This window comes from Cololabis saira, chromosome 8 (genome assembly GCF_033807715.1).
Source record: "Cololabis saira isolate AMF1-May2022 chromosome 8, fColSai1.1, whole genome shotgun sequence".
NCBI classification, from domain to species: Eukaryota; Metazoa; Chordata; class Actinopteri; order Beloniformes; family Belonidae; genus Cololabis; species Cololabis saira.
Window position 1 is genome coordinate 27617624 of NC_084594.1, and position 71640 is coordinate 27689263.

A 71640-nucleotide genomic window follows, 5' to 3' on the forward strand; every position below is an offset into this window, starting at 1 on the left:
CTCACCAGGCAGGAACGCTAATCATCCCTGGGCGAGCCCCCAAATATTACCGGCGCCAGAGCTAGGGGTCTCTGGTCCGGCAGTATGAGCCACTCAGGCGGCGGGCACTGAGCGGCTGAGCTACGGGGTGGCTAACAACGGCAACTGTGGATCCAAACACAAACACGACCGTTATTAGCTCATATTACTGCTGCTCAGCAGGTTTATTCTCTGCACAATATTAATATTTCAGAATACAGAACACTGTAAATAAGGTTTCCTATTTCAGAATACAGAACACTGTAAATAACGTACCAATTACTTCCAGAAAAGTCTTAACAAACAACCACTCTCATTAACGGTTATAGTCGGAACTGTTCACACACACGTACACATTCACTCCGGCTCAACCGACCTCCGTGGACGGGGCCGACATAAACTTCGACGATAAAGTATATATTTCAGCATTCTACCATGCTTAGCTTAACTTCGTATCTTCATTATATGTTGTTACACAATTTAACCCAACACAAATGTACAAATTAATACATTTTACATACCTGTGGATCCAAACACAAACACGACCGTTATTAGCTCATATTACTGCTGCTCAGCAGGTTTATTCTCTGCACATGCGCAGTAGAGAGCAGAAACTACTTTCCTGGATCCACTGGTGTTAAAGCACCATCTACTGGCGCGAAATGGTAATGTTTTTCATTCATTCGGATTCAAATAAAAGTTAATAAATAAAGAAATACAAGTTAAAATGAAAAAAGAGGGGGTGTCTGTTAATGTGATTAACTATAACTATAACTATAACTATAACTAGTTATTCCAGACCCACTACATAACCTCATGTGACTCTTTTAAAGGACTATAATCCACCAGAACATCGTTCCTTGGACTGGGCAAAAATGTCAATCACCGTGATAAATTTCCTACGAGATCGCGGGGTCCCAGAGGAAGCTCTCACACTAATGGAAGAGCAAAAGGTATGTTGTGGCAACTGAGATGCAGAAGTCTCTGTTGAACCTGATGACCTTTTGGAGGTCCTCAACAACTACGAATGCAGAAGAAGAGCCTCAGCAGACGCCCTTCCAGGAATTCTGGAAGAGATTTCCCACAAAGAACTTGTGCAAAAGCCAAAGTTTGTAATTGATTGTTGGAGGGACATCACAAAATCACAGATGAGTCTGAATTATGAAAAGCTGACCAAGATGTACACCGACCTCAAACCAACAACTAAGAAGGTGTCAAGGCTGTTGAAGTTCCCAGCAGATATGACGGCAAAGCAAAAAGAGGTCGAACATCATCTCAGACGGTATATTAGGGAACTGGATGAAGCAAAACTTGGTAAATTTCTAAGATTCTGCACAGGATCCGATTTGATTCTGTCACAGTATAACTGTTGAGTTCACAGTGATGTCTGATTTCACAAGACGTCCAATTGGACGAACATGTGGGATGTTCCTAGAGCTACGTGACTGCTACGAAAATATCCCAGACTTTCGTGCTGAATTCGATGAAATTCTTGACAGCAACGTCTGGGTGATGGACATTGTGTAACAAAATATGCAGCCCCTCAACCGTGATTGTGGCCATACTGCTTCCAAGCCATCATTTCTAAAATGATGCAAAAGGCTTGCTTGATGCACAAAAAACTTCAGAAATATACAGGACTGTCTCAGAAAATTAGAATATTGTGATAAAGTTCTTTATTTTCTGTAATGCAATTTAAAAAAAAAAAGTCATACATTCTGGATTCATTACAAATCAACTGAAATATTGCAAGCCTTTTATTATTTTAATATTGCTTATTATGGTTTACAGTTTAAGATTCCCAGAATATTCTAATTTTTTGAGATAGGATATTTGAGTTTTCTTAAGCTGTAAACCTGATCAGCAATATTAAAATAATAAAAGGCTTACAATATTTCAGTTGATTTGTAATGAATACAGAATGTATGACATTTTTGCTTTTGTAATTGCATTACAGAAAATCACAATATTCTAATTTTCTGAGACCGTCCTGTATCATTGATATAACAGCATGTTTAGTCGTGTTGTAACAGACACTCATTTCGTTCGTTTGGTCCAAAGTCTTACTTATTTGACAAAAAAAACTACTTACTACTGTTTACAACTTACTTATTTTGAAAGTTTTGATAGTGCAGTTTATCTTCAGGTCTCCTGTATTTGTACAGTAACCAAGAGCCCTATAAATGTATTCCCATGGAAATACATGTTCCACATTATATGTTTCTTCATATGTTCACAGTTGTGCAATTTGCAATTACTACAAAAATGCTAGTTTTGTACCTTAAAAATGCCTTTTGTAGTTGCAGTTCTCAAGTGCAGTCATGCCATACTTTTTTTTTTTTAACTACAGAAGGGATCTGCAAGTGGTTTTAAATGCTTTAATTTTTTAATTTGAAAATTTTCTTTTTTGTGATTTTACACAAATGTCTCTTTTTAATGTATCAAACCACCGCAGTCATGTGTTGCAGGTCAACTATGTTTGTTTGAGCCAAATGAGGCACAAAAGGTGGTGGGAAGTTTACTACAAGTTTACTAATGTAGCCAAAAAAATATTTAATTGTTATGTGAGCGCTATATGGGTTCCGTTTTTCATAATTTGTTAATAAAAGACAAGTTACACTAATATCTTGTATGGTCTTTCTGAACTATTCATTAAGTCAAAGGGGGGGACTGAGGATGTAGTGTGGGGAGTGGAGTTCACAGCTGTTCATTTTTTGAGTTTTAAATTAAGTTTGGTGATGGCGTGAGTTATAAAATAATTTTTCAGTCTGTTAGATCTGGTACTGGGCAATCTGCATCTCCTGCCAGAGGGTAAGAGTTCAAACTGGGCATGGAGAGGATGGTCAGGACACTGTAGGATGTCCTGAGCCTTGGATGTTACCCTCCTGCCAAAGACAGTGGTCAAGTCAGGGAGGGCAACACCAATAATTTTGCTGGCAACTTTAACAATATGTTCCAGCCTCTTTTTCTCCTAGTGAGAGGCTACCAAACCAGGAGATAATGTTACCAAACCAGGAGATAATGTTACCAAACCAGGAGATAATGTTACCAAACCAGGAGATAATGGCGAACGTCAGGACAACTTCAATCAAAGAGTGGTAGAACATGATCATTAATTTCTTACACTCCGAACCGGTTAAGCATCCGGAGAAAGTGCAAGCGCTGTTGTGATTTTTTTTATACAGCATGTTTATTCAATTGTTATCAGTTTGATACTATTACATAACATTTGTCACTGCAACAAAGGTAATTCCGGGACACCTTACACAAATTCAGGTTGGTAATAAGTCAGACTTTGTCTCAACCAAGGATTTAATGCGGTCAGAAATGTTCAAAGAGGGCAATACAGAGTCAGATTGAGGGTACTGTGGTATAGGAATAAGATCTCAGAAGTGAAATCCTATAAACATCAACTATTCTTATTTACAGCTGTTGTATTCACTGCTCTCCTTCAGCACAAAAACTGGTTACTGGTACACGCGACATGCCATTCAAACCAAATGCATGGGTCCATCTCACATGCCGCAAGGAGGCTAATAGGAGTGTCTCAGAAAATTAGAATATTGTGATAAAGTTCTTTATTTTCTGTAATGCAATTTAAAAAAAAAAAAAAAAAAAAAAAATGCCATACATTCTGGATTCATTACAAATCAACTGAAATATTGCAAGCCTTTTATTATTTTAATATTGCTGATTATGGCTTACAGTTTGATTAAGATTCCCAGAATATTCACATTTTTTGAGATGGGATATTTGAGTTTTCTTAAGCTGTAAGCCATGATCAGCAATATTAAAATAATAAATGGCTTGCAATATTTCAGTTGATTTGTAATGAATCCAGAATGTATGACATTTTTGCATTACAGAAAATAAAAGGACTTTATCACAATATTCTAATTTTCTGAGACAGTCCTGTATTGTACAGTACAAATGATTCTTCTTTGTGCAGAGAGAATTGTCCACCCTCAGACACTTTGCAGTATTTCAGTTCTTAATAAGGTGTACAGTTCAGCAGCGGAAAATGCATCTGTAGGAGGATCCCATCCCCTTTCCTGCATCAGAAGACAGCAGAGATCAAATACAGTTTCATCACATGTATATTGGCTTTTGGGGGTGCACTCCTCCCTACAAAGGGCCAATTCATTCATGTGTATGGGCTTGAGATTGTCCTCTGCGCCGAACATGCCTGGAAGTGTGTACATCAAAATCCGCCGACCTCCAATCACACCATCAGCTGCCTTTGCTCTTATCTTGTGTGAATTCCAGGTTCTCACGACTTCGTCAAGTTCATCCTGCATAAAAACAAAATATTAGACACAAGCTGAAGTTTAATTCATCATACATACAATATGCTACTGTACATAGAAATAGGCTATACCTACAAGTATAAATGAAATACATGTTTTTGTTGTTGTAGGAATGCCAATATGTCAGTTCATTTATAGGCTATTTAGTTTGCTAATTGTTGGATAGTCTTAACAACCCTCACCGTGAGCAGTAGCCTACACCAGTGCACTTAAAACACTGTGTGTGTGTGTGTGTGTGTGTGTGTGTGTGTTGTTCTTACACCACACTGCGAAAATCGAACTCTACAAGTAAAGCAAAGAGAAAAATCATGTTATCCCATTTTTTCCTATTAAACTTTCTCTAAATCGGTACAGGTGAATGAAGGAGAGAATGACAGGGGTACCGACATAATGATTTTGCAGGCCTACCTGAACAAGGTTTAGGAAGCAGAATTGGATCAGGCTCCTATCCAAGAAATCACCAGAGAAGTAGCCGTCATCTTAGAGGGTTTGGAAAACGTTGATCCAAAACTGTGCACTTTGTTTCCTCAGGATCCCCCACCACGATTCAATCCGCTGGTTTGTGGTGCTGCGTCCATAGATGAAACTTCGGACTCCGGCAAAAGAATCTGTGTGGTTGCTGCGCAAAAACACAAGCATGGAAATTTATCACGGTGATTGACATTTTTGCCCAGTCCAAGGAACGATGTTCTGGTGGATTATAGTCCTTTAAAAGAGTCACATGAGGTTACATAATTCATTTAGTCAATTATACAGTATATGAGCAAAATACCTCTTGACCAAACACCTTTATTTTAACAATATTGTCGGGATGATAATTGGTGCTTTCATAAAATGATTATCAAAATTAGTTTTTAAATTGATAATCATCAGTATAGTATAGTATAGTATAGTATAATGAAAAAATTGAGTAGTTTGTATTGATAAACAGATTATGTTAGAAGAGAGCTGGGAGAAGTTGTAAACAGTTTTAAGTGTCATTCCTTTTCAGCAACAGTATGCCTTATTTAAAATAGTTCCTCAAAAGCATCACATTTACATATTGTAAACACATTAAGCACAGTATTAAACTCTGACTGCAAACAGTAAAAGCTAGAGATATCATAAGAACGTGTTTCTTGTCAAACGTAGGCTAGAATAAGACTTAATAAAGTAAATAATATTAACTTTAGCTTCACAAGCCTGAAATACAAGAACTTCTTGATACTTACTGTAAGATTGCTGTATAATGTCAACGTGGATGTCAGAGCGTTGCAGCCACTGTTAACTCCAGCACATAGACGGCCCCTAAATGAATGAAACGGGTGCTTTATGTCTCGTTTTGATCATTTAGCAACAAAATTGTTACAACAAAACAACACTGCTCTGAGGGAAGATTTGCACGTTATTTCATGTTGGTTTTGAGAGACTTTACATCCCCACTAACCCTGGAAATAGTTGTAAACAGTAACATTAAAAATAGCATTTCACCGTTTTAGCCAACGTTAGCCTCATATGCTTTATGTTAGGTTGGTAACAAGGTTCAGAATACAAGAATGGGCTTTAAGATATTTATTTAAAACACTTATCACACATAGGAATATAGTTGCATAACTTCAGAAACGTACCTTCCACTCCAAGATGTTGTAGCTGGTCCCGGTGCTGCTGCTGCTGCTGCTGCTGCAGCTGCATGGATCTATTATAAAACAGCTGCATGTCCGTCTCTCCTCACTGGCTTTGATGGGCCAGAGATTTAGACTTTAATCACGAAATTGTATTTCGATTTCTAATATGATTATTTCGAGGGAACGAAATACTTAATTCGTTCGCTCGATATCCTAAATCGAGGGAACGAAATAATTATTTCGAGGGAACGAAATACTTAATTCGTTCCCTCGAAATAATTATTTCGTTCCCTCGATTTAGGATATCGAGGGAACGAGTTAGGATATCGAGGGCACGAGTTAGGATATCGAGGGCACGAGTTAGGATATCGAGGGCACGAGTTAGGATATCGAGGGCACGAGTTAGCGTTTTTTTTCCTCCAGTGGCCACTCGGGGGCTCCGTAGGATTACCTGGGGACAAGTTATAAAAGATTTTACTTGAATTTTCTAATGATATTGTAATATATAGAACTGAATGTGCATCTGATATCAATTTACCATCCAAATAATCCAAATATTTAAAAAAAATCAGCAGTCATTCAACATGACACTCATGAGCTAAAGAGTTTTTAATTACATTATTTACTTTTTAGACTGCTCACTGTCTGGTGATAATTTTAATTTGGTTAAGTCTCTTCCCTGTTTGGCAGTAGTGTTTCTGTGCTTTTGCGATTACGTTCAAATCTGATGAAGAGACTAAAAACCAGATCTGCTATCCATCCTTTTACCCTGATCTTGGGTCCACATGTCTATTGTTACAATGGTAAAGCCACACCTACAGCACACACAAGGCAGAGGCATGATGAGAATTAGGGAAGTCTTTACAGTTTTTTCTGAATGCTTAAGCAAATTTTTTGCAACATTGGCTATTTTTGCTAAACTCTACACACAAATGAGAAAACCTTTCACCAAATTATCAAAATGTTATAGTTCTCTTGCAAAAGCAAACAAAGCTTGATTAACTCTTCACACCTTAGTAAAAATGGTGTTTTCATATCAAACAGTAAACACATCCCATCATTTATTAAGCACATAATGTGCCAACTACACACTGATGGTATGAATACAAAACACATCTGACTTTTGCTTTTTCTGTGCACAAGGTAGGCTAGGTCAGTTTGAGGTCATACTTTTGTCATAGTTCTGTAAACACACAGGGATCCAAACTTCAAGTATTTATTGGTGTTTATTCACACTCGTCAAAACAAAGACACAGCACAGAACACAAAATAATAAATTCCCCAAAAAAAGACAATCAGCCTACATCATGCCGTCACTCTGGGTCCGGCCACAAAATCTCATCCACATCGCATGCGATGTCCTCCAGTCCAAGGCACCGGGGAAAATACCTCCTTGCATGCCGTATCCAGGCCTGACATGATGCCTGCTCAATATCTCCACATGCCTTCTCCATTGCCTGTAAAAGGGCTGCGTGTTGATGGGGATGGCGGTCGTGGACTTTCCAGCGCCAGGCAGAAAAGAACTCTTCAATTGGATTTACAGTTTTTCACAATTGTTTAACCACATTTCCTGATAGACTACCTCACTTTCCCAAAACTCACACACAAAATGCAAAATCCTACACTTCTCTTGCAAAAGCACACTCTATCCTCAAAACAGTGTTAACTCTTCACTAAATGGTATTTCCTTCTCAAATGCCAAACACATACATCATTTGAGTAGACATTTCTAAGCACCCACTGAACACTGATGTGCAGAATGGAAGACACTATAGTATGAATGGAAAACACTATATGAATGTCTCAGTAGAATCATGCATTTGTATGTTCAGTGTTACACCTTCAGCTGTTGGATGTAATATATCACCATATAGGATTCTTATGTATAGGCTACTCAAATAGAAAACAACACACAATTCTTTACTGGATGAAAACTTGACAGAAAATAGAAAAAATAAACAAAAGAATTAGGCTGCATCCTGCCTTTCATCCCTGGCTGGCCACAGGACCTCATCCACGTCGCAGGCGATGTTCTCCCTGTCCAAGCAAACAAACCAGGAGCTCATCTGTGACCCTTTTATGGCAAATTGCTGATTGCATATTGCACAACAGCCTTTGGAGTTTAGAAATGTGATTGACTGTGTGTTCTGTGTGAACAGCAAGGGAGGGAATTCAGGAAGAGTGTGCAGGATATTGGGAATTGTGTGTAGTGTTGTGAGAAATGTGTGGTATAGAATGGGAATTTGAGTCTAGAGCAGTAAATGTGCTTGGAGTTCAGCAGGAATGGGTATGATTTTAGCATGTAATTATTAGAAACTTCTGCAGTAAAAGAACTTGAAAATGATGTCAGAGGTACTTGAGGACATGCTGAACAAGAATATCTTACAGTGTGCTGACTAGTATTTGATTAGATTTTTTTATGAATTTTTTAAATCTGCCTATATTCCTGTGTAGTTGGTATGATTTTGGGATGTAATTATTAGAAAATGCTAGGGTAAAAGAACTTGAAAATGATGTCAGAGGTACTTGAGGACATGCTGAACAAGAATATCTTACAGTGTGCTGACTAGTATTTGATTAGATTTTTTTATGATTTTTTTTAATCTGCCTATATTCATGTGTATTGGATATGATTTTAGGATGTAATTATTAGAAAATGCTAGGGTAAAAGAACTTGAAAATGATGTCAGAGGTACTTGAGGACATGCTGAACAAGAATATCTTACAGTGTGCTGACTAGTTTTTGATTTGAATTTTTTATGATTTTTTTTAATCTGCCTATATTCCTGTGTATTGGGTATGATTTTAGGATGTAATTATTAGAAAATGCTAGGGTAAAATAACTTGAAAATTATGTCAGAGGTACTTGAGGACATGCTGAACAAGAATATCTTACAGTGTGCTGACTAGTATTTGATTTGATTTTTTTTATGAATTTTTTTAATCTGCCTATATTCCTGTGTATTGGGTATGATTTTAGGATGTAATTATTAGAAAATGCTAGGGTAAAAGAACTTGAAAATGATGTCAGAGGTACTTGAGGACATGCTGAACAAGAATATCTTACAGTGTGCTGACTAGTATTTGATTAGATTTTTTTATGAATTTTTTTAATCTGCCTATATAGAAATGAAGGGGATTCTGAATGGGATTGTTTTTTTGTTTTTTTTTTTATCATTTTGTTAGACTTTAGTAAAACTACAAAAAGGAATGACATATGTATCTATTTCAAGACGTGAAAATAATAATAATAACCGTTTTGAAGCCGTCCACACGCTTTACCGTACAACGCGCTGTAGACGCGCAATCGATTTCCAAGCGCAGATAGCGCGACTGCGCCTCTCCGAAGCGTAGATGGCGTGACCGCAGTTGACTGACCGCTGCGACCGGCTCTGAAAAATACTACACAAAAACAAAAGTGAAAGCTCCGACACCGCAGCAGCAGCTGCAGATGCGGACTCATTTTCGACTGGGACACTCGTATATTATATATTATATAGATGCTGCTCTGTTAACCATCCCATAATGTGATAATGTGTGTGTCCAGTCGAAATTAAGTCAGTGCTTCCACTTTGCTGCCCCCGGAGAGATCCCGTCCTGACAGCTCCCACAGTAGGAATAATAATATAATAAGTGTTGCTCTACCTTTACCATAATTATAAAGTATGTCACGACTTTTAATACTGTCAGTATTCGTAATTGGACTCTACACGAAATTGTGGTAATATTGCATTTAAATGACTATTTTGAGTCAGTGTGTGAGCCAGTGGCGTCAATTCAGTGGAAGCTAAGGTATGGCAAGGTTACGAGTCACAGAACTTAACTAGAGTATCAATCAACACGTCCAGCAAATATTCATCACAGAAGTTTATGGAGCTGATCTGTGTGGTCAAGAAAATTGGAACTTTTTCAAATGCAGTCTCGCTCACTGCAAAAACTCAAAATCTTACCAGGAATATTTGTCTAATTTCTAGTTAAAATGTCTAATTTTTAGTCAAAAGATCTCATTACACTTAAAACAAGAGTCATCACCAGACAATTAACTTGTTATTTGACCATTTTCACCTGTTTCAAGTAAATTTTCATTTGAAATAAGTAGAAAAATCTGCCAGTGGGACAAGATTTATCTTCTCATTACAAGCAAAAAATCTTGTTCCCCTGGCAGATTTTTCCACTTATTTTAAGTGAAAATCTACTTGAAACAGGTGAAAATGGTTATTTTTTTGAGTCTTGTCTTAAATGTAATGAGATTTTTTTTTTACTAAAAATTTGACATTTTAACTAGAAATAAGACAAATATTCTTGTTAAGATTTTGAGTTTTTGCAGTGTATAATAACTAGTGAAATCAATCATGTTTTTCTGATTTGCATTTGTAGTTATTCTATATGTATTAAGTAATAGAATAATCAATACAAATAGACACAGAGTAATTCCATAAATGTATTTAAAAAACAAACATTTACATTTTCCCTTGAAGCCAAGGTGTGGCGGCTGCCATACCTTGGCATACCCAATTGACGCCCCTGGTGTGAGCTACAACTTACATACATGGACTTTAAAAGCCTCCATGTGGGGACAAATGGACACAAACATTGCAGTTGGACCAGGATGAGATGCATGTAACTCATGTGAATGTCTGAATTATACCCAAAGCTGTCTAGATTTGGTTAACATTAGAAACATGATGACTGCCCAGAGGAAAAATCCATCCATTTTCTATACCCACTTTATCCTGTGCAGGATCACGGGGGTCAGCTGGAGCCTATACCAGCTCATTACAGGTGAGAGGCCGGACAGGTCACCAGTCTATCACAGGGCCACATAGATACACAGACAACCTAAGGGCAATTTATAATCATCAGTTAACCTAGTACGCGGAGTACCTGGAGGGAACCCACTTAAGCATGCATGGGGAGAACATGCCAACTCCACACAGAAAGACCCCGCCTGGCCAGGGAGTCAAACCGGGAACCGTGAGGCAACACTAAGCCACCGTGCTGCCCCAAAGGAAAAATGTTCTGCTCAAAGCGTGCTCGTCTAGAGCTTGGGAGACAAAATTTGAGAGTCTCATCTCTGCCTCATTTTAGTTTCAATCTTTTCAATTCTTTCAATTCAAGAAATAGTTGAGACAGAATAATTAGATGGAGTCATACTTGAGACTTCTAGGAGATTCTTTGCTTATCTCAATTCAGTGATTTTAATGGCTCCTTCATTCTCCTTTGGAAAATAAATCACTCACACACACACTTCCCTTTTGGGATGAATAAAGTAATCTGAATCCTTTTTGAAATTCAAAACGGCAGTACTCAATTGTTAATTATGATGAGTATTTTGAATATTACAAGTAGCTGTAATAATGTTAACAATAGTTATAAAATCTGGACATTAAAATGTGCTTCTTTTCAGTAAATGGTCCTGTAACATGCAAGCACAGAACTCACTTGCTTCCAGCTGTCTCACCTGTGGATTTACCTCTTAAAGCATGACATGTAGCTGCAAGAAACTATTACTACTTGATGGGTTTAACAGAGTGTAACCTTTTAGGAAGGTACAGAGTACGCAGAGGCTCCAATAAAGAGACCGCAGCAGCCAGTCTGCATCATACATGCCATTTATTTTACTGCAACTAAAACTCTAAGAACACAGGCAAGAAGAAGGACAGTCATACTACGGCTGGGACACCAACCATTCACCGCTAGGACACTGGGAGTGGACTACATATTCAAAAGAAATATAAACCTTACCCAACACACCTCAAATAAAAAAAACCCCACCACATTAATACAGTGTGCAACAACAATTCCATACATACATAGGCCTACACACACACACACACACACACACACACACACACACACACACACACACACACACACACACACACACACACACACACACACACACACACACACACACACACACACACACACACACACACACACACACACACACACACACACACACACACACACACACACACACACACGCACACACACACACACACACACACATATATATACAAACAGACATAGATAGATAGATAGATAGATAGATAGATAGATAGATAGATAGATAGATAGATAGATAGATAGATAGATAGATAGATAGATAGATAGATAGATAGATAGATAGATAGATAGATAGATAGAATAAAACAAATGGCGGTCGTTGCCTAAAAAAAAAACCACTGTTTAATACACAAGAGGTTTAAAAGCTGTGCGTTTTGCACACCCCGGCAGACCCACAAATAAAAATCATTGAAATACAAATACCTCGGGGTGCAAGCCCCCCTACCGTACCGTAACCATTAAGATGCTAAAATCTGTATGAAACAATGTTGAAAGTCCATCCGCCCCCCCTGCCCGAAAATGATCCTGATTTATTTCATGTATTTATTTTTGAGGGGTTGTAGCGGCGCCTCCTCCAGCAGGTGGCGCCCGAGGCGACAAATAAAATACAGGGTGAGGTGTGCAAAATCTGTTTATTTGCGTTGTATCGTTAACAGTTTGTATTGATATGCAGTCTTTGTACATTTTCACACCTTAAATATGATAACTGTGAAGCAAAGCATGTTTAAACTGTAAAAAATAAACGTACAAAAGTATTTCTTAATGTGCTTTTAAAAGCTGTTTGCTGTGACATAAATGACCATTTATAGCCCATATATATATATGTGTGTGTATGTATACATAAAATCACATTACACTGCAAGCTTATCATAAATTAATGTTGTGAACACTGAAATGGTAACAATATTCATTACTGATAAATACAAAACTTAAAATCAAAAAAATGTAACTGCACTTTAAGCAAGATTTTAAAAGTTCTTATGGCAACAAGGCAACGAAATCTGACATCTTTCATCCTTCATCTTTCACTTACTTGGCTCCATCTTAAAAAATTCCTTGAATAGTAACATAGCCCTTTATTGTAACTTCTTATCATCGTATTCTTTCTCAACTTACTGTGTTCTCCTTATCTTTGGTGGGGGGAGGTACAAACGGTGCAATCCACTTTTTTATACTTTATACTAGTACACAGTGAGCTTGGTGGTTGCAGGTAAAGCTGCTGCAGCGGTTCAGAGGTGGGAAGGAGAAGGCATCAGTGTGAGTAGCAGCCAAGTGCACAGTTGAGTGATTAAGTTGACATCACTGGACTATGAGATGGGCAAGCAGAACATCTACTCAGCGTCGTCACTCAGCGTGAACCTGAAATAAACAAAGTGACAGTGAAAAACCGATGTTGACTGTCAACAACTGAAAAAGAAAAGAGTACGGTAAGTGCACATTTAAATAAGCCAAAATATGAGAAGTTGAATATCACACAAGAAACACAATTCCTGTTTTAAATAAAGAGCAAAAAAGTTAAGGCTTTATTCTGTTTTGTTGAATTTTAAATAGCATGGAGTTCAGCAGTAAATGCACTCATTTATATCTTCAGTGAAGCAACTGTTCATGCACTGAGGGTGCAAACCTCATTCAATTACATTTAACTGAACAAAAATAAGGCTTTCTTCATGTTAAAATATCAGTTTCAATTTGATTTGAATTAATATTTGATTATCTTGTAACAGAAGCATCGTCTAGCCCTTGCGCTCCCCATCCCTACAATCTGTAAAGTCTTCTAGAGAAGGCATCTAAGCTTCTGATCTGATTTGCTGTTTTTGACTACTTTTGACTTCATTTATATATATTTACCTAAAAAAACAGTTAACCTTGCCTTAGGTATCACTTTTTTAGCAAAACCTCACATGTGTGAACCTAGTTTTTCATGTGACATATTCACATTGGAACTAAAATCACACAAAAAGAAAATCTGAGCTGGAAAAACGTAGATTTTTTTAATTATGAAAACGACAAACATATTTAACGATCCAATTTTACAGCTTAGAATGCAAATATAAATAGCAACTTTCAAAACTGTATGTATGAGTTTAACAAACAACAAAGTTATATTAACACGTTTTGGGGGGATTTCCAAAAACAAAACAAAAACACACAAAAACCAAGCAAAATAAGATGCCACGTCATTTTTTTGTGCCACTCCAAAAACAGTTTTGGACGCAATGTCTTAAAACATATTACCAATGTCTCTGCTCTTCCTCAGAAACCAAATGCTTTGCGTTGCCATAATTGCATAAAAGCATAAATGCATTGGTGAGTCACAGTGCTATTATGAAAAAAGGGAGTAGAGCCGAGACAAAGGAGCTAAAGCTGTGAGTCACAGCTATTTAATACCGCTTCTGATCACGTGGGGGCATAAAGATCTGGTGTGTTGGTGAAAGAGCCATTCAAATACCGTGTTAGTGAGTGCAGACAAGCCAGCATGTCTTGTTACACTGCTTTGACCCACTAAAAGCCCATTTTCAGGTTTCTTACACCAGGGGCTGACAATTTTAAATTACAACAATAATTGGAATCATATAACATTTTGTGGTAACTAACCTCTATAATTATCATCATTTACATCTTTTTGTAACAAAGGTTGTAAGCATTTTCTGGTTAGCCCATGCTAGATTGATGATAAATATCACAAATGCATAGTATGATACTTCAATAAAAACAAAGTCTAGGGCAAATCAAATATGCTCTGCTCACCACTGTGTGACGCCAGACTTCAGGTCAATCGAACCCAACTCAATCTGCACCTAAAAAAAACAGGAAGGTCGTAGCAGCAGCAGTGTTAACAGTGTGTCTGTGGTCAGTCTGTTCACAGTAAAAACATTAGAAACAATATACTTTTAACAAGATACCATTACATTTTTGTGTATCATGCTACTTCAGGGTTGTATACTTCCCGAGTGCATCCAGTAGTATGTACTCTTGTGTGTTGTGGAGCAGCCAATTGCAATTCTTTGGATACTCTTGTGAATATCTTGTTATATTTACTCTAATACATTTAACTCGTATCAGAGGAGGCACAGATTCAGACTGACCTGTCCTATGACGTCCGGACTCCTGAATGACGCTGCATTATTTTTCACAGACACACTGAGGCGCCTGAATCTTGTCTCTCCTTCAGGGATATCATACTCAAACCTTAAAAACACAGACAAAGACAATGAAAACATGCTGGGACAACAACACTGGGACAGAAAAAAATAATACGAAGCATTTACCTTTCATTGTATTCTGGGTTGAGGTCTCTTTTCTTTACTGCTGTTTTTCTTTTGGTGGCCTTGCTTTTATCTGGCAGCAGCATGAGAGAGACATAGCTGTCTACACCATCCTTACCTTGTGACAACAGACCTCTGTGTGTAGAGAAAATAGCAATTCGTAAGTTAAAGTAACAATCCTTATTGTCTTAGCCTGGCAATATTGAGAAGGGCCACAACTTTGTTCAGTTTTCATTTGAGCTGTGCTCCGTTTTTAGTGTAACCACAGCTTTTAACCCTAACCTTGAACTACAATTGAACCCTAAAATTGAAAAACTGAATCTCTTTGACATCGTTTTACATTCAAGTGAGAAAAGTAAATCTTGTTATAATTCCTCAATTTTACATATGGCACACGCATATCCACGGATAAAAACAACTGTTGAATCTGTAATTCAAAAATTTCCTTTCTTTCTGCTACATCTGCATCAACAATTGGGATGATGTGTTAAATTTGACTTCATGGGGTCTTCCCCTTTTTTTGTTGAAAATATATATGTGTTTAATTCTTCTGTTCTCTAAATATAGTTTGTGAATTGAGAATAACATATATTCTAACATGCATCCACCTCTGGATGAAAAAAATAACAAACATTAAACTTAATCCTTAACAAAGTCTCAAACGACATAATAATTCTTCAAAAATCACGGATGTGAACACAGGGTTTCGGTACACACCTGCAAGCATGGACAATGACAACAAGCTTTTTCTCTTGTCCGGCATATGAAAGAGTCATCTTCAGCTGCCCATTTCCAGGTCCCGGGGCAGCACAGGGCAGAGTCCCCGCATCAATCATGTCCAACATTCTGGAGTTCAGAATCTTTTGGATAAAATTGGAAGTGGAGACTCTTGGTAAAACTCAGTATCTATTAGCTAAGAGCCTGCACTAGACATTTGTTTTTCAACAGCTATCACCTTCAGTTCAGCCCTCAGCAGGATCTGACTGTCGGGTAAGGCTCCATCCAGGGGGAACCACTGGTCCAGGACCAGCTGTGGCTCAGCCAGCAGCTGCTTAACAGTGACCACCAGATTACCCATCGGCTGATCCCACCCACTGGACAACTGCAATGCAAGAGAGAGGAAGGTTAATCCATGCAATGTTACTAGTGAACAAAAATGGAGGTGAATTTGACACGAGACAATCAATCTATGCAGTAAACAACAGCAGAGCTCCACATTGAGTAAACAAACTGGAGAAAATGAACTTCTGACCTTCACCACAAGCATCTGATGTTTAGGGTCATGGACCAGGAAGTAGAAAGACTCGTTCCACTGAGGACTGGTACTGCGCTCACACAGCTGATGAGGTATTATCAAAGAAAAGGGATTTCATTACAAAGTGCATTCAAGTGTATTGCTAAGAACACAGAACAACAGCCGTGAAGAGTCTCACATTGGTTTTGTAGGTTGTGTCACCCAAAACGAGCTCAGCTCCCGCTTTGGGTTCTTTTCCACTTTTCTTCAACTGTGTGGTAAATAAAAGCACTCAAGTCATATTTTATTCATTTTCGCCAATTGTTGAGCAGAGGTTAAATAAATTATAGCTGACTTACAGGCAGTGAATGTGCTGAGTCTATGTAAACAAAGAGCAGAGCTGCAGAGGGGACAGCTTTGTTCTGATAACACTGGAGAGACTGAAGCTGCAGGACCTAAAACATAGAGTGCATCCACATAATTATGCTGCTGTGTGAACAATGGGCCTTGTGTTCTGGCATGCTTCTCAACGGCATCATTCTGGAGTCCAGCACTTTTATGATCCAGCTTTAAGCGTGTAGAAAAAACCAACCTGATCAAGTCCTGCTGAATTTGACACGGTGGGAACCCATTCCAGTATCAAGTGAACTCGTCCAGATTTCACATCCTTCAGAGGGAACCACTGCAAGACACACAGTTACAGTTAAAGAGGCAGGAAAGCATTCCTTATTTAAGGAAATGACACAATACTGAATTTGGAAATCACAAGGTGGAACTTCAGATCACGAGTTACTGACTAACCTGATCTGTGTATTGTGATCTGACGACCTCATTTAGCTTAACACTGAATCTGTAAAAAACAAAAGGAAAATCATACACAACAAAAAAGTTTGAACTCCTTCAAGTTATTTTCTTTTTTTTTTTAGGATATAAAGATTTCGGCTACTTTCTAAGGGATGCATTAGCAAAGACTACAAATAACATTTATTTGTAAATACACAGTCAGACAATACGTCCAACTAGTCATATACAAAACCAATATTTGATTATGTTTAATAGCTGCAGAACCGAACTGCTGAGATAGTCTATGTTACTGAAGGAAACATTTTACAAATGTTAACAAATTTAGATCCACCAGTTATAAATTGTGTTTTATGGTTTGGGGAAATAGCTCACACAGTCAAATATTGTAATGAAAAAAGCATCTTATAAACATTTGAAAAAGATTTTTTTTTTGTCAAAAGCTGAAAAAAGTTGTAGATGTATGTTTTGTGCAGCAAAATCAATTCATAAACAACTTTATAATTTTTATCTTTGGGGCTATTTATTTATTTATGTGTTTGAAACAGACCTTCCCAGGAAGTCATCAGAATCTAAATCCTTATCAAATGCTTCAAACTTGATGTCCTGATCATTGTTCCCATTTAAAACCACCTGTCAAGAAAAAAAATAATTACATGAATAAAAAGCTATAAATATTAGTAGAGCAAAAAAAAAAAAAAAACATAACAGAAAAAAACAAACAAATAAGTAAATGTACCCTTACCTCATACATCTCATTCCATGTGGGGTTAAGATTCTCTTTGATAGTATGGCTCTTAAATGCTACCCCCCCAACATTGATCTTGACATATGGATCACTCTTGCCCTTCACCATGCCCCCCATCAGGTTATCCTTAGCAACCAGATTCTGGGCTTCCAGCAGGTGGATCCTCAGCAACCCCTACAAGACGAGGATGTGAAATGTAAGAAAATATTCAGGAAGTTGTGCAACAAGCCCATTACCAACTTTGTGCTACATTTTACTGAATGAAAAACAGTATAAATAAAGTTTAATAATGTGATTATTAAATAAGTGTCTTGTCTTTACTAGCATCAATAAAATTTAACATCGTTGCACGCTATGCCACTGAAGAAGGGTTTATGGTGGTTGTATAGTTGTTTATTCTCAATGCATTTTATCAAAACTTATTTTATTGTTTGTTCACTTGCAATAGCAAAGTTTTAACTCCATTAAATTCATTCCAATCCAATTGTCAAAAAAAAAAAGTTAAATATGAATAAAACTATATTCGCATTTACTCTAATTGTACTTCAAACCAAATTATCGTTCATTTAAATCCCAATTATTTCACTTATATACATCAAATTCCTGATCAAACCAGCCACACTGATCATGTAGAAACAAATATCTGGCAAACGTTCAGGCTTATTTTGAGCTTCAGGAAGTTCTTCATAAAGCTACCATGACACATCCACATGTGTTCAACAGTCTACCACCCAGCAGCGTGCAGCCCAACGGCAGGAAACAAACCGTCACGCTATTTAGAAAAATGGTGCGAGGAGTAGAGCCAAGACGAAGGGGCTTAAACCCAGTACTATCAGTGTCTTTTGTTCACTCAAACATCAAATGAGTGTGAACAAAATAGACGCACTAATAATAAAATATCATTAACTTAGTGTTAACAATTATCAATCCAATTCACTTTATTTATTATTTACTATTAATGACCACACAGCCAGGCTGGTGGAATTTGGTCTCTGCATTTAACCCATCTCTAGATAGTACTCATTCACAATAAAGGTAATCTCAGGCAATTTAGAGAAAGCAAACTAGTTTAGTAGAGTACAATACGAATCAATCTAAGATCATCCAATTTTTCATAATCCTTTTACAATCCAATTTGTTCCAATGTAATCCCTAGGGGTGTCAAATTAGTGCGTTAATTGCGATTACAGGCATATTCTGGTGTTATGTTTTTCAATTGCTTAATCTATTTTTTAATCTCTAACTTTACTTTTTCTGTTTGCGAGTTGCCTTTATTGGCAGAAAACAACGGTCTGTCCCAGCTTGAAGTGGACATTGATTGGCTGTCCCTGTGGGTTTAGAGTTTAGCTATTCTGGTAGGCTCCCAATGTAGCTGGACAGGCCTGGGGGGGGGGGGGGGGGGGGGGTGATGGTGGTGAGTAGCGGAGAAGTGAAATGGAGGAGCATGTGAAAGTTGTCGGTCCAGTAAATGAGCGAGTGCAGCCACAGCTAACGTTAGCAGCAACGATGTTACCACAGCAACGCTGTTCCCCAAACTAGACTCGAGTAGAGCAGCTCGCGCATGCACACGTCTGCGACCTAGAGGCTGGTCAATGTTCTTGCCATGTGGATGTAAACGGCTAGTACTGCATCTGCTCAAGTCTGTTAAAAAAAAATTAAAAATACTATATAAAGACACTTTTTTGGTTGTTATATACCAATGTTTTGATCTGCCACAATAATGTAATAAATTTAAAGTAAAACACCTCAAATTGAGGGATTTTCTCAGCATTTTTTTGGTGAGATTAAAAAAGTGATTAGATTAGATTAATTAATTACAGATCTTAATTAATTAATCGCAAAAACATTTTTATCGCTTGACAGCACTACTAATCCCAGTCATTATAATTTCGCTGATAAAATGATTCGTCATAAAAAGCAGCCTACCCAAGGAGACCAGCAGATTGAAGTGATTCACTATGATTCAATGCCTTGCTGTGAGCATCCACACGACTGTGAGCAACCGCAGAGCAGCCACTTCCTTTTAACAGAAAGAACCTCCAACATAACCTGGATCAGTGAGGGCAGCCGTCTGCCTCGGCCGGCTGGGAGGACTACGCATGTTTGAAGGGAAATCTGGCTTTTCAATAATACAGTTTCCAAACCTTATTTAACTGAATAGTTTTCATCATCATGCTGCATGTTTGCTTTTACACACAGATAGGTTGCTGCATGTTACCAAGATTGAAGTGCTTAATACTTAATGTGCAATACATTTAAAGAGATAATGACAGCTGTTGAAAAACTAAATACTCAGCTTTCGCTCAAAGATATCACATTCCAACCTACCTCTTTACCAAAGACCTGACTTGGCGCTGTGTGTGGTGGAAGAACTGGACCAACTTTGGGGATTTCTGTGACTTCTGCTGACCTCATAGTGTCAGTGGGAAGACTTGTGACAGTGGATTGCGCTAGACTGTCTAAGCCAGTACTACATTCACACACAAATACACACACAAAACCATAAGTTATTACTGTTTTACCATGAGATCAAGGGAAATACATGAAAAAGAAAAAAAAAAGTTAATTGTGGGTAACTTACCCCTCTGTCTGGACTTGCTGTGGTTCAAAGTCTTTAATAGCTGTGTTTGACTCTGTGGGATACTCAAGTGTATCTGTTGGCTCTTTCACCTGCTCACAGATAATTATATTTGTTACAAAGCTGAAAATTGACACTCAGGACATATTAATTGTAGCCTTTTAGGTGATTGGACATACTTCAGTAGAAGGGAATGAATCAAGTGTGGTGTGAATGGCAGCTGGTTCATCAGGAGCAACCTCTGTTAGTGAGTCTGCAGGATCTGCCGCTGATACTTCAGGATGAACATGATGATCCGTCACTGCAGGAGACCTGAAAGTGCACAATGCACTTATAAACCCAGTCTGTCTACTTTCAAATCATCTGAACTTTTCAGTTTTATTCTGATAGATGATGAATTCTGTTATAGCAGTAACTCTGATCTAAACACATCTGACTCACTTATTTGTTGCCAGGTTAGAGCTATGTTCCTCCTCAGTAGAGGCTTTGAGTGTGTTTTCTTCCTGCGTGAGGATAACTTCTTTCTTTGAGCCAGCTGCAGAGGCCCTCGGGACTTCTGCCATTCGTGTGTTAAGAATCTGTAAAGAACACATGTCAAGTTAGTCTCTGCGTCAGTCACCATGTCACTGATCCAAGCATGTACATCAGCTCATACCTTGAGTTCGGCCCTAAGGAGGATTTCACTTTCAGGCAAGGCTCCATCCAGATGCATCCACTGGTCCAGAACCAGCTGGGGTTCAGAGAGCAGTTCCCTCACAGGAACCACCAAAGATCCCATTGGCTGGTCCCATGCACTGGATAACTACAGGCACCAGAGCACACATAACATTTCGGTCAGAATGTGTGTGAATCCTAACAATAACAATTTGGTTTATTAAAAGTATGCAACATTCAATAGATCCACCTTCATTATGAGCATCTCCTCTTCGGGGTCACGAACCATAAAGTAAAATCCTTCACTCCACTGAGGAGATCTGGAGCGCTCACACACCTTTATACAGCAAAAGAATGAGGAAAGGTGAATAATATCCCTGATCAAGTTTATACTTTCTTAAAGGGGACCTATTATGAAAAACACTTTTTTTCTTGCTTTAACATATATAAAGTGGTCTCCCCTCAGCCTGCCAACTCAGAGAAGGAGGAAAGCAACTAAATTCTGCAGTGTCTGTACAGCCGCCCGGATGAGCCATCCAGTGTCATGTGACTTCTACGAGCCGTTCAGATTCTGCTCCTGTCGTTACGTAACGACAGGAGCGATGCGTGAAACCACGCCCACAACTAACTCCGCCGGCCGAAGCTTCCGCCATTTTTTCGTAGCGGTGTGTCGCGTCAGGCAGCCAATCAGCACAGTGTCTCATTATCATAGCCCCGCCCACTCAGAATCCCGCATTGAGAAGGAGTTTAGAAACTGGGATGATAAAGACATGGCTCAGAGGCTGAATTTCTAATTTATTTAGCAAAAACAATCAAAAGCTTGTTTTTAAGACATTCAAGGCCTGTTTAAAATAGGTATTAGATGCCATAATAGGTCCCCTTTAAGTATTGCATGCAGCCCTAGATTTGAATAGCCAAAGTTTGTGTGTTGCTTTCATTCAATTCATTTCAAAAATACTTCATTAATCCTAAAAGGAGAAATTAAGTATACATCTTTCAAATGTGTAGTATTAACACCATACCTTTGTTCGGTAAGTTGTGTTACCAAAGACAAGCTCAGCTCCAGCTTTGGGTTCCTTTCCACTTTTCTTAAGCTGATAGAAGAAAGACAAAAGACAGTCTTACTAAAACAAATATACTTTTTCAGTGTCAGTGTTCAAATATTGTTTCAGTATGTGGAAATGCAAGGCACTCACAGGCAGCAAATGTGCTCTGTCCACGTAGACAAAAAGCAGAGCTGCAGAGGGAACGGCCTTGTTATGGTAAGACTGGAGAGACTGCATCTGCATCACCTGAAGCCATGAATAAAATACAAACACATGACCGTGATTCAGCACTAATGAGGACACAGAACCTAGACAGGTGGGGATAATATTATAAAATGATGCAGAGTTCAAAGATCTATGAAAGACAAGGAATGTAGTGCTTGACGAAAATAAGAGACATTGATGAATGATATAAATTGCACTAACCTGGTCCAGGGTGTCATTATGTGACACTGTTGGGACCCATTCTAGTATCAGACGAACACGGCCAGACTTCACATCATTCAGGGTGTACCACTGAAACAGAGGCATTCACTTACTGAACCAAAGTCTATAATTATACAGAGGGAATGAAAATTTTGAAGATAAACTGTAAAAACACACCTGGTCTGTGTACTGGGAGCGGATTACATCCGACACACTGATTTTGAACCTACAAATAAGTAATTGGCATGTTAACAATAAATTATGTGGACTCATATTCAAAAGTGATTCAGTTTAAACAAATGTATTTTTAATCACTTTATGCAGATTATTTCCTTATTTTCAGATGCTATTTAAATTGAAATGTTTTACATTTTCTTAATGCTACGTATTGATATTGTTACATCACTTTAATTTTATGTAATTTCTTTAAAAGAAATCAGTAATGGTAAAAAAATAAATGCTTCTAGGAAGTTAAGATACATGTCACATGAGACAGCCAACAAAAAGGCACGAGGATCCTCCCAAATATTATTGAAAAAACAGAAGCCTGCATATTAACCGTCACCTGCCCAAGAAGTCGTCTTTATCCATATCTTTATCAAACAGTTCCAGTTGCACCTCCTGCCCTGACTGAGGCGTCAGTACCAACTGAGGAAATATGAAGCAGTTCAAACAATTAATACAAATGTCACCAGGAGGAAGAGGGGGCTATCATTCTGCTAAATTATGCAACTCTTCATACACACCTCATACATCTCATTCCAGACTGGGTTGAGATTTTCCTTGACCACATTACTTTTAAAATTGACCTCTCCAACACAGATTTTGGCATAAGGATCACTCTTGCCCTTCACCATGCCTCCCATCAGGTTGTCTTTAGCAACTAGACCCTGAGCCTCCAACAGGATGATTCTTAGGAGTCCCTGCATGGCGACATATTTACAGTAAACATATGTTACTTTCAGGCTAAATATTATCAGCTCGTTCCCCATTTCTTGCACAATGCTTCTGCAAATTAATGTTGTTTTTTACATTACCTCACTGGCAAAGCTGAGGTCTGGAGAAGTATGAGCAGGTTGTGTTATGGCAGGGCTTGGTGAATCGTGCACCATATCTTCATTAACATCAGCTGCAGCTTCATTTGCTTGATCCTTTTCATCCAAAGTCACTGAAGAGACAATAGTCTCCACAGGAGGGGTGTCCACAGAACTTGACCTGAAAAACATAAAGACAGTTAATAAGACACATTTAAGAGACAATTATAAAGTAAAAATGTATTTTTATCAATTAAATATCACACCTGACAATTGTGTCAGTCTCCTGTTGACGTGTGTATGGGGGAGGATCTGACACAGGAGTGACCTTCGGCTTTTCAGTTGTACCAGGGCATTTGCTAGGAATCAGCATCTGTAATTACATTCATTATATTCTAACTTCGTAAGTCAACTTTTCTCAGGTTCCAATCAAAAAAATAAGTTATCAGAGGCTAAAAAAGTAAAAGAACTGTCTTAAGAGACTCTTGCTTTAAGCTGTTAATATCACAAAAGAAAAGTCTCATTATAGAAAGAGAAGAGGATGTTCTGCAAAAGGGATGACAGATTGATTTATGGATTGCCAAATGAAAGACTTTTAAACTAAATAAACAATCAACAGGAAATATTGCAAGTTATCATACCTTGAGTTCAGTCCTCAGTAAGACCTGGCTCTCGGGTGAGGCTCCATCCAGATGGAACCACTGGTCCAGGAACAGCTCTGGTTCAGAAAGCAGCTCTCTAATAGGAATAACCAGAGAACCAATGGGCAGCGTCCAGGTGTGGGAGAACTGGAAAAGGATGTAATGCAGAGTGTTAATGCAGAATTATTTATACTTATATTTATACTCTTTTCACAGGTGTGGCAGAGTGCTTACCTTAACAACAAGAATATCCTCTCTGGGGTCACGAACGAGGAAGCAGAATGCTTCATCCCACTGAGGGGATGTTGTACGATCACACACCTTCAAAAGAGACATAACAGTAAGCAAATATTATTGACGCATAAAGTACTGAGTCGTTATAAGTATTCCAATCAGTCGTGTGTCAAATAAGTGAGGTTTTCAGTCATACCGTAGTTTTATGAGACATTTCTCCCAGAGTTAACTCTGCCCCCACTTTTGGATCCTTTCCACTCTTTTTGACCTGCAGAGATAAGGAAATTAGGCTATGTATTCTTTGGGAGTTTGAAAAATAATTAGATATTCTACATATTATCCTTCACAGAAGTATTAAAACCCACCGGTAAGCCATCTGCTTGATCAACATAAACAAACAGTAGACCTGCAGACGGCACTGCCTTGTTCTGGAAGGACTGTCTGGAGTAGAACTGAAGAACCTACAACCACAAGAAAGAACTGCATGTTATGAATAATATATATAAAGTGTTCATCAGTCAATGATTAGCTTTAAAAACACTCACATGGTCCAATCTGTCTGGCTCTGATGCTGTTGGAACCCATTCCAGCACAAGGTGAACCCGACCAGACTTCACATCATTGAGAGTGTACCACTGGGAAATAAAGCAAACATTTTTACGGGAATGTCCCAAACAAGAAACACCAATAGAACTCCTTTATGATGTAATTTCAGAGATGACACAAAAGCATACTTATGAATGGTTGAGTATGGGTGACTATAGTTGGCTCAGTTAGCCACTGAAAGGCTGAATTTATTAATTTACTTTACTTAAACAACCATCATAGAACCTCCAAATGCAGCACCTAACCCACCTGATCAGTGTATTGAGAGTCAATGATGTCCTTGAGACTGATCTTCAGCCTGCATGAAAAGAAAAGTGATGTTAGAATGTATGGTCTAAAATCTTATATCCACACTTGTGAACTGAATCAGGTGTAGTTACCTCCCCATGAAGTCATCCTTCATGTCCATGTCTTTATCAAACACCTCCACATGCAGCTCCTGCCCAGGAAGCTGGGTTAAAATGACCTGAAAAGAAGTCACAAACAAAGGAGGTTATGAATTTATCAATAAACATTGCTTCCAATTATGCTTTAAAACTGAACTACAAATCAACTGTACTCACCTCATACATCTCATTCCAGGTGGGGTTGAGATTGCTCTTGATAACATGACTTGTGAAGGTTTCGCCTCCAATGTTGAGCTTGACGTAGGGGTCACTCTTGCCTTTCACCATGCCACCCATCAGGTTATCTTTAGGAATGAGATTCTGGCCGGCCAAAAGATGAATTCTAAGCAGTCCCTGAAAAAAACAAACAAAAAAAACAAAAACCTTTAAAACAAAGTTTGCTTGTAAGTAAAGACCCAAAAACCAAACTTTCTATTACCTCTGTAGCAAAACTGGGATGAGGAGCGGTGTGTTGGGTCAGCTGTTTGGATGGTGCAGCTGCCAGATTTGATGATACTTCAGATGAAATATTCTCCTCATCCAACCACAAAACCTATTTAAGTGACAAAAAATGACCAGCAACAATAGGATAAAACAAAAAATCTCAGTTTAATTTTGGTATTATGAATATTTATTCTTTTTTTTTAATTCAGTCCAGGACTAGAAAATAGGAATCGCTGCAAATTTACCCTGAGGATCGCATTGACATAGACACGACTGGCTGATCCAGAGTTTTCCAACTGGAACCACTGGTCCAGACAAAGATTGGAATTTGCCAGGAGGCGGGACAGAGGGATGATTAGACTGCCTAAAGTCTGCACACGGTCGGCATCCTTCACCTGATCACGGAAAACATATTCAAGACCACAACCGGTTGAACTATCAGATTGCGAAATACAAGAAGTTGTGTGCATCACGTAACTCTATTAACTGTTACCTGAATGTCTATGTCCTGTTTGCGAGGATCGTGGATGAAGAAGGTGAAAGCTTCTTCCCACTCTGGATTAATGGTAGTGTAACAAGTCTGGAGTAATGAATAAAGAATATGCATTTTAAAAATAGACAAAACAAAAATTACATTATAATTCTTTCAGATTTTAAGTCTGTTTTTTTTGTTTGTTTTAAAAAAAAAAGGCATACTAAAACCTGAGGGTTTATGAGGTTAGATACAACGGTTTTTTTCCCTTATGAGTATCCATATACATGTTTATTTAATCACAATAGTTTGAGTGACTTAAATATGCTAAAACCCTGGTAAACCCACATATTCATTCATGATGGGTCAACTGGCTCTCTCAGCAGATATACCTTGCTCTCTTTCGTGACATCCTGCACCGACATCTGCACCATGGGATTTGGGTCTTTATTTCCCTTTTTCATCTATAAAGAAAATACACAATTGTAGGCACACGAACAGTGACATTTTGTAACCAAGAGCAGCAAAACCACAGTCACCTATTACGAAAACACGTGGTTATCAATAGCAGTGTGTTGAATGTTACCATAGCAACCGCACAAATAAATAAACACTGGCATAATCAGGAAGCGTGCAACAAAATAACAGAGACCAGTCCCACTCATATCCTTTAATTATGCCTGTTCCCTTAATTCCATGTGTCATCTGAAATTAGTAGAGGAGGATGTGTGTGTTTAACTGTCTTGGATCAGATTAGCCCTGTTCTTCCATGTTTCAACAGAATGGCTGGTACTGGAGGGAGTATGTTAAACACATGGCACCCACAGCTCTTCCTCAGTTTAACCGCACACAGGAAGCAGCTCTGAGCTGAGCACGAATGTGGGCAGAGAGGGTAGACATATTTGACTCACAGGAAGTGCCTCAGCCTTGTCCAGGTACACAACCAAGATGGCTGAAGAAGGGGGATCAGAATTCTTGCTGGTGACGCTTTCATTCCTCTTTAGGATCTAGTGGGGAATTGAAAATATATATTGTATTGTGTATTCACATACAGTAAAGAATGATTACATCATCAGCAAAGGTGAGAGGATCAAACCTGCTCGAGTCGCTCAGTGTTAGGCAGCAAGGTCAGCCACTCCAGTTTGAAATGAACCCGGCCAGAAGGAGTTTCTTTCAGAGTGAACCACTGGGAGGACGGACACAGGCAAATATTAACAATCCAATAATTAAAAAAATAGTTTATGGGGATGAAAGGAGATGTCAGTTTTTTACTTACATCATCAACTGCTATAGATTTCTTCACGATGCCCAAATCCAATGTGGTTCTTTATAAAGGAGAAGTGTTAAACAGACTTATTAATACAACTAACAACAATAATACAAACATCAAAACCAAAGAAACCAGATTTTAGGCCTTAACTCTAAAATGAATGATATGCATCACTAAAATTGAGTGGACCCTTTTCATGTTTTAAGGCAGGTGATGAATGAATTATGTAACTTGTGAAATTCAACACAAGAAAACAATGACATGGATTATGCACATGTACCTTCCCAGAAAATCATCCTGGTCTGTGTCTTTGTCATATACCTCCACCTCCAACTCCTGACCAGGCACTTCATGGACAACAACCTGATGTGCAGGACAAACATATGCACACGATGACTGACAGAGGGATGTCTGTGGAGTTTTACTAAATCTCCCTTGAGTGACAAATGAACCCTGTCAGCACTGCACGAGTCAAGTCCCTCAAATGTTAAATGATGATGTATACATGAATGAATTACACATAATCTTTCTTCTACATTCAGTGGAGGGATGGCACAAATCTAAGAATATTCTAAAAACATGAATTTATTCTCACCTCATACATCTCTTCCCACTTGGGAGAGTCTGTGTTATCAATGTGTTTGGAGGTGAATGTCTGAGGGCCCACCCTTAATATCGCATAGGGGTCAGACAACCCAGCCATGACCCCTTTCACATAGTTATCTTTGGCTGCCAGATGTCGGGCTTCCAACAAATGAATGCGTACAACACCCTAAGAAAGGAAAAAAAGGATTATATTATGCTGTTTTCTGAGATATGAACTCATGCTGTCTCAATTTGCAAGTGCGTTTTGACGCTTCACCCTGGGCAAAGGACAGCGTAGGTGAGCCACATGCAAACCGGGGACCAGTGGGACAACCAGACGGTTGGGCAGCACCAAGAATGAGGCAATGGCATCCATAATCATGCTGTCTGACATGACGCTGCAATGAATAAAAGTAATATCTTAATGGACATACTTTAAAAATGTCACATTCAGTTGAAAACTGAAAGCTTTCATCTTTACTAATGTGCAAATCCATGTGAGCTATGGTTGTACTCACTTCAGTCCAGGGATGTCCAACAAATTAGTCATTCCAGTCCAATTAATGTCTAGTTTCTGAGAAGAAATAAGACAAAAGAATAGAGAGCAAATCAATCAGGAGGCCTGGACAGGAAAATCAGGACCTAAAAGGAAATCAATAAACTGAAAAGCATACAAGGCTATTCAGGAACACATGATAGCCACAGAAATGGAGGTTGTGGCTGCAACAAGAAAAGGACAAATAGAGGTGAACGTAAATGAACGTACAGGCCGGCGGATGAAAAACATGGTGACTGCACCCACTATTGGCACGTCACCAATCAGAGGCTCCAGAATAACCCGCATCATTCCATGTAGCTAAAGGTAGAGAAACAGGAAATAACTGAGATTATTGCAACTCACATAAAGGTAGACTACTTCTTGGGATTCAAACTTAACATGGCACGTTTTTAGATGATAACAGAAGCTTACAATGCTGTTTAAGCTGGATAAGAGAACACACCTGTATTCCTTTGACACCAGCTTTGCAGAAGTACCTTTTCACTTCAACATTGATCTCTGCATTGCCGACATAGCTGAGGACACAAAAATGGAAATGTCACCTACAATTATGGAGAGAAAATCGACTCAAACAATTTGTGTGTGTGCATACTTGATTTGTGCGTACTACTTTATTTGTGTGTGTGTGTATTATCTGATTTGTGCGTATTATTAGATTTCTGCGTGCGTAACTTGCTCAAAGTTACGGACAAAACGATAATTACGAATTCAAAAAGCCTCCTACACACACAAATGTTAAATACGTATGCACGAATCGACTGATACACACGCACAAATCTATAGATATGCACAAATGGTTTTGAGACTCTTTTCACTCCTCCAAGAAGCCTCGCAGATTCATCCAAACACGGTGCATTTAAGTACTGATGGAAGGCTGGGTCATCTGAATTTTCATCGGAGTCAAGCGTTATTTCCCTCGATACCAAGTTACCTCTAAACTTGTAACAAATTGTGAATAAGCACAAATCAAGTACTACGCACAAATCAGATAATACGCACATACAAATCAAGTAGTACGCACACACAAATGTTTTGAGTCAATTTTCTCTATATATACAACAATGCAAGGAAACACTCTAATACAGATGTAGCAAACAACAACACAGTGCCAAGAATATAGTCACCTGATGTACAGATCCAGCAGGACTTGTCCCTTGTCATTCTCTGTGTGTGCCTTGATCCCCACAACCTTCATGGCCTGAAGTAAACAGAAAGAACACATTTACACAAAGAATATCATGTGAATCATTTGTGTGAACCAATAAAGCGGTATCAGAGTACTTATATCCTTGCTGCCATCACCTTGTCTCCCATGTCCACCTTAGTGAAGCTGAAGGTCTGGAGGTGGTTGCTTGAGGTTCTGAGAGATGGTGCAATCGTTTCTACCAGCAATTTCTCAAGGTACTGGCCTACATAGGGCCACACCTGCTGCAGGACCTGTTCAGAGAACCAAGCATATGGTACAAATGTGCTTTTACATGCAATAAAAACACATGTATATATATATATACAATTTGCAGCCCTGCAGCCTCTGGCCTTAGACAGCTACTTTCAGTGAACGTCAGCCACTTAACAACTCTACTAAAAATATGTTTTAAGGTAGCTTCCCTTCACTAAGCAACAGAAGAATGACAGAGCCAGCTGAAGCCAGCTGAGCATTCTCAGCTGTTAGTCCACTTTCTGGGTCCAGTGTGTGGTATGACAATGACTTCTACACTACATACTCACATGCAGCATATTAGGCTTCAACTTTTATCTGATCAGTAATGCCTTTTATAAACTTGTTTAGACTTCAACTGCATTCTCACTGTGAATGAATCTAAAAGCGGGGGTTGTTTTTGGTTGTGTACTTCTGTGGGCCAAAGAAAAAAAAAAAAGGAAAAGAAAAACCACAGAGTTGGTACCAATCTGGCATACGTGAGGAGTGAGTCATCGCCTGCCTGCTTCTGTGGAGGACAGAGGGAATCTGCTGACCACCCCCCACCCCAGGAACCGTTCTCAAACTACTGCTTTGTCTGTTGTCTGAAGCTTATGTCTCGTGGTGCTGTTAGCATAAAGTTTTACTTTAACATGTTGCCTTAACTTTCTGCGAGCTAGAAGTGCAAAGGAGCTGTATTTTTGTTTAGTTTTAAGACAAAGAAAAGCTCCTCCTCCTTCCTGTCAGTGTGGTTGGCTGCAAAGAAGTGGAAATGTTGAGAGGGTTGCCTGGCGCCGGGCCTGCTCCCTGCAGTACAGACAGAGAGCTGTTGGGGGGGTGTGGCCTTTTGAGTAACAAGGCAGCAACATCAGGAAGACTATCTATCAGCTCCCCTCGCTCTACTGACACGCCAGACGCTATAATGTGTCAATCAGCACAACAGCTGGGCTACTGAACACTGTTTGTTGTGTTTAAAAAACAAACAATGGAAAGTCATACAATTAGTGAGAAGAAGAAGTAAAAAAAAAAAAAAAAAAGGTCTGGTATCTTACCTTATTCAGCCATTCCACTTTCTCAACATCTGGAAAGTTAATCTGAAAAGTAAAAATAAATAAATAATTAAATATGTAGGAACAATGTAGGAAGATACTTAAATTGAATCTAGAGCCTAGTAAGTACAGGAAGGGGAAGTTGTTCAAGGAGGAAGCTACAATGGAAATATGACCAGGTAAACTGATGATATAATTCATAGTGCTTTTTTTTTTTTTTTTTTTTTTTTTACAATTTATGTGGAATAAAGAAAAAAATCACAAGAGTTAAAAAAGAATCTGGATAAAGTGAATCTCAGTTCAAAAATAAATAACACATTTTGTTTCACATCAGGTGTGAAGATATTTTTTGGAATTTAAGCACTTGAAATGTTTTTCCACTTTATATTTTATGATATGCACATATTCGTTTGGCTGTTTTGCAGAAAAATTGGAGGAAGTGTTCAGATCTATTAAGAGATGGGTGAGAGGACTGGTGGGCACAGCAGAGCAATACAGGGATGCTCTCCTTTTAAATGATTTAATAAGAGAACGCATGCTGTCTGGTTAAGCAAGTGACCACGGAAATAATTCATTTCAAAAGGAACCCTGGGAAACCTCATTTTGGGTGTGGCAAGATGTTCAGTCAAAACAGACCCATGTTGGCTGCAAAAAAACGATTTTGTCTCCAAATATAGATGCATGTATGAATTTGCATAGATTGCAGGGTGACTCAAATGCATAAATACTACTGGTTTTAAGCAGCTTTGAAGTTGTTGTAATGGACACAATATATCATCCAAGGTACTCTAAAACATATGTTTTAAAACAATTAAAGAGGAAATGATGCAGAGGCAAAGTATTGTTTGAAATAAAAATGGACTTGTGTGGATCTCATTGAATGCATGTCTCATGAAATAATTTGAAGGCCACCATGAATAGATAATCTGTGATTTATAACGTGATTTTGTACGTTATAAAAATGTTTTATTTTTTTTGTTTACTGTTAATACTGCCACATCATGCTTCTGATTACACTTATTGTAGGCTATATGAATGACTTGGACGTCCACTGCAAGGTTTCTAAAGGCTGATTTATGGTTCCGCGTTACAACGACGCAGAGACCACGGCGTAGGCTCTGCGTCGATTTAACGCGGAACCATAAATCAGGCTTAAACTTCAGGTAAAGTGGGGTTACATGAGGTCAAGGCGGACCAGATCTTTGACATCTGTGTGCTCAAGTCCGTCTTACCCACGCAGGCAGGTCTCGCCTGATCTTGGACAGTCTGGTGTTCGTGTAGTCCTCCTCGCTGCCGAGCAGCTGCAGAGCCGACCTGAGCCGCTCCTCCTTCGCCTCTCGGGCATGTTTCCATCCCGTGTAGACCATCATGCCACAGACCAGCAGGCTGGTGCTCACACGGTAGTAGCCGGCCAGGTAGACGGGCAGCAGGGCGCTCAGACATTTCCCAAACGTCCACAGCACGGCCACGGCGCTGATGCCCTTCGGCCGGGACGGCTGCTCCTCCTCCGCATCTTTACGCAGCGCCTTCTCCTCGGAGAGCTCCGCTCCAGCCGGCCCCGCTTGGTCGCTTTGCATGGTGCTGGTGTGTGTGTCCAAACGCAATTATGATACCTCTGGAAGAAGGAGACTTGTTTTAAAAAAAACGCGTTTAGAAACTTACCAAAAAAGGTTAGACTGTCGTCTCCTTACAAAGTCGGATGGGTTTCAAAGGCGCAGCCGCCGCATGTGCGCTCTCTTTACTGTCTGGTCCAGACCCGCGTCACAGCTCCTTCATATCGCATTAAAACGATAAAACTATCGCTTAGTTGACGAAGTGGTCGTGGATAAACACAACCTCGGGAAAAGTAGCAAGCCCTCTGCCTCACCCAGTCCCGTTAGTTGCGTGAAAACACGGCCATTGGAGAGAGAGAGAAAAAAAACCGAAAAGCATGTAGCCTGATTTATGGTCCTGCGTTAAATCGACGGCGTAGCCTCCGGCGTAAGGCACGCGGCGACGTGCACCGTAGTCTCTGCGTTGGTGTAACGCGGAACCATAAATCAGCCTTTTGTCGTTGCTGCGTCACACTGCCCACTTAAAGGTAATTACTGCGGTATAACAAATGCCTCCGCAAATTATTTAAATCGCTGTTCAACGACCCAGGGGCGTCAATTGGGTATGGCAAAGTATGGCAGCCGCCACACCTTGGCTTCAAGGGTTAAATGCAAATGTTTGTTTTTTAAATACATTTATGGAATTACTCTGTGCCTATTTGTATTGATTATACTATTACTTAATACATATAGAATAACTACAAATGCAAATCAGAACAACATCATCGATTTCACTAGTTATTATACACTGCAAAAACTCAAAATATCAACAAGAATATTTGTCTTATTTCTAGTTAAAATGTCTCATTTTTAGTCCAAAAAAAATCTCAATACATTTAAGACATTTATTTATTTATTTTCACCTGTTTCAAGCATGTTTCTGCCAATGGAACAAGATTTTTTTGCTTGTAATGAGAAGATAAATCTTGTGCAGATTTTTCTACTTATTTCAAGTGAAAATTTACTTGAAACCGGTGAAAATGGTCAAATAAGTTATTTTTCTGGTGATGACTCTTGTTTTAAGTGTAATGAGATTTATTGACTAAAAATGAGACATTTTAACTAGAAATAAGACAAATATTCCTGGTAAGATTTTGAGTTTTTGCAGTGAGCGAGACTGCATTTGAAAAAGTTCCAATTTTCTTGACCACACAGATAAGCTCCATAGCAGACTTCTGTGATGAGTATTTGCTGGACGTGTTGATTGATACTCTAGTTAAGTTCTGTGACTCGTAACCTTGCCATACCTTAGCTTCCACTGAATTGACGCCACTGAGCTATTCCAGTAACGTATAACTCATCTATTTTATGCGATTAAAAGACTGAACAATCATTCCTCTCCCTCAGCAGTCAGATCTAGCTAGTTACCTTGCAGGGATTTCACCATGATTAAGTACACTAGTCTTTCTATTTTATCAAAGTTTTTTCCCCAGTTTCTCAATTAATGTCATGTTTGTGTGTGTCTTAAAGTATCTTTACGACTGAAACAGCGAATTCACAAACCTGGCTCCATAATACCTTATTAGGATAGAAACCTAATTACTATAGTTGTAAACATGTGTATGAGTCACAATTCAACAAATCCTAGATATCTATGTGTGACTTGATACCAGTGGAAATAGTTATAAAATAAACATTTAAAAAAAAGTCTAATTAGATCAATTTAACTAGAACACTAGATTATGTTTTAGACCTATGAACTGTAGAGCTTCGACAATTCCTACTTCTAATGTTTAGCCTGTTGAAAAACATTTAAAGTAGTAAGACGTGGATATGTAGTTCCTGAATAAATAGGGATTATGTTCCCGTTTACTCAGTACGACTCCTCCCGAACAAATTAAGCAATAGGATGTTATGTTTGCCACACACTACTTCTGTATCTCCATCTATGTCAGCTAGAAGTTATTGTGAACACTCCAACAGCAAACAAAGACATACACGATTCATTATCAAGGGGTTCTTACAGTTTCTTTTTTTATGTGCAAAGTACCAAAGTTAATTAACACCATAGCAACCCACAAAAATATAAACAAACTACTTTACATTTTTTGTTCCCCCATGGACGGCACATCAGTCTAGGAGAAAAGAAAGTTTTTTGAGTTTGCTACCATTTATGGGTGAAAAGATCCCTTTGGTGCACGCAGATCTTTGCCAGAGTTCACAGATCAAACCAGTCTTCAGGAAAAGAATATTTGTAATGCTGCCACAGAACACAAGAGTTGTGATTAAAGGGAAAGTTCGTTTTTTTACAACCTGGACCTTATTTCTGGCATTTTTTAATGGTCGTATACTCACCCAGGCAAGTTTGGTGTAATTTGGAGTCCTTCGGAAGATATTAGGAGTTTTTTGCGAGCCGTTTCTCCATATAACGGTAGTGAACGGGGCACAGCGAGACACAGACGATGCAGCGTCTAAATAACACATGATTGCCGCGAAATTCGTTCATTTATTTTATGAATCACTAGATCTGCTTCCAGGACCTGTTGTCTACATCCGGGGCTGTGTGTGTAACAAATAAATCAGTTTGTAAACAAGACCTCTGACCTCATGACGTCATCTCTGTGCGCGCACTCTGTCCTCCGTTCAGTGAGCTCTTCAGCCGTATACTCTGGCTCAAAACGGTAAGGACGTCCATCATATTCAAGGTCGTCGTCCACAACCTCAAAATTTGACAAATATTCAGACATGTTTCAAATAACTAACAGTAAACTAACAGTAGCGAACTCCAGCTGTACACAGAGCTGTGTCTGGGATGCGCGCACAGAGATGACATCATGAGCTCAGAGGTCTTGTTTGCAAACTGATTTATTTGTTACACACACAGCCCCGGATGTAGACAACAGGTCCTGGAAGCAGATCTAGTGATTTTCGCGGCAATCATGTGTTACTGTATTTAGACGCTGCATCGTCTGTGTCCCGCTGTGCCCCATTCACTCCCAATTTATGGAGAAGCGGCTCGCAAAAAAATCCCTAATATCTTCCGAAGGACTCCAAATGACACCAAACTTGCCTGGGTGAGTATACGACCTTAAAAAATGCCAGAAATAGGCTGGTTGTAAAAAAACGAACTTTCCCTTTGAGGAACATATTTATCCTCTCTCTGGAGGAGAAATATAAAAGTCTTGATCTCACTGCTGTCACAGTTCTGTGATCGGCTCAGTCTCAAACAAATAAAGGAAGCTCACATCCTTAAAAATCCCACCTAGAAAACCCTCTTGGTCAGGGAAACTGAACTTTGTCAGTGAGGAAGGGTCGTGATCCTCATGCTTTGACTTGCAATGGGGTATGACACCATTGGAGTGGTGGCATGACTCATGGTGATGCTGGGCATAGGCTGCGTCATGGACACCGCTATTGGTGCCACGGATACAGCCACTTGTGCCATAGAAACAGGTGGTGCCAATCCTTGGGCGATGGTCTGTGCGAGGGCAGCTGAGAGTGGGGTAATCTCAGGGTTGAGGTGCGGTGGGGGAGCTGTGGGTGGAGCTGCGTTGGTTGGGGGTGCAGCCGGAGCGCCGGTGGGAGCTACCAGGTCTTGTTGAGTGACGGGTCGAGGCTGCAGCCCTGCACTGCTCAGAGTTGTGTGAGTCTGAGCGATGCTGTGATTGTAGGAGCTCACTGCACCCACAGGGGGCACCAGGTTCTGCTCAGCAGGTGCAGGAGTGGAAGTCAGCGTCATCACCTTGGTCTGGGTCCTGAACTGGGCATTCTGCTCCAGGAGAACCTCATTTGTCGCAATGAGATTGGAAACCTGAAGAACACAAGATATATTTAAAGTGAAAACGGCTTGATGAAATTAAAAAAATAAATAAATAAAAAAAATTAAATCACCTGACCAGAAAAAAAGCATTGTTGATAGACAGTTGAATATAAATGCTCTTATTTTGTCACTTTAAAAAAATGTAATGTGCAGTTTTTTCACAGCTTTATTTTTATTAAATTTTCCCCATAATATAACCCACGGGTTCTTCTTGAGGCGAAAGCCATCTGAAATCAGCCATTCCTTGAAGGTTGTAGAGATCTGAAAGATCTTTGCCCATTTAGTGTCATTCCAGCTCGACAATGAAACCATCTAAAAAAGGAACATTCCTGTGTAATATTAGATTTTGAATTTCTTTGGCTAGATTTTCCCATTAAGGAAATCTCACAAACAAGCTGTCATAACCGTAATTCAGAAATTTCTGTGTGTTGGCTGAATATAAGATAGATTAATTGATTGTAACATTCATTTCTGATGCCGAGGTCGACTAAATTTGAACAGTAACCAAAACATTTTTCTAAAGAAATCATTTTCACTATTTGTCACCCATGATAGGTACGATCTGTGACAGATATACGCCAAGACCATAGCTGCATATCAAATGATAATGCAGAAACTTTCTTTTTTTCCCTTAATACATGCTTTTGTTGCCTCCCCTCACTCTCCGTCTCTGCTCAGATGTCTGCTGGGTAAGGGGTTGGTGGGGGGCTGGACTTGTATGGTTGTGGGTGTATATGTATGTACATGGAAATCTATACATATATGCATACTAATAAGTATGTGCGTATATGTATGCTTTAATGCGTATAGAAATATCTGATACATGGCAAAAATAACTCAGGTATCTGTTAATTTATACTATAATTTATACTATATATATATATATATATATATATATATATATATATATATATATATATATATATATACGCAGGGCTGCACATAATTATTTTGGTCTGGTGCTCAGAGGAGCCCCTGGATATGTGACTTGGGCCTCCAAAAACGCGGTGACCCGTCTCGCCAGATCGATAAAAGAGGGATGCAGGAATAAGTTATAGGCAAAACGATATTTATTCACTTATAAAGATGAATGGCTCAATATGGTCCTTTACAAAGTTAATTTATTTCAATAATTCAACTAGAAAATGGTGTAAAAGTTAATTTATTTCAATAATTCAACTAGAATATGGTGTAAAAGTTAATTTATTTCAATAATTCAACTAGAATATGGTGTAAAAGTTCATTTATTTCAATAATTCAACTAGAATATGGTGTAAAAGTTAATCTATTTCAATAATTCAACTTAAAAGGTGAAACTAATATATTACCTAGTCTTATTACATGCAAAGCAAGATATCTTAAACCTTTATTTGTTATAATTTTGATGATGGAATTGTTTATTGATTTCATAAAATATTCTCTCATTTATTTTTTATTTGGGGTTTTCATAAACTTTGAGCCATAATCAGAGCAGCGTCTTGCAGGTAACTGCTGCACGCAGTGACGGACACTGGCCGATTTATGGTTCTGCGTTGCACCAACGCAGAGCTTACGGGGTAGGATACGCGGGAGCGCGAACGTACGGTGCGCGTCGCCGCGTAACATCATGCAGCCACTTCTCGGCAAACACACGTTTTCTGTTTCTATCCACGGGTAGTGGTTCAGTTTGGCGTCTCTTTGTAGTTGGTGGGGGTGGAACGCCAAAATAATTACTTAATGGCGCTTGCTTCTTGGACATTTTGACGAGACGTGTCGGAGTTTGTTCAGTAAAGCTGAAGCTTACCTCTCTTCCTGCGCAACCCACAGCAGCAACGGACGCGCTGTGATTGGCCAGCCCAGTACCAACTTTGAGTGGAAGTTCTGGGGAAAAGCTCTCCCAATAGATTTTTTAATATTAGTATTCTGGTCTGGCCACAACCAATAATATGAGCCCCAGCTGTTGGTACGCAAAAGCGCTTTGCAGCACAAGATTGACAGCGCACTGTGGATTTTGACGGCGCATGCGCTCTGGCGGCCCACTTATGTGCAGCCCTGTATATACGGGTATACCACAATATATATTTATACTGTGTAAAACTCTTACTATTAATATGTATAACTTCTAAGTACTCCAAGCTTTTTGATATCTTAAACCATAGAAATAATAACGAGGGTCCATCTGAAAACATAATATTGAGTTCAAGGGATAGGAGTTCATACGTTTTGTACTTCTTCCTACTCATTTTTGAACATGTCAAGACTGCTGCTACAAAAACAGTGTCTCTTGCGATCCTGGTTTAAGTATGTTTAAGCATGTCACTTACTTTGTACTGCCATCACGTTCAAAATAAAGATTTTTGAATTGATTGAATTTGAGGAAAGCAACATGTTTACAGTTTTTCACAATTGTTTAAACACATTTCCTGATAGACTACCTCACTTTCTCAAAACCCTAAACACAAATTAAAAAACTCACACACAAATGCAAAATCCTACACTTCTCTTGCAAAAGCACACTCTACCCTCAAAACAGTGTTAACTCTTCACTAAATGGTATTTCCTTCTCAAATGCCAAACACATACATCATTTCAGTAGACATTTCTAAGCACCCACTGAACACTGATGTGCAGAATGGAAGACACTATAGTATGAATGGAAAACACTATATGAATGAATGAATGCCTCAGTAGAATCATGCATTTGTATGTTCAGTGTTACACCTTCAGCTGTTGGATGTAATATATTACCATATAGTATTCTTATGTATAGGTTACTCAAATAAAAAAAAACAACACACAATTCTTTACTGCAACAACAAATAATATTTTACAGTATTTGGACTCAAAATGTGCTGTCTACTGGACATCACAGCAAGCTGCTCACCTCTCTCAATATTGCCACCATCCATTGTTCTCCAAACAAACCAGGAGCTCACCTGTGACCCTTTTATGGCAAATTGCTGATTGCATATCTCACAACAGCCTTTGGAGTTTAGAAATGTGATTGACTGTGTGTTCTGTGTGAACAGCAAGAGAGGGAATTCAGGAAGAGTGTGCAGGATATTGGGAATTGTGTGTAGTGTTGTGAGAAATGTGTGGTATGGAATGGGAATTTGAGTCTAGATCAGTAAAAGGGCTTGGAGTTCAGCAGGATTGGTTCAGCCACCTGAAACATGAGTTTCAGGTTGTGCACATTGTGTCTGATGTTCCAATAAATGTGTTTAAACAATTGTGAAAAACTGTAATTTCAAATTAGTATTAACAAGAAGTATGTGCAAGTATAATCAAAGATGTTGGCCTCGACTGATTAAACACATTTTAAATGTATGAAAAATCTCATCTTGACAGACATTCTTTTAGAAGTTTTTCTGAGCAAAGTAAAAGAATATTCTGGATGGTACGGCCTTTTCAGCCTATAACATGTACATTTTGGTCTTCACACACACTACTCCACTTTACTCTGTTAGATAACAGTTCTCATATCTTATCCATCATAGCACTACGGTCACTTTAGTCTTTCAGTATTCATCTTTTTTATGTAGCTCTAGGCCTGGGCGATAAACCAAAAATTTGCTGTTACCGACATTCACTGCAATGCCAGACGACAATTTTCCAATGTTGGTAATTTTGGTGTTTTGATAAATAAAAAAGATAAGAAACATCTTTGACTGTGTGCTGATAGGCTAGTTTAATTCTGTTTAAAACGGAGTGCGTGTAAACACGTGACTCCACCCATCCAGTCTGAACGAGAAGGGAAACCCAAGAAAATGGCTGATTGTTCAAACGAAGAAGCAGCATAACAGGGCTGTCTAGTGTGAGACTGGCACATTTCAACAAGTTCACACACTCTCACGCCACTTATGACATTTCTTATGCTGAGAAATGAACTTCAGTGCACAGTAACTCCAACAGCCCATTTTACAAACGAGTCACGGCACGCTACAGAGCCTCGAGCTCTCAACTCAGAGCAGCTGTCAGGAGTTACCGACCAATCATCTGAAAATGTCATTTAAAAAGACATTTTTTTAAGGGTTATCGTACATTTATCGTTAGAGGTAAAACTGCCCAATTTATCGTGATATTGATTTGAGGTCATATAGCCCAGCCCTATATAGCTCTAAAATATATATTTAGTCTGTTGTTCTATTGTTACCATGCACCACTATCACTTTATTATTTGGTATCTGCTTATTTACATATAGCTCCGTATATATACACACACACACATAATATTTACGGCACTATAGTTCTGTTTACATCTAGTCACTATTGCAAATGTCTGTTTAGATTTGCATCTTGACACTTTATTCTTTTGTTGACACTTGGTTACATTTTTTGTATAGCTGCACTGTCTGCCGTTTACTGTTCTGTGTGCCCTTGATTTGCAAAAAAAACTGTAAATTATTTTTTTCCATCAGTATATTGAGAAGTTCTTATTCTCACCTGCTTCTTCAGCTCTTCCACCCTCTTCCTCAGCAGGGCATTTTCTTCCTCGAGGAATCTGTATTCTAGAGGGCGAGGCGTCAAGGCCGCTTGAACCCCCAACTCATAATGCCCAGCTCCACTCCCGTCTGCGAGCCGCAGCCCTTCCAACCGCCGCCTCTTCAACTGTAGAGTGGTGTGGTCCATTGACGCCTCCAAGGAACCGGCCTCAAACAACCCGCTCTCAAGCAGAGGGTCGTACACTGAGCAGGGGTTCCTCTCATATCGTCGCTGTCCTGCAGAATTGACAGACAGGCAACCGCTCATCCCACCTCCACCTACTCCCCCAACCCCTGGGATACCTGGATCTCTACAACCCCCCAAACTGGGGCAACCTGTCCCCATCATATTACCACCACTCCCACCCCCCACAAGCCCTTGCATTCCTCCAAAGGCATTTCCTCCCCCGCCTATCCCTCCTCCAGCATTCACCACTCCACTGGCCCCCTGTCCTATTACACCACCCACTCCAGCTCTGGAAGGTTCATATTCATAGTCCTTTTGAACGTGACGAAATTTGCATTTGTTGCCTCTCTGGCACTCTCCCTTGAGGAAGTCTCTGCAGATAGGAACCTCTCCTCGGCTATGGGGCAGATCCATCGGGGACAGACCAAGTCGTGCTGCCACCTTCCCCCTTAGTCTAAGGGGTAACTCTCCTGTTTTCTTGTAGTAGTCCTCATCTTCTTTAGATCCATGGACAAAGCGGCAGTTGGCACGCATACACTCTTTATTCTGATGGTCATGACAAAAGATGAATTCATTCTTTTGCACTCCCAAGTCTGGCACCTCATTAAAGTCCGGGTGTCTGAAGCGGCAACGCTTTCCTCTCTTGCAGACATTGCGTATGAAGTCCCTACAGACGCCGTCCAATGCCAGTCCCGCACCTTGCCCCCCGCCTCCACCGTTCCCACAGCCATTGCTGTTTCCGAGCGCTCCTCCACCACCCATGGCCCCCGATCCAGAGACGATCCCCCCAACGGTTCCCCCTGAAGCTCCTCTGCCGTCTCCTGAGCCCCCTGCCAGACCGGACCCGGGCCCCCCTTCTTCCCCCAGACTAGCAGCACTCCCAACACCACCTGACTGGTAGGAAGTGTCCCGGTCAGGCATAGCGCTCAGCCCGGCTCAAAGAGAAAATAGGACTCATGTGGACTCGGGGAAGGCTCACGTGACCTGGCAAACGTGCACATACACGGGTCAAAAGGTCATGGGTTGCCGTTTACCACTGAGAGCGATGCAATCTCCTGTGCATCAATCTGCAAGACAGAAATATCAGTTAAATTGTGTTGATGCGTTTACAAAACTAGTGATATCAAACATATGCTAATATTTATAAACAATACAATACAAAAGAGCATTCACATACTCTGCCCCTTATACGTGGAACAAACTTCAAAAGGATCTAAAAATAACAGAACTTATTCCACTGAGTGATTTTAAGTCTAGAATGAGTGCACTTGAGACAGCATCTCTGATTTGAACTGAAATGATTTCCATTTTTTGATTAATTTGATTCTAATATTTCATATTACACCTCTGTAAATTTTAATATCTAAAATCTTGTGCTGCCTCTTGGCCAGGACACCCTTGCAAAAGAGATGTTTAATCTCAATGGGTTTCTTTTCCTGGTTAAATAAAGGTTAAATAAAAAAAATAAAAAAGCACAATAAGCACCACTGGGTGGTTACTCGGTGGGATGAACAGAAGATGATGTTTTGATGAAACAATTCAACATGATAACATCAGATCTGCGAGGTTTGTGCGTGTTTATGATTCACGCTGTTGCGACTAAAGCCTGATTTATGGTTCCGCGTACCTTATGGCGTAAGGTACGCGTTGGCGTAACGCGGTACCATAAATCAGCCATAAGATGGTGCAGGGAGCTCGTCGCGGTCGGTTTGCAGCTAAAGGCTAACAAATACGACCAGGCTGAAAGACAACATGATTGCATCATCTTACCAGATCGATAAAGAAGCTGAGTGGCTCATAGTCATAGCTGTGCTGCGGTTACATGGACGTCTACACGTATTAAAAACAACAACAACAGAGTGGACTGGAGCTGTTTATCACCATCACTGCTGCACGTTTCAGCACCAACGAAGAAGAGCGCAGTCTTCCTCTGTACTCAGCGTTGCTGTTTGCTGCCACCTAGTGGCGGAAACATCCACTCATTGTGAGTCTGTTGAACAGCACTGATAACTCCCATGACCCTGTGGTTGATTACTTTCTTAAGTGGTGCCAGGATTCTTTTGTATCTCTTAATGTATCAAAGACAAAGGACATGTGTATTGATTTTCAAAGTTACAAAGGTTAACATTTGTTTTTGTTTGCTGCTGTTCTTTGATGTTTATGTGTATACATATATAGGTGTGTATATGTGTGCGTGTATATGTGTGTATGTATGTATGTATGTATGTATGTATGTATGTATGTATGTATGTATGTATGTATGTATAAATGCGTATATGCGTATATGTATGTATATGTTGTGTATGGGTATGTATATGTTTTTTTTTTATATATTTTGTATATTATTATGTGTATATGGAAGTATGTGTGTATATATATATATATATATATATATATATATATATATATATATATATATATATGAAAGAATATAAAAGGATATGTATGAAGGATATACTGTATATAAACCTTATTGGTCCTCCTTTTCTGTTTTTTCTGGATTAGTTTTGCTATTGTTTGTTGGTATGTAGGACAGGCATTAATATAAGCACTATGCTTCTGCCTGTGCCTTTTCAGTCACTATTTTATTTTGATAATGTTTGTGTTCAATGTTTGTTTGGTGAAGTGACTGAATAAAGAATTTCAATCAAAAAAAAAACAATTTTAGACGTTCTCACCCCTCTCCGGATAGGACAGTGATTAACGGACAAGATGTAGAAATTGTAGAGTCCTATAAGTATCTGGGAACTATAATAGACAATAAGCTGACATTTGCGAGTAACACCAACTTAATTTACAAGAAAGGTCAGCAGCATCTACTGTCTTAGAAAACTGTCCAAATTCCATGTTGATTCATCCTTGATGTCCATGTTTTATCGCTCTTTCATTGAGTCTGTATTAACTTTTTCTTTCATTTGTTGGTTTTCATCACTTAGGGTAAAGCAGAAAACTGTTCTTACCAAGGTGGTTAATGTCTGTAGCAAAATAATTAGCTCTGCTCAGGTGACTCTACAGGACCTGTATAACAAACAGCTGTATAAGCAAAAACTATCCTATCAGACTGTTCCATCCTCTACACCAAGAGTTTCTGTTTCTCCCATCGGGTACATTGCTCAGACTTCCACTTCTCAAAACTAATAATATAAACATTCTTTTGTACCTTCTGCCATCTCCCTTCTCAATTCCATGAGGAAAAGGTAGCTGTTGTGGGACTTGGATTTTTAGATTTTTAGATTTAAAGTAGTTGTCCTTTTTTTATTATGTGTATATGTCTATAATTTGCTGCATAATTGCCCCATTGGGGACAAATAAAGTTATTGATTGATTGATTGATTGATTGACTGCGTGCCTGACAAACTTTTACGTTTAAACAGAAATAAGACGTCCAAGTTACGAATCTGCATTTGTAAAAAAAAAAAAACGTCGTGGGATGAGGCCTTATGCACTCTGGTAGCATTTAAGTGTGATGTTTGTAACAAGGACGGCACAGACGTGAAACCATGCCTCCACTAGCGTCCAGATTAGATTCATGTGAATATGGAAATAAGCCGTTTCACCGCAAAGTAGCAGCTGCTTTTCTCCTAGATTCTCCATTACATTGGAAGCTGTTCGTCCTCCAGAGGCTCGACATGGCAGGTGTTTTCCACTGGACGCGAGCCTGCGTGTTTCTGTGGCTCCTCTCAGCTGGAGTCGCGCCTGCAGACGCTGCACAGACGCCGAGAAGTTACTACGACATCCTCAGTGTTGAGCAAACGGCCACAGGAAGCCAGATCAAAAAGTCTTTTCGCAGACTGGCAGTGAGGTACCATCCTGATAAGAACAAGAGCACCGATGCAGAGGGGCTTTTCCGGGAAATTGTTGAAGGTAAACCATGCTTTGAAATACTTCCACCATTAGGTTTAGTTTAGTTTAGTTTATTGTTTTGCACAGTTTTAAAAAAATATACAGGACATATCAATGATAAACACTATAGGTGCAGGAAGAGGCAAAAAACCCAAGGGGGTTATTTGAAGCCTCCACCGAAGATATTAAAATTTCATGTCAAGATTAACATACAAAAAAACAGAAAGTAAAACTACACAAAAGTGATGGCAAACTAATAATGCAATATATAAATAATAAAGAATAAAGTCAAAAAATAGTGTGTGTGAGTGTGCATGGGATATTGTTTTTACAACTTATATTATATTGACTCCTGAGCAAATAAGACTGTACATGTCACTATGAGTGAAACACAAAAAAAAGAACATGGATACATAAACAACAATAGGCTACATTGGGAAAACAGTTACAAAACAGCAGTCAAGTGGTCCTTGAAACGTCTTTTGTAATATTTCAGAGAGGACGAGCTCTTTGCCAAGTGGGAAAAATCATTCCACAATTTAGTAGCAGTTGCAGGTTGCATGTATTTTATTATAACAAGTCATTGTTTTGAATTTCTCCTGCACCAGCCTACTCGGTGCTCAATGATAAGGAGAAGAGGAAGCTGTATGACCGTATGGGCCACGAAGCTTTCCTAGAAAACGAGGCTGCTGACCCTGAAGAAAACGAGACCAGCTTCTTCTCCAGCTTCTCGGAGTTCCTCGTCGACCTCCGCCACATCCTCTTATCGGGGGAGCCGCACACCCACTGGAGCCTCTTCCAGGATGAAGTTCCCCACGAACACTACACTGCTGGGACGCCCGACAGCTTTTATTTTGAAGACATGGATGAAAACGAGGAGGAGTATCTGTACTAGATGTACTAACTAGAACACCCCTCCCTGTATCAGCATGTCGATTATGCTTTTAATGTATTTTTTTATTGATAATAAAACCTCTGTATTAACTTGGTCTGATTTTACTTATATATAATCAGGGAGACAATTTTTTTTTTTTCCCCCTCTGGTGGTCATTACTAGCAGTTTCTGATTACACTCAATGCGCTGTGTGTGAGTTCCCCCCTCTATGTTCTTAGGGTGTTCTTTCTTTCTTTCTTTCTTTCCCTATTTTGAAGCCTACCAACTTCTAACCAGTCAGATTTGTAGAAAATGCGTATGATTGATTGCTATATAAGCTGATTCACACACAAGAGTTTGACTGAATCCAAAAAGTATATTATTATCTTGTTGGAATATTATTCCAGCCAATAAGTTAGGAAGTTCCATTTGATTTGATTTAATTTTACTTTTGTTTTGCCTACAAAGCCAAATGTTACTTTACTTGAGTCTCTCCTGAAGTGATTTTTGTATTATTTATGCAAGCAAAATTCTACCATAACCTGTATGCAGAATATATATATATATATAGGGAAACAATTCTTTTTTCATCGCTGTAAAACCACAGAACAGTAAAGAAGATATTGATGTGTATAGGTCTTCATAGATCTAGTCTCTTCATTTTGACCTCAAAGTGCACCAGATTGATCCATTTTTACTTAAAATCTACACATTTTTCTACCGGGGGGGCATGACCCCGGACCCCCCTAGGGGTTCTGTGGTCCATGAACTTTGGGGAGGCTGAGCCCCCCCAAAATTCTGATGCTAAAATCGCCCCTGTATAATATATATAGATACTATTCGGGAAAGTGTTTTATTTTCTGCCTCTTTCATGGGAGAGCTTGCAAATTCAGTGGCTGTGGAGGAGAGATAACTGTGGGCCGTTATGACACTTTTCCTGCGTGGGTGTGTCGCGGATCCAGAGTTACTGACTAAACACCATTTACTCGTCCATTTCCCTGCACCAGCACTTAAGCACTGGCACCGCTTTGCTCGGGACGACAGCGCACTTTGACCCAGAGGATTTCCTGTGCCTCCTCAGCAACTTGGAGCTTGGGCGCACTGAAGTCGGCAGACAAAGATCCTCGCAGTTTTTAAGCTCTTTAGAAAAGGAAGACACTTCTGCACAATTCTGATAAATTGATCTCAAGCTTTTGTACAATGATGGTAAGTTAACCTACAATAGTTGTTTTTGGAAAATGTGCGTCATGTGACATGGACTGCGGTTAAGTAACATTTAAGCCTGAATTATGGTTCTGCGTTAAATCGACGCAGAGCCTACGCCGTAGGGTACGCGGCGACGCGCAACGTACGGTGCGCGTCGCCGCGTACCCTACGCCGTAGGCTCTGCGTACTTGGAACCATAAATAAGCCTTAAGTGACATTTTTCCCCCCTCCTTTTTAAATGTAGTTAGCGCGACTGTGCACTGAAACCCAGCGAGCACCGATTTGCACTGATTGTCATGTTTTTGTTTTAAAATGTATTTTTATTTCTTTGTAAACAGGAGGAAGTTAAGAATACGCCTTCTGATCTGAGTGTTCTCGATCATAGCATCAAGGTTACAGAGGTGCTGCAAGACGGGGACATGCTTACCTTCATCATTGTATCTCAAAAGGTGTGAAAACTTGATTTATTTGGTCCTTACTGCAATAATTAACCATCAGATTTAGATTGATTCAACATACACTTCCCCATTTGATTTTTTTTTATTTTTTTTTTACAAATGATAAAACTGTCAGTTGTCTGGAACTGGGGAGTACCATGTGGATCGGACCTATGACGACTTTGATTGGCTACAGCAACACCTGTTCTCTCAGGAAGAAGTGCCCGGGATACAAGGAGTCATAGTGAGCACTTAATTTCTAATGTGTCTAATACATCAACTGTGTGAATGGTTTTCTGACAGTAACATATCGATAAGGTTTTTAATATTTATGACAAACTACATTTGGTATTCTGTATACATCTTGGTTTTGAGTTTGTGCAGGCTGTGTTTTCTTTTTCTGACTGGCTGCTGCAGCTTCAGCAGTGTCAGACTGGCTGTGATCAGGATTAAGTGGAGCTGTATTATTATTTTCTACATGCTTAAAAGGAACATATAGTATTGTGCTTCTCCAAGGCTTCAGTCAAGGTGACTGGATTTTCTTTATCTGTTCTTGAAAAGATCCTGGATGACTGAGACTCTACACCAGTGTTGATATTGTGTTTTTGTAACAGTTACAAAGAAAATATCAAGCCAATATTTTCCCTCACTCCTTAGAAAGAAAACCTGGTACTTTTTTTTCCACATTAAGAGGAACTTTCCCATTTGTGGAGGACATAACTAAATGCACTAAAAATATATATTTTTAAGCATCAATATATATTTTTTCTGCGTAAAACATTTGTTCATATTCCTAATTTTAATCCCATACTAATTTAGCTTTACATAAAATGTCCTGTTTAATAACCTTAGTATATTTATTTCCCCTATATATGTTTATTTCTTTAGCTTTCCATTGTATTCGTTAACAAATAGCAAGGATCAAGATGTGACTACATAACCTCTTAACTTACTGTAAGTTATAATACCAGCCCTCTCTAAGGCCTTAAACAGACACTGATGTAAAGCACCAAAAATGAAAAAATAAACTTGTTAGAAATTAGCAAGGGGACAATACAGACTGAAAATAACATTTAACAAAATAAATAAATTAAAGATATAGGATAACTGGAGTCTGCCTTTGATTATCTTTTGGCGTGAGAAGTGTGCACTAAAGTGTAATTGTACTCTCTTGTTTTGAAGTTCCCTCCTCTGCCTGCCAGGGCGCAGGTGAGCACATCTCCCAAAGTCATGAAGCAGCTCGGTGAGTGCACCATCTCCACACAAAAGGCATAAAAGACTGTTTAAAAGTTGCAACAACCAGCTTAGTTGAATGTGTTCAGAAACAAATTTCTGTTTTGTTGCGTGCAGGTCTCCTTGGTTTAGGAGAGTGGCAGCCGTACTGCAAAGCCTTGGAAATGTTCCTCAAGCAAGTTGCTGCACACCGCATACTCAGCAAAAACAAAGCCGTGGAGATCTTCCTGACTAACGCAGACGTGAGGGCACACTGTTTTCTTTTTCTTTCAAATATTAATTTTTAGACCAGTATAAGAGAGAACTTCCACGTTACAGCAGAGTGTGATGAGATACTTTTTATGAGAAGCATGATAAATGGTTAAACTTTCACCAACATTGTTTCATAGGACAGACTTTCATGTGACTTTTATGATAAACTCGTGAGTGTTTTTGCAGCATTACAGAGTGCAATAAGTCAAACGTTGTAGATTTTGGACAATACTTTTGGTTTGGTATATATATTTTTTCTTCTTATTGTCTGACAGCATCCATACATAACAAAATTGTTTTACAGTGTATCTTTTTGAATCAGTGGATATATAAAAAATTATATTCTTGTATACAGCCTCCAGGTAGACAGAGAGTGAAGAAAAATATTTTCAATCGATTGAGTCAAGCTGTGGAAGGGATGAGAAAAGAAGGCCACAAGGTTTGCACCTGAACCTCACACAGGCAGATTGTACATGACTGATCGTTTGGGGTTTTAAAGTTGGCTTCACTGCGTCTGCAGGATGTGGATGAGTTCTTTCAAACTGAACGGGGTCATAACCTCCTGCTGACGGGATACACCAAGATGGCAGCTGAGGTGAGTTTTCAATTGTTAATTTCTGTATCTTCTTCTTTCCCACCTCTTTCTTCAAGGCGCACACTTTCATTTTATTTTTTTTTCTAATTTGCTTTTCGTTGCAGAAATTCCTGGATGTGGTGCTAACCGAGCAAAGTAAGAAACCTTTTTCTCTCTGATTTGGACACAGTCAAAAGTAAAATGAGCAAAGGTTTAGTATATTTTTGTTCATTCTTATTATAAATATTACCAAATCATGTGTTCTTCAGTTAGATGCTCTGCTTGCAGAAATTGCAGTGGCCTGCGGGCACTTCGCGGCTGCTTTACACCTCTGTGTGGAAGCAGAGGAGGATCCTGAAAAACAGGCCTTCTCAAGGTGAGAAGAAGACGTTGTTCCCAAGCCATTACATTTAATTTACAATCCTGTGTCAAAATGAAGCCAGGACAGGTAAAATATGTGTAAAATGTGTGTATGTAGTTTATATGTATATATATATGTAATGAAAAGAACAAATTGAGATCACTTTCCTCTTTATACAGGGTTTGTGTGAAACTATCAGAAGTCTTTGATTCTATTAAGGTAACAAGTTTTCTCTTTAAAAAAAATAAATAAAAAATGCATAGATATATTCAGTAGTCCATCACTAAAATGGCAAATAATCTGTGTGCAGAAAAGTACGGTGAGTACTGCTGTGAACGACATGAGCACTCTTGGACTGGGGCTGGACCTGGAGTCTCGCTACCAGGAGGCAGAAAAGGTGCGTTTCCCACTTTTAAAGTCACGCTATATATTCAGCTTATGCATCATTCAGACATGTCAGACTGAAGAAACCTTTGGAAAAAGTTGTTTGTGTGTCATTTATGTGTTACATTCAATGAAGGAAATGCTGTTCAGGAGAACCTGTAAACTGGTGGAGTTGGAGAATGCCGGGAAAAATGCAGAGAAGGCCAAACCTGTGCGGAAGACTGCTGTGAGTATTTACTTCAGTGCATGACAGGAACACGTCACCAGAGCAGATGCACAGCGGCCACGTGGCCAGCAGGGCTCACTAGCGTTCCACTCCTGTACTTCAAGACAGAGTACAAAGAAAGAACAACAATAGACGGGACACACAATCTGTTTATTTACTCTGATAAAGTCCATGATGCTCTTTATATTCTTCAGATGGAAGAGGTGAAGAAAGCAGCAGAGTCCGAGTATCAGCACATTTGTGGCGTTGCTAAACAAGAGGTAAAACATCCAATACACCACTGGATTCCTCCATTTTCACACGGCTGCCCACATTTTGTTGTCTGCTACCTTGGTTATGTTGTGTACGTTAACACTGATCTAATGTGTTTATTACAGATTGCCCAGTTCAAACAGTCACGTGTGGAAATGTTGCAGGAGGCTCTTGTCCAGTGGTGTGAAACACAACTTCTTACGGCCAAAGAAGGCGTAGACGTGTTTAACCAGCATCTGCAAGCTTTTAAACAGATGGCCTAGTCACCTCCAAAGTATCTAGTCTGATGCTTTATTTGATTCAGTTAAACTGAATGTAAATAAATAAGCATAAACAAAAGAGAAAGGGAGCCCTTCCTGGGAATAAAATACATTCAATCTAAAACCAGGGCAGAAATGATTGTTTTGAGATTTTACAGTAGCTATGAGCTTTTGCTTCTGCTGAGGAAAGCCGTTGTGCGTGCGTGTGTGGGTGACTGTACCGTATGTTTGTTTTTTTTTTTTTACTACACTGCTACAATGTGCTGAGGTTGTCTTGTGCTGCTTCTTTATCGTCACTACATCATCTGGGGTCACACAAAATAAAGTATGATGAATTGATTCCCAAAGTACCTGCTTGCCTTTGTGTGTGTTTCTCACTCCTGGTTCATTAATCAGTTGTTTCGACTTCTCCTGCAAGGACGCGGCAGCAAGGACACTCTCTGTGGGCGTTTTTGAAACCATTCCACCTTTGTCAGTGTCTGCATACGATCTCTCCCACTTTCCCTCGCTTTCCAATATTATTATTATGAAATCCTTAAGAAGATGTGGCACGAAGCTTAGGCGATATTTGCTGAAATATTTCTGCTCAGACTTTCAATGTCACCCTCCGTTTTCCGTGGACTGTAAATTCATATGTCAACAGTGATGTGTGCTTCCTCTCATCTGTTCCAGCCAGTGATCTTTGTAGGAGGTTTTCACATTTGAGCGAATGAGTCAGAGGGTTTTAGATGACTGGTCTCTTAAGTGGAGAGGAGATTTGGCTCTTATGACTGCAAAGGACTGTTATACCAGAAAGTGCTCAGAGAAATATTTTCATTTCCCCCAAACACTGAATTATTCAGAATAAAACTTGGCTTTTGTGTTTCAAGTTAAAATAATTTACAGTTCATGAGGTGCTTCTTTTTAGAAGCAAATATCCCCAACAGATGTGGGACTAGAATATTTGTTAGTAACATGCATCTCTATAGCCATAACTACATTTTTATTTTTTTAAGATGGTATGTTTAACCAGAAAGGGAGCTTTTTTTCTGTAGGTGCACCTGGTGTACTTCCCATAGGAAATCATATTAAAGTAATACCTGCTTATTTTGTTACAAAGGTCAATATTTTTCAACCACAAGACGACAGTTGATGCCCTCATTAAAGATGCAATGTGTAATGTGAAGCTAAAATTTACAATTATACACAATGGGGGACAGTATAGCTGCACAAAATGAGTTGGTGTAACCTTGTGTAAGAAACGAGAAAAATGCAAAGTCCCTCCTGGTCAATTCAGGGCAAAATGTATGTCTGACAATCAAAACATAGAATCCGTAACGAAGAATATTTTTTTCTCAGTTACTTTTCTTTTCCCGCCATCATTTCTAAACCACCATAGTCTCCGAGCCATCGTTTTTGTGTTCCACTTTTTCTTTTTGCGGTTGAAATTCTGAAATGAGTCAAATTAGCGCTGCGTCCATCTACTGCGGGCAGCAAGACATAGTGAAGATCAAAACGTGTGGCAATGTAACTCGACTACATCAAAAATGTTTAGCGGAACAACAATCAGCAGCCGTTTGGTAACCAATCTAAAAGAAATGTAGGTTTTGCATCAAACTTAATTTCTTTGCTGGTCATTAGCTGTCTCCGGCAGGGGAAAGCACTGCCAGTATTTACTCTGATTTTAGCTGTTTTTATGTTCTTTTTTCATTTCTGAACAAGGATTTTTTTTCCTGTGCCAGGTGGTTGTGGCAAAGTTCTCTCCCCAAGAGCTGCAGCTGTCCTTGCTGTTTATCCAGTGTAAAAAGGTAACGTGGGGGCGATACCTACTTGACTCTAAATCAAGCTATTGGCAACAATTGAGCTAAGGATTAAACTGAAGTTTCCGAGAAATCCACGTATACATGCGTGAGAAGACAACTAGTTATTGAGTGAGGTGCTTTCGACTTCGCAATATTAGATGGCCCAACACGCACTTTTGCATTGGTGTTCTTCGGTTCCTTCTTTGTTGTCCATTGTCTTCTACTACCGTGTTGATATTCTGGCTTTCGCTGTGTCGTCACTTCTGGAAGGGGCAGTCAGTAGCTCGGTTAATCGTGGGTTGCGTGTACATGCTGGAATAACTCCATTATCTGGCACGAATAGCTCGATCTCAAGAGCTTCAGTTCGGTTCGACTACACCCCGGCTAAAGTGTATACATGGCTTTTAAAAATTTGATATCGATCAGATTAAGGCAACTATTTGACTTTCTGTTAGTGCATGTAAACGTACTGACTGACAACAGGTTAAAATATGCCCCGAGTGCCAACCATCTAACTCCAGGTTGAGACGTGGAACTGAGATTCATTGCAGTTCCTCGACTGGCCGCTAGGGGTGGCGGCAAAAACGAGTCAATCTCCATTGACTCCCATATTAAAATATTCAACTTTAGAGCAGAAATAAACAAATCAAAAAAACTATTTTGGTGTCATTCATTTGATTTCACACCCGTACATTTTTTGTACCACGCTGGGAGAATTTATATAAAGCATTACACTTATTTCTAATATGATTGCCTGACTGTGGGCTTAGCTAGTGGCTAAGCCCATTCACTTCATTAGCCACTATCACTTCATCATCTGTAATTGTCATGCTTCACACTTAGTGAAGCAATCAGTCAACATGTTAAAAAGATATATCCAGCTGTAAATGTCTAATGGCATAAAAAAAAAAGTCCGATGGCAGCTCTGTAGATATTTCAGTAGGGTTCAGCTGAAGGAGGTGGGTACTAAAGCTAACTTTGATTGACAGGTGGTGGAATAACAGGCTTCAACTGCTCTTCAGACACCAACGAGTCACGAGCTTCGTCCAATGTTACAGTCTATGATACGCCCACAAACCTTGACTTCTTTGTGCCATCATGTTGTACACTCTGTTGCTCGCTAGTGCCACACAGGGCAGAAACTGGAACCACAAGAGTTGACGGACCAACGCTAACTAAGTAGCAGAGGTGGAAAAAGTACTGAAAAATTGTAATTGAGTAAAAGTATCTTTACTTTGCTTAAATCCTACTCAAAGTAAAAGTACTCATCTAAAAATTTACTCGAGTAAAAGTACAAAAGTAATTCATTTAAAATGTAATTTGAGTAAAAGTTACTTTCAGTTATTTAATGCAAAAAAAGGATGAGTCACGAATCAAATCCAGCACAAGTTGTTTTAATTAACTTCGAGGCATATTAAAGTACACATCCACACTTGTAAAAGCTCAGCTGAGCTCAGTAACATGATCCTTTTACTTCCGCAGAACAGGACAAAAAGGACAGTCACAACCTGTACTGTAAAGTGCAAACATATTGTCCAACCGACAACACTAAGACCAGAATCAAAGTATTCAAACACAAAATAAAGTGCCCAATGGAGCAGGATCCTGCTATTCACAATAAACCACAATAAATAAATTTCACCATAAATTTTGTACTCAGTAACGTGAGGGGGTTCAAATGTAGCGAAGTAAAATACTTGTTTCAAAATGTACTCGAGTAAAAGTAAAAATGACATATTTCAAAAACTACTTAGAAATATATAAATTACTCATAAAAGTACTCAATTACAGTAATGTGAGTAAATGTAATTTGTTACTTTCCACCCCTGCTAAGTAGGTATCTCAGCCAAATACTGTCATTTCCTGTTCCAAGTTTATATTGGGATGTTTTAACCTTCAGTTTTACACATTGCTTCTTTATCTTTCCTTTATAGAGAGGAATACACTTTTACTTAGTGTGTGTGTACTGTGCCTGATGCTGGTGACCGTGAAAAGAAGTCCTCAATGAGATGTAATCTGCTTGTCGCAAGAGAAGAGAAGTCTGCTGGGAAATAAGTGACAAGAGCAGTCTGAAGCCCGAGCTTTCAGGTTATACTTTTCATTTAAACACATGTATAAAAAAACATATTGAGTTTTTTCTTTAATCAGATCCCCTCCAAGTGACTGCAGTAAACCTTTTATACTCATTTTCTCAGATGTAGTTACCTATATCTCCTTGCATGGTACACGTACAGATCATTTAATCCAGAAATGTCAAAGTTAATGTTTTGCATTCTTTTTCTGTGTGGTAAATTGTCATGATTTATTTTTAATGATTTTGTTTCTGTATACCAGAAAAAACAAAACAAAAGGAAAAAAAAACCTAAACTAAAAGTGACCAGCACAAATAGAAAAGACTGTTTTTCTGCAAGAACCATCACATGGCAGCGTTATTCCCAGTGTGATTATTATTCCTTTCCTTGCTGCTCATCCCTGCTGCTTGTAACTGCATTAGAGCAAATGAATTTCACAACGGGGGAGTCTCATTACTGTGCCGCAGTAGCTCACCGGTGCACTTGGTGAGTGCACCCTCACAGCTACGAGAGCTCTTCTCTGCTGAGAGTGTGACCCAGATCAAGGGCAGGTGGTTTGTAGTGATGCGTTGTGCACGTGCAGATGAGCCTACATCTCATTGAAAACACATACTTAGTGCTGATTTGCTAAAGAAGCTCATTACTGGTTCAAAACCAGTACTCAGAATATACGGCCTGACAAGGAATGGTTTGTGAAGTGAAAAGTAAAGGGAAAAGCTTGTTGGAATACACATTGTGATGGTTTATAAGAATTATATTACATGTAGTATAATATGTTATCAAATCTGACATTAACAACTACCGCATTTTCTTAAAAAGATCTGACTTTCTATAGAAATTAAACTTGGAATCAAAATCACAACTTGTATTGGCTAAATTATTAATCTGCTTCATAAAGAAACATCCTGAATGTGTTATACAAGGTAAATTCTTTAAAACAGAACTACTCCCAGAAAAGGTGAGTCCTCAAGGTAGCACTCGGCTGATGATTGGGATCCTGGATACTGTACCAGTTCCACTCCGCTGCAAAGCATTAGACTTGCTAATCCAGTCCATTTCTCTGTTCAGTGCAGAATGGAGCCATAAATATTAATAGATTCACTCTCTCCTCCTGGTTGCTTGTCATGTGTCCAAGGGATTATGGGTGATGGCATTATATTGTTAATTTGGTTTGCAGGAATAATGTTTCCAGCCAGCCAACAGACGGCCTGACAAGCTGAGGTGATGACTTTCCTGACATTTTTAATGCACAACAGAGTTCTCGGTATATAACTGCGGTGTAACATGAAAAAAAAACCTCTCATGAGGGATTTGGAGGATGGGGTGAAGGGGAGGGGTCCATTTTCTGAATGTACATCATCTTGGATTATGTATTGTTCAATGAAATATTAATCAAAAATAAGGAAAAAGAAAAGCTGACAGTTTCAGCAACCCGGTGATGATGCTTTATCATGCAGAGGAACCACGCAGCAATTATCAGCGAGTACACAGGCTGTTACACTCACAGTACAAGTGCCCCCATTAGTGTAAAATCAATTATTCATCAATTTTTTCCAGCACAGCTTTGACCAGAGCTGCAAGTTACCGAAACACACCGAGGTGCCTCACTCCAGAGGTCATTTTGTCACATGTCCTCGACATGTGGCTTGTTTTCATCTCCATCACCAACAATGTGTCCCAGAGACATGTGGAGACTGTAAGATCCATCATAGTTAACTGTATTTGTGTGGCCCTTAAGGATTTTTTCTCAAACAACTCAAACTTCATAAATTCATGGTGATACAAGCAAAGGCAAGCATGTGAAAGGTGCATTAAAGTGTTCATTTGAACTCAAAAAGTATTTTCTCACCATGTTGGAGATTTGTCAGATTTGTCAGATTTTCCACGCTGAACATTTTCCCGGCTTACATGTAAAACCTTCAGAGACTTTTCTATGTCTGCACCTCTTGGCTGCTCATAAAGGTAGTTTTGTTCAAGGACACCTCAGTGGGGTGATGCGGGGTGCCAGAGGTGCTCCGACCAGAATCCTCCACAGTTTAGTTCAAGGACAGGTGCTCCGCTCACTCCGCCACCTTCAAACATTCGAGGCCAAAACAACCAGATGGAATGCCATCCCAGGAAAAACAGCAAACAGAGCTTGAACATCTGTTGCAGGGATGTTTCCAAGCCAGAGACAAGCCTCACCTCAACTTTCCTGCAGTTGCTTCCTCTGATTTGGCACAAAGACGCAGATACAATTACTAATGCCCTCTGGTCCCAGCTATTACATTTCACTTTGAGATAATGCATGCCCAACTCATTTAATCCCAGTCAGAGACAATACTTACTAAACCACTGCTATGATTTGATTAGGAGGTATGATGCCTGCCATCCTGCTGATTATGTTCTCAATCAGATCCTTCCTGTCTTGTCGCAGGATAAAAAAGTAAACAGGATCAAAACAGATGGGACAAAGCAAAAGGTGCTGAGCTTTCCTTTAGTTGTGGATTATTTTTTTGCATGATGAAAGCGAGCAGAGGGGATTTTAGTTAATTTTGGGATGTTTTTTTTTTTCTCTCGGGTGCATTATGCCATTAATCATATCATTAACATTGTTTTATCTATGACAGTCTCCCCTTTACAAATCGTATCCGACCTGACCAAAGACATGTCTGTTGTCACTGACGTCAGACGTCCTACCTGGAAAAACAGGCTTTGCTCGAACAAAGCCCCAAAGTCAAATAAACGTAACGGACAGAAATATAATCTGATGTGAAGAAAAAAAGAGAAAATTGACCTCACTGAAATGCAAAGATTACGATGAAAAGCTGGAGTTATAATGGCAGAATCGATGCCCTGGATCGATTATAAAAACACTGGAACATGAGGAACTTGGAGTGAGAGAGAGGTTGTGCAAACTGGTTAGGTACTATTTTGTGTTGAGAGTGAACAAGCAGACAATAAAGGAGTAGACGGGGGGAAGATTTCTCACAGAGTGGCATTTAAACAAATGAGCATAACAGTAGACTCGCTCACTAACCAGAGAAACGTTAATTATCTCCATGATGCACAGCAACATATCTGTGTGCGTGTGTGCGTTTCTGGGCTGCCGCCACCATAGAATTAATTTGGTTCATCGTCTCCACATTGTCTGCTGTATATGCATACGTCTGCTCATTTTCTTTATTTGGTTTTCCTCATTAAAGATGGTGCTCATTGGCTCACAGTGTTGTCCTTTTTTAGCTGTTTTGGCTGAGGAGTTAGTACCAGTGTGATAATTTACTGCTACTCCCTGTTTATTACCATGAATCAACTGTAACTAAAACCGCATACACTAATGGTAATTGGTGGGTACATTAAGACATTGGCAATCACGTTTTTTGAACAATCTCTTAAAAAAAGTCCCAAAACATTAAACTGCTGTACTGCTCTCCAACAGGCAATTAAACATCAGTAAAAATGTAATAATAAATTACAGTAAAGTAGCTATGTGCCTAAACTAATACTGAGCTGTAGAGGTGGTCTAATGCCATCAAATTTAGAAAGTCAGAGACAGTTTGACGTCAGTGAGAATAAATAGGCTTTAAGTCTGGATTTGAAAATCACAAGTGGGCAACTTCCTTCAGAGTAGATAAGAGTTGAAAAATTGTGCTGGGTAAGAAAAATACCCTATTTCTTGAGGATTTTCTTAATTCTTGCAAATGTGGATGCCTGCCCACTGGATTATAAGGTTTATTATGTAAAGGCTTAAAGTGGGGAAAGTGGTCAAGTTCACGAGTCATTGGAATAATACAGGGCTATACAGACTTGTAATTTCATAAAATATAGGACACATTAAGACAAGGAACGTTGCATTACAGTAAAGGATGTTATGAGCTAAACTTAAGTGTCTGAGGAGGAGCCTGCTCATGGCACTGTGTCCTGCGCTTTTGGAGAGATAGTGCTTCTTTAACCTACGGTACTGTCTCAGAAGCGATTCTTCTTCAAATCTCTTCTGACCGAAAACACAGGGCTCTGGGATTAAATGTAATAAAAAAAAAATTAAATTAAACTTTGTGCTGATTACAGCAGTCCACAACATCTACAGAAAAAGGATTGGCAGAGAAAAGGAGACAATTTGAGACATTTCTTCAGATCCATGATACGCATATTTCACCAGGGGGAAAAAAATAAAGACACATGCAAGCAAAAACAACAAATTCAAATATGCAAAAGTTATATCCATGCAACAGCAGAAAAAACTCACAGATAATCATATACATTATTGCTCATAACTCTCACAAATCTTTGTCACAACAAGCACAAACAGAAACGTACAACCACTTATTTTTAGTATGTTTGTCCCAGCCACCCACTTGCTTTCTCTCCAGCATAACACGTATTTACTCCTGTCTCTGCATAACAAACTGCTTTATCTGTAATCCTTGCATCGTGAAGCCACTTACAGGCCGATTTGGGGAAAATGAACAGCACAGGTGGAGGAGATGAGCTGAAATTAAAGCAGAGATGTTTTGGAAAAAGGGGTGAATAGAGAAAGGGATAGAAAGTCAACAAAAAAGAAGTAAAGGAAAATTGCACACCTTTTTTCTTGAAAAAGTAAAAACAAATTAGGCCTACGTAATTTCTAAAGACTCCAGCTCCTTCTACGTGGCTTTGTAATCAAAATCCTGTCAAAATTACACCGCTGTGTGAATGATTCTCTGAGAGTGATAATGAATACTGAGAGAGAATATGTCCAGTCTTGTCTAAACAAGCACCCTCCACACTAGAAATAGACCTTCCTCTCTAATCAAAGATTACAGAGCTCTGGGGTACAAAACAACAGGGCTTTTCCATGAGTCCAATTCAAATTACTTATGGGAGTCATCATCACTACATCTGCACTCACAAGATAAATGATGTGTTCACAGCATTGTTGCACTCTTTGGTGAAGGACAGTATGGAGTTCACCAAAGTATGTTAGTATTTTATTTTACTAAAATAACATCTGGGCCATAAAGTGAAAAAGAAGCAACTTGCTATGAGAGCATCTTAACCTTGAGCAGCGAGGGGGTGGTGACCCAAATGCAAATTTCCCATGACGTGCCTTTTATGTATCTCTTCCTAGATGTGTGTGGTTTGAGCGGCAAAGCCCTGCCACTGCCCAAAGACTGCTGCACCGCCACGGGAAGACCAGCGTAGTGGACAGGCATTAGAACCCATATCCACCTATATTTACTCTGCCTGCATCATCAAGTTGAGCAAGATGCTGCACATAACACTAAAACAAAAACAATGGCACAAAGAATAAAAGTCTTGGCAATAAATAGAAGAATACTTAAAATAGGCCAACTAAGGATGCTGAGTGCAGTTGAAAGCCTCGGAGAGCTTGCACGCCTTTAGATGTGTTTTAAATGTTTCAGTAGACGAGGCAGATTTAATTGACAGTGGAAGGCTGCTCCAGAGTGTAAAGGCACAACTTCCCTTGCTGAATAACTGATGGAGGAACATTTAAAAGCAATTGATCTGAGGATCTTAAAAGGTCTGGTGGTAGGGTAAGGGCAGAGAAATGCAGTCATTTTCTCAGAAGCAGACCTTTAAAAACAAGCAAATGAGTAAAACAAATGGATTTTGTATTTTTAACCAGTTAGAGGGATGCTGGACTGTAATAACGCTGCTTGATTCAGAAGTCTGCTCCAGTTACATACACTAAAAAAGAACTGTGACTGGAAAACGATTGTCCAACTGATTTCTTGGGTGCCCCCGTGATGCCCAGCATGTTAAATGCTTTTAGGATTGACCACACTCCGAAGTCTCGCCATCACACTTCGACGGGCTCACAGCACGTCATCCATCCTCAACTCAGGCACTGCTGCATCGGGTTCTGGTACCACTTTCTTCTATAGGGGCATAGTTGCTGGTGTTAGACAGTCTGGCAGTCTCATAGCCATCTTTCCAGGTCTCCATTAGCTGCCAGCCTGCTGTCTGCTCACATGGGCCTTTTGCAAGCGCTGACAAAAGAGAATCCATAAGATTCCAGCTCCAACTTCCAATGATGGCTTTAAAAATGCTCTCAGAAATCACCTTCAACTCTGGTCGATCTTGAGTAGTGGATGGATGTCTAACTGTGTCCATCATTGTAATTATTCTGTTGTTACAGTGTAAACTGCAGGGTCTTGCAATTTAGTGCATTTAGTACATAGTACATGTGTAAACACAGAGGAAGAATTTATTCATGTGACTTTTAATCTATGAGTCATTTGCTCTGATGCTGCCGTAGATGACTGCAGATGAAGCTCCACTCTCCATCAGAGACTTACAGAAGATACATCTTAGATCCCTCAAGAGGTACAATATGTCATAGGAGAACAGTAATTATCACAAAAAGAATATCCTGTTTGTTTTCAGGGGGAAAAAAAGTGTAAATCAGCCTGTGGCACAATGCATCAGTCTCAGCAAGACCATGGCAGTACTCCACCGTGTCATCTCAGCCCATGATCCGCAGAAACGCACACAAAGCTCCTTAATCCGTTGTGTGTAACCAGTGATGAATATAAATGAAGATATGAATATAGATGAGAAAAATAAATTAATATTGATGAAGACAGTTTCTCCTCCCTCTGAGTGATGATTTGTGGACACAGAGTGGAACCAATCAATCATCATAGAACAATCACATGATTGACAGGGTGGTCTATTGCGGTTTTTAATAGTACCCAGAGGTATATGAAAGGTTTTAGGTACTCATGCATGCATACTTGAGCTTTTGTTTGATGTAAAAAGCTATGAAAATCTGCAGTTATAGGATGTTACAGTCAGTAAACTCTTTGTCTGCTGTCTCAGCAAGTATTAAGCATCTGTTCTTATGCTATGTGAAAATCAGGTATTATGAACTCTGACAAAACAATTCCTGGCTGTTTGCTACGATGATAAATAACATGCAAAACAAGTACATGGATTTTCATCACTATCACACTTAGCAAACCAAATCAAGACGTTAATGAGGCAGTGCAGAAAAAAAAGAAAAGCAGATGGATTGATAGGAAACACTGGTTGAGTTAGCGATTTTTTTTCAATTGATCCAATGATTAGCTCCATTTAAGTCATATTGGATACAGAGGATGCATTTGATCTTTACATTGTCTTTCAAGGGTTTAAACTTCACTCTCAAATGAAAAAGTTTACACTAGTTGAAAGCTCTCAGTGCTTCATTACAAGGCTAATGCAGCATGGTCTGTACCTATACCTGTGGGATCATTTACCGCATCTTTGACTAGCTCTTCTTCCCATTTATCCCAGTCCTCACATTGCAGGTAATGAGTCATATGCTCACAGTGGAAGTGTGGATCTTAATGTTCGCTTACCATCTGTGCAATATCGAGATGTGCGACCCTTGAGCCACTACAGAGGAATGAGATTCAGGGCTGAAGTGTCTGCATGGACACATACGCTACTGCATTAGCAGACTCGTCAGGTCAAGGGCTCTTTATTAGATGACTGAGGCACATCGCTGCCACAAAAGAGAGAAACATTTTACAGATGCCTATCTAGTGCACGACAGTACACAAAGGCAACATGGATTATTTTGTTTTTCTTCAATAAAGTCACTTTTTATTACAGATAATTCATAATTCATATATTTGATTTTCCATTTTGGACTCCAAGCACCAACATAGCCAAAATGTTATCCAATTTGTTTAAAAGGTGGTGAGAAACTTGGAATTTCTGGTATGATGAAGATTTTCTTGTGCATTTCTCTGTCAAAACTGGATAAGTGTATGCGTCATCATTTCAAATTATTCCTAAAGCAAACCATAATTTAAAGAAATCTCAAACATTTTTGTTTTCAATGCTCAAAAGGCATTCCGGCTTTGAGGATGCTAAGCAGTAAAGCATTTCAGTGGTTAGTTTGATGAATACAACTCTCTGGAAAAGGTAAAAATTTGGTTTATTTTTGCACAGTAAAGTTTTAAGGAGCATTTGTCAAAGTAACGCCATATGTTAAAGCTTGTATACCTGGTTAAATTAGCTATATTTAATACGATCCGCCTGAGTCTTTGTCCTTGTTCAGATGCTGGTTTTATACCAAATCATCATTAAAAGCAATTGTTGGCATAACCTATTTGAAATAGAATTTCTTTATTTTTTCTCTCACCTTCTTTTCTTTCACAGTTGAATTGCCACAGTCTTGCTCTGTGCTGCCACTTTAAAAGCATAGTGGATCCCAGCTGTGCAACTTTTCTTCAGTCTGAAAGCTTTTTTTTTTATAGTTCTCTGTTGATCTGGTCACTGTGTCAGGAGTATTGGCTTTTCTCAGATTCTGCTTTTCTATGTTTAAGGCTATGCATAAAAAAAAAAGACTCAGGTAAGTTCATGTTCAAAATAATATTATTACAGCTATTAAGTGCCGGCAAAGACACTGTACAATCATGAGCCAGAGGGTTACCAACTGTAACTGGATAATCCAGCACAGCAGTGAAGTCTTGACCAGGCTGTAAGGCAAGGCAAATTTATTTATATAGCACAATTCAACACAAGGTAATTCAAAGTGCTTTACATTGACATTAAAAGCGGCAAGACATAATAACAAATAGGTAAGAATAAGAAAAGAAGTAAAATAATAAAAAGCACAAGCTGTTAAAAAAAATAAAAATAAAAATAAGGGCAGTAGAGTAGAGTACAGCAGGTTTAATTTAAGAGTACACTTCAGTAAACAGTAATGTTTTTAACCCTGATTTAAAGGAGCTGACAGTTGGAGCAGACCTCAGGTCTACAGGAAGTTTGTTCCACCGGTGAGGAGCAGAATAACTGAACGCTGCCTCATCTTGCTTGGTTCTGATTCTTGGGACACACAACAAACCAGATCCAGATGAACCTCAGGGGTCTGGGAGCTTCATAGGAACTAACAGATCAACCATGTATTTTGGTCCAAGACCATTCAGGTCTTTGTAGACCAGCAGTAAGATTTTAAACTCTATCCTTTGACTCACTGGAAGCCAGTGTAGTGATTTCATGACTGGTGTAATGTGGTCCAGTTTCCTGGTGTTTGTAAGGACTCTGGCGGCAGCGTTCTGGATCAGCTGCAGCTGTAAGGTAGGAGCGATTACAGGATTAGAGATAGATGTGCCTAGTTGTAGTGCTGCTCAGCCAGCCACGCCCTCTGCTTCGGCCACTGCCTTCACAGAAAAACGTAAAGAAGAGGTGGCAGGAAAGGGAACAGAAGAAACCCCCAAAACATCCCAATGACAGATATGTGCATATATAAACCGATTATACCAGACTTGACTTAGCTGTTCATACAATGAACTAGGTAAAGGTAAACGCAGTAGATATCACAGAATTAGGTGGGGAGGACCCAAATGCAGGAGAAGGCGATGCGTTGGAAGTGCAAAACAAAGTCCTTTAATAAAAGCAAAAGCGGTTGTGCAGGCAGGAACCCAGCATAAACACAAAAAACCACTACAGATCCACTACAGAAAAACAAAAAGCAGAGAAGAGCACACAAGGAAATAGCCCAACAGGATGTTTAATGGATGGACCAGTCGGGAGGAAGGGAAAGATAAGACATGACAGGGACTGAAGAGAGACACTTTTGGACAATCAGGGGAGATTTGAGTGAGGAAAATCAAATTAAAATTAAAGCTGCAAGCAGCGATGAATGAGCCCTCACGCGTACAATTTTCACCGATAAAGGTCAAGGACCCAAAACCATGTCCGATGACACCATCCACGAGTCTGTATAGCATACCATTCAAAAGTTATGGCAGAAAATAGGATTTATCAAATATCGACCAATCAGAAGAAGGGGCGGGGCTAATTTGCACCAATTATGTTCAAGGACTCAAAACCGAGTCCGATGACACCACCCACGAGAATTTATGTCAAACCATTCAAAAGTTATGGCAGAAAAAAGGTACTATCAAATATGGACCAATCAGATGAAGGGGGAGGGGGGGGGGGGGGGGGGGGGGTCTATCGTCTATCGTCTATCGTCTTTTTGGCGTCTGTCGTCGCCATGGTAACGCTTTTTACTGAGAAAAGTAATGCGCGTTATCGTACGATCGAGACGCACATTTTGATGTATAACACACCTGGGTGCACGTTACGGTTTGGGCGAAAAAGCGGCCGAAGAAATGGCATAAATTGTGCCAAAATTACACGATTAATTCAAAATGGCCGACTTCCTGTTCGGTTTCAGGAGACTTTTCTTTAAGTTGCGACATGATACAGGTGTGTACCGATTTTCGTGCATGTTCGTCAAACCGTATTGTGGGGCTTGAGTCACGAAGTTTTCTAGGGGGCGCTGTTGAGCCGTTAGGCCATGCCCATTAATGCAAACCATTAAATATCAAATTTTCCGCCAGGCCTGGCTTGCGTGCAAAATTTGGTGACTTTTGGGACATGTTTAGGGGGGCAAAAAGGTCCTCATTTCGTCGGAAAAATAAAAACAAGAAAAAAAAAGAAAAGCAAAAAAAAAAAAAAAAACCTCCCCTACAGATACACTAGGGTCTTCGTCTGTAAGTGCCCAGGCCCTAATTAAACATTGAAGGAAATGGACTTTCAAAATAAAACATGAACCAACCAAGAAACTCTCTATATATAGATATATATACAGTACATAGATATTTACTTTGACATAATCTCTAGAGCAGGGATAGGCAACCCTGGTCCTCGAGTGCCGCTGTCATGCATGTTTTAGATATTTCCCGGCTTACACTCACCTGATTCTAAATAACGGTCCTCATTAGCTTGTCATCACTGTCTGGACAACTCGGTTGATGATGACCTAGCTACTTGTATCACAGTGTGCTGAAGCAGGGTAGCATATAAGACATGAAGGATAGTGGCACTCAAGGACCATGGGACGCCTACCCCTGCTCTAGACCTTCTGTGACAAAGGACCTCTCCACAGTGGCAGCGACAAAAGTGAAAAGTGAGATATGAAAACTGTAAAATGTATCCATATACAGTATATGCAGAGCAGTGCATTGTGATAGGCATGGGCAGGAGTTTCTACCTTTCTGTCACGAAGACAGTATGGCAGCACCATGACTGGAATTACCCTAGGGCAGTGGTCCTCAACCTTTTTTCAGTGATGTACCCCCTGTGAAATATTTTTTCAGCCCCTAACCAGCGCAAAGCACTTTTGGTTGTAAAAAAAAGACCTAAAACAGAGCACTGTGCCATCAGTAACTGATTTATTAAACATAAAAATATTGCTGCTACGCTTCAACCACGACTCCATCGTTGGTCCAAGTGATTGACAGGTGAAGCCAGGTGGCATTTGACAGGTTAGGTGGAACCATCCTGGTGTGGGGGATACTCTGCGGTTTTAGGATAATACGTTGAATAGCCTACTCCTGAAGATAAAATTAATTTTATGAATTTAGACTTATGAAATATTTATTTTTAAAGGATTTTTGCATAGATGCTACTTTTTAAATATATGTATATTTTAAAATCTCACGTACCCCCTGGAGTGCCTTCACGTACCCCCAGGGGTACGCGTACCCCCATTTGAGAACCACTGCCCTAGGGTATCAATATGCAAAGACATGCTCAAACCCCAAATTTCCCTGTTAAAGACTGAATGAATAACAGGAACCATGGTGCAAACCATTGGTGGTTATTTTGTGGCCACCCAAAATAAAATGTTCCATGATCATTTCCGGGTGGTACATAATCGGCTTATACAAACATACCCAGAAGGCTTTTAGCCTGCCAGATGTGGTATCCGCCTGGGGCTACAAATTTGTGTTCCCTCTCTGCATGTAACACAATACACTACAACACACAGCTTTATAAGAAGAAAATGATCACAAGGGGCTCATACATTGGAGATATCTATCATCATATTAGCTGGAAACTGCACATCCAATGTCTTAACTGAGACCAAGGATTAACCTTTTTAATTGGTAAATGGGCTCTGAATTAAGATGTTAAGCATAAGCTGATAGAGAACAATGAATATTTTTAAAGCCAGAAACTGCACTCTCAGGCACCATAAATCAGAGTTTCTTTCTCTGTCTGTGCTGTAGAGCCAATTAGTCGGATGGATGTGCTGTATTATCTTCACTCTGGTGCGTCTTTGCAGGCACAAAGCCCCTGCTAACTATTGCAGCCAAAAATGATGAGATCATAATAAAGAACCACCTCACTGATATTTCTTCAACGACAGCAACTAGGTAAGGCTCAACCTTTGAGCTTTAATATTTGCTCAAATTTAGTCATAGCACTTATGGCATGTTTCCATCAGTACCGAATGGCTTTCATATGCATTTTATTAAAGGTGTTATTACATAACTGATACTTTTTTGGTACTGCTTCAATCAAGGTTCCAATCCATACTAAATGGTGATGAAAGACTCTCTGGACCACTGGGCTGGAATACAATTACTATAAATATCAGTAAAATATTCCATTCACCTCAAGGAACATTGCAAATGAAAAGCTTAACGCTTGTATGAAAGTGACAGTCTACCGTAGCGCATAAAGAAAAACACAATTACCACTATTCTCAACATTTATCCTCTATTCATAACACAATGTCTACACTGTAGTTAAAAAACAAACACATTTTTTTATCCCAACTCCACCAGAAAGTTATAGCAACAAAGTTCTTAATATACACAGACAAGTTGTTGTTTTGTTTTGCCTATTCTGTTCCATTTCAATCTGAAAATTGAGCGAGGATAAATGTAAAGCCCCACAGTAAATGTTTTTAGAGATCCAGGATATATTGTTTTCCTGGCACAACAGTAGATGCAGCTGTAACTTTAGCCACTGAGCTCTTTCTCTATTTTTTTTACAACAGAATTGCTCCAGCTCATTCAACTGGACGGGTTCTCGTGTACAGCAGTCTTTAAATCATTCCACTGTTTGTAAATCATACTGAAGTCAGCCAGTGTCACAAGAAAATTTGTCCACATGTATAAAATCCAGTAAAATTAATCAGGTTTCGACAATGTCCCTCTCATGATGGAGGGTTCTCCCAGTGAAGCTCTACAGCCAGCACACAAATTTGGCAAGGTGCTTTATGGAGTGCCCTTCTGGACACAGCGCCTCACGTATGGGGACAAGCAAACCTTTCACAGCAAGAATCAAACCAGGGATCTTCTGCATGCAAGGTGAATGTGTCAACCACTAAAGTGCCAGAGTAGCTCCACATATCCAAAATCTGGTAGTATCGCAATTTATGGTTGAAAATTGAGGGATAGCAATGTATCTTGGAGATGTTTTATAAATGTGTGTGTATGTGAGAGCTATTAATATTAATTCTAGTCATGTTTACATGCATCCATCCATAAAGAGTTGGCAGAGTGGGGCATGGGAGAATTCATGTAGGCGGTACTTTCTCAGGGAGCCATGGAGGGTGGGTAACAGTGGAATTAGCTCTCCAAGTTTTGCTGATATTTGTTTTAAATATCAACAGATTTTACATCTATCAGAAATCTCTCACCTAGCCTTTAACTATCACTTAACGATGACCAGGTTTCAGGCGGCAGCAGCTGAAGACGAGACGCGTAAAACTCCCACCAACCCCAGCCACCTCATCCAGCTCTTCCAGAGGTCAGCCGCTTTTGTCCACAATTTTGTTCATTTCATTGACTACCCAGTTTTTTTAATCAAAGGTGAAACATAGACTGACTGGCCTTGCCTTTTAGCTCTGCTCTCTCATTACCATAACAAACCAGTGCAGAGTCCACAGAGTGCAGACACTGCTCTCTGCCTGTCGACCTTCCTCTCCATTCTTCTTCCACTTTTGACAAAGCCCCCAATATACTTTAACTCCTCCACTTAAGGCAGCACCTCAACTTCTACTTGGAGAGGGCATTGCACCCTTTTCTGACTGAGATTTATACCCTCAGATATTGAGGGCATAATTCTCAACTCCAGTGCTTCATAGATGGATGCAAATCCCTTCAGGCAGAGTTGGAGATCACAGCTCAGTAATGCTAACAGGACCAATGGTCTGCAAAAGGCGAGGCAAGGAAAGGGGAGGCAAGTCTATTTGTATAGCACATTTACTGACAAAAAATAGTTCCTGTCCTTTAAGCAGAAAGTAAGACCAGGTTTGGCTGAGAAATTTGAAGACTTTTAAATGTTTCACTTGACTGCTGATTTTTGGGCCACTGTCATGTTGAAAAGTAACCCTTTGTCCCTGCCTTTCTTCTCTGGGAGACTGAAACATACATGCATTAGATGTATTGGTCCACCTGCCGATGATATTGTACAATCACAATCCGTAGATGGAAGTCATGAGCTGGCAGCATGTCAGCATGTGGTGGTTTTATCTCAATTCAATTTGAAGTCAACCTCAATGACAACAAATACACTTAAAACAAAGCTCTGTGTGTCCATAAATCATACGATAAAACTATTTTATAGACTGCCTTTGTTTTTCATCATAATAGATTAACTGATTCCTGTGGAAAGCTGGTACCATTTGATGAATGTATTATGTTGATGTATCAATGACAGGAATCTGGTGCATGTAGTCTTATTTTAGGGTTTCGTTATTTATTCAAAGTGAGAATGCTATATTAAAAGAGTCAGAAATTAGAAGAAAAAAATCCTGTATGGTACTATTTTTAGAATTATTGTCCTAAAGACTTACACAGACAGAAAAATATATGATGGGAATGTGTTGGTGACAGCTGCAAGTCTTTAAAAGTTGGTTTCAGGAACAAATTAGCAGTGAAAAAGAACTGATGAGGGATTTAATTGTTTCACCAATTGCATAGATGGAGATTGTAATTTATCCTGTCAAAGACCGAAAAGATTCTTGAGTAAAATGCAAATAGTTGCACCTATTTAAATGCCACGGATCAAGACAAAATCAAATGTGTAATTTTCCCAGTGGGAAGGTTTTTAAAATATCAAAAACTACTACTTAAAACTGTTGCAGATGAAGGTCAATGATTTGCATACGACTTCAATGGGTTATAAGTTAAAAACCTTCCTTTCAGCTGTTCCATCCAGGAGTCTTCACAGTGACTCGTTTGCCTCCATCTATAGGCTATCCTCTGTTTTCTCTTTCTCTCTCTTTCACACTAACTGACTTCATGTCTTCTTCCACTAAACCCATGAATCTCCTTTTTGTTCTTCCTCTAGACCCGTCTCCTGGCAGTTTTAACTTCATCATCCTTCTACCAACAATTCAATATCCTTCTCCTGCACTCTGTCCCTCTAATGTACTCATTCCTGATCCTATTCATCCTCATCAATTCAAAAGAGAACCTCAACATTTTACCTATTATTTGCCAGGCCTATTTTTTCTGCCTCACATCTGAAATGTCTTTCGTTTTCACAAATATTAAAATAGGGTTGTTAATAAAAGCTAAAGCTAAAGTTATGATAATCATAACTTGTAATCCCTGATAGGATTCTGCATAGGCCTATATTAGTGGTTAGTATGATTTGGTGAAAACCTTTATCCATGACATACTGTATTCTGCCCTTACTAGAACGTAGAGAGGATTTCTAGCTTGGCAGATAGGGTGACCATATTTTGATTTTCAAAAAAGAGGACACTCGGCCCGGCCACGAGATAACCTACTTAAATGATACTTGCAGTTTACTCAAAGATTCCTTATAATTTTAATATATTTAAAGTTTATATGTATGGATAGAATATTCATTTATATTACAAAATAATATCTCTCAAAGACAGAAATTCAGATTGGCTTCTCAGAGGTTACTCGACTTTCTTTGTTATGTCTAAAATAATAATCCTAAAAATAAATATGAATGTAAAATAAATGTAAAATCTCTGGAATGATATAATGATTGAAATAATGTCTCTTCTGTATAACAAAAATCAACTTGTAAAATCATAGCTCTCTTTTCAAGTCTTACTGGTCAAATAAAAAAATAATATGAAATAATGTTCTAAATAATACCTCTTCTGTATTAGAAAATCCAACTTTAACAAAATCTCACTAACTTTTCAGTGTAATGTACATAATGTCAGAGTCTAGAAATGCTGCTTGTAGCAAGACACTAGTGCAATCCATGGATCTGTAACTGTTGTGGTGTTTCACAGTATGAAATTCCAATGCACCCTCCGCTGCATTTACAGCATGTTTTTCCGAGTCTAGAACTCGGTCAACTTTGAAGAGCTACTCTCACTCGCACTGCCTTATGTGTTTCTGTGTGGATGTGAGCTGCAAGGTCCCCGGCACCTTTATTGGACACAGAAACATAAGTGCCAGCTTTGCATATGTCCCGACCGGGTTTGTACATTGGAATTTTTTTTTTTCAGTGCATCTGTGAAGCTGCATTTTCGCTTCGGCATCTTGGGAGCGTGTGCCCGCTAAGCGACACCGCCGGTGTCTGCTGCTGCTTCCTTGTTGAGTGTTGGAGATCCGCCCACAAGGCAGCCTCTCGGGGATTACGTCACACACGCTGAACCAAACAAGGATAACCGGGGGGCGCACACACATATACACACACAAAAGAAAACCCGGACATTATCATGAATTTATAAAAACCCCCCGGACGCCCCGGACAGGACGTAAAAAGATGACATGTCCGGGGAAAAGAGGACGTTTGGTCAGCCTATTGGCAGATAGCTAAACAGGTTCTTTAATAAACATCCAGGAGACAGCAGTGTTTAGGATGTTTACTGTCAGAAGCACTGTGAAACTGTAACAGAAAAGTAAGACAAATAAAGTGTTACAATCTGTATTGTATTTAA

The 71640-nt window shown here is 39.3% G+C and overlaps 4 protein-coding genes and 1 long non-coding RNA gene across 7 annotated transcripts; 2 read left to right on the forward strand and 3 right to left on the reverse strand.

Moving 5' to 3' along the window:
* Positions 1-3822: 3822 nt before the first annotated feature.
* Positions 3823-6175, reverse strand: LOC133449440 (uncharacterized). The gene is made up of 4 exons (XR_009783037.1): positions 5933-6175; positions 5537-5612; positions 4734-4944; positions 3823-4310 (listed from the first exon to the last, which is right to left on the reverse strand). It is a non-coding gene; the product is annotated as an uncharacterized LOC133449440 (long non-coding RNA).
* Positions 6176-12392: 6217 nt separating this feature from the next.
* On the reverse strand, positions 12393-33102 carry esyt1b (extended synaptotagmin-like protein 1b). 3 transcript variants are annotated; one of them, XM_061727537.1, is made up of 53 exons: positions 32921-33102; positions 32462-32844; positions 31233-31274; positions 30066-30200; positions 29888-29961; positions 29206-29278; positions 28971-29060; positions 28723-28778; positions 28482-28602; positions 28215-28391; positions 27900-27982; positions 27626-27674; positions 27446-27535; positions 27261-27356; positions 26742-26813; positions 26371-26457; positions 26123-26272; positions 25873-25986; positions 25611-25787; positions 25428-25513; positions 25297-25345; positions 24987-25076; positions 24807-24902; positions 24638-24709; positions 24442-24528; positions 24208-24354; positions 23833-23939; positions 23570-23747; positions 23279-23455; positions 23098-23180; positions 22710-22758; positions 22533-22622; positions 22257-22352; positions 22083-22154; positions 21311-21397; positions 21062-21208; positions 20848-20984; positions 20586-20718; positions 20410-20498; positions 20157-20298; positions 17826-18002; positions 17631-17713; positions 17081-17129; positions 16872-16961; positions 16639-16734; positions 16479-16550; positions 16298-16384; positions 16001-16147; positions 15763-15905; positions 15049-15180; positions 14866-14968; positions 14528-14577; positions 12393-13138 (listed from the first exon to the last, which is right to left on the reverse strand). In XM_061727537.1, exons 2-53 carry the CDS (start codon positions 32804-32806, stop codon positions 13111-13113), a joined length of 5502 nt encoding a protein of 1833 aa, XP_061583521.1. In that variant the 5' UTR covers positions 32807-32844; positions 32921-33102; the 3' UTR covers positions 12393-13110. The 3 variants fall into 3 exon arrangements, with proteins under 3 accessions (XP_061583521.1, XP_061583522.1, XP_061583523.1); XM_061727538.1 differs by having other exon boundaries at positions 32462-32810; positions 32892-33102; XM_061727539.1 differs by lacking the exon at positions 12393-13138 and having other exon boundaries at positions 14524-14577.
* Positions 33103-35878: 2776 nt separating this feature from the next.
* Positions 35879-43132, reverse strand: zc3h10 (zinc finger CCCH-type containing 10). The gene is made up of 3 exons (XM_061728593.1): positions 42999-43132; positions 41004-42295; positions 35879-36572 (listed from the first exon to the last, which is right to left on the reverse strand). The coding sequence occupies exons 2-3, from the start codon at positions 42147-42149 to the stop codon at positions 36060-36062; spliced, it is 1659 nt and encodes a 552-aa protein (XP_061584577.1). The 5' UTR covers positions 42150-42295; positions 42999-43132; the 3' UTR covers positions 35879-36059.
* A 1705-nt stretch (positions 43133-44837) lies between these two features.
* On the forward strand, positions 44838-46055 carry LOC133449442 (dnaJ homolog subfamily B member 9-like). The gene is made up of 2 exons (XM_061728594.1): positions 44838-45092; positions 45680-46055. The coding sequence occupies exons 1-2, from the start codon at positions 44858-44860 to the stop codon at positions 45964-45966; spliced, it is 522 nt and encodes a 173-aa protein (XP_061584578.1). The 5' UTR covers positions 44838-44857; the 3' UTR covers positions 45967-46055.
* Positions 46056-46943: 888 nt separating this feature from the next.
* On the forward strand, positions 46944-51480 carry si:dkey-28n18.9 (sorting nexin-6). Its single transcript, XM_061728595.1, has 14 exons — positions 46944-47151; positions 47490-47600; positions 47725-47832; positions 48771-48831; positions 48939-49063; positions 49429-49512; positions 49594-49668; positions 49773-49803; positions 49936-50023; positions 50188-50227; positions 50319-50405; positions 50529-50618; positions 50813-50878; positions 50996-51480. Exons 1-14 carry the CDS (start codon positions 47146-47148, stop codon positions 51131-51133), a joined length of 1110 nt encoding a protein of 369 aa, XP_061584579.1. The 5' UTR covers positions 46944-47145; the 3' UTR covers positions 51134-51480.
* Positions 51481-71640: the final 20160 nt, after the last annotated feature.

Excerpts from the sequence above, each read along its gene's own strand:
- esyt1b (XM_061727537.1), bottom strand. The coding sequence starts at position 32,806 with ATGCAAAGCGACCAAGCGGGGCCGGCTGGAGCGGAGCTCTCCGAGGAG. Across the intron at positions 25,346-25,427 it reads AAGGATGACTTCATGGGGAG|GCTGAAGATCAGTCTCAAGG; the intron begins GTAACTACACCT and ends CTTTTCATGCAG. Across the intron at positions 14,969-15,048 it reads AACCCAGAATACAATGAAAG|GTTTGAGTATGATATCCCTG; the intron begins GTAAATGCTTCG and ends TGTGTTTTTAAG.
- zc3h10 (XM_061728593.1), bottom strand. The coding sequence starts at position 42,149 with ATGCCTGACCGGGACACTTCCTACCAGTCAGGTGGTGTTGGGAGTGCT. Across the intron at positions 36,573-41,003 it reads TGGAAGAGCTGAAGAAGCAG|GTTTCCAATCTCATTGCGAC; the intron begins GTGAGAATAAGA and ends TGTGTTCTTCAG.
- LOC133449442 (XM_061728594.1), top strand. The coding sequence starts at position 44,858 with ATGGCAGGTGTTTTCCACTGGACGCGAGCCTGCGTGTTTCTGTGGCTC. Across the intron at positions 45,093-45,679 it reads TTTCCGGGAAATTGTTGAAG|CCTACTCGGTGCTCAATGAT; the intron begins GTAAACCATGCT and ends CTCCTGCACCAG.
- si:dkey-28n18.9 (XM_061728595.1), top strand. Across the intron at positions 47,833-48,770 it reads CCGGGATACAAGGAGTCATA|TTCCCTCCTCTGCCTGCCAG; the intron begins GTGAGCACTTAA and ends CTTGTTTTGAAG. Across the intron at positions 49,804-49,935 it reads TGTGGTGCTAACCGAGCAAA|AAATTGCAGTGGCCTGCGGG; the intron begins GTAAGAAACCTT and ends CTCTGCTTGCAG.